The sequence below is a fragment of the Cupressus sempervirens genome, chromosome 9 (genome assembly GCF_028749045.1).
Source record: "Cupressus sempervirens isolate cs-2001-9-10 chromosome 9, ASM2874904v1, whole genome shotgun sequence".
Taxonomy (NCBI): Eukaryota; Viridiplantae; Streptophyta; class Pinopsida; order Cupressales; family Cupressaceae; genus Cupressus; species Cupressus sempervirens.
Window position 1 is genome coordinate 558,112,144 of NC_143126.1, and position 72,089 is coordinate 558,184,232.

Consider the following 72,089-nt stretch of genomic DNA (forward strand, 5'->3'; position numbering starts at 1 on the left):
TCTTCAATTTCTTCCATAATGTATGCTAGAAATACCCAACAATTTATTATCTCAATTTGAAACTATACTCTTTGGAAAATCATGTAGTCTCAACACTTCTATGAAAAACAACTCTGCCACATGAACAACATCACTAGTCTTCTTGTAGTGAATGAAATGTGTCTTCTTTGAAAACCTGTCAACTATCACAAAAATAGAATCATGCCCTCGCAGAGTCCTTGGTAATCCAAGAATGAAGCCCCTACTAACATCCTCCCATGGCTTCTCTAGTATAGCTAATTGTTGATACAACCCCATATTATGCTTCACTCATTTTACCAGTTGACATAATTTGCAACTTTGTAAAAACTTCTTGACATCTTGCTGCAACTGTGGCCAATAATAGTTCTCAACAACCAAAGCAATGGTTTTATCTCTACCAAAGTGTCCAACCAATCCTCCACTATGCTTCTCCTTGATGAGACTCTCTCTCATTGAAATTTTTGGAATACACAAATAGATTCCTTTGAACAACAGACCATCTTGGACCATGAAATTCAACCATTTCATCCTATCAAGTGTAACAAGTTATTTACAAGCCTTCCATGCTTCACCAAAATTAGGATTCTCTAGATACAAATTTCTGAGTTCCTTGAACACAACCACCTCAATCTACATTTATGTTAGTAAAATTTTTCTTCTACTAAGATCATCTATAAATTTTTTAGAATTCCAAATCATGTGTGTCAAAACAAATGTATAACTCTACAAAAAATCAACCCACTTCAAATGCCTTTAGTTTAATTTTCCTTGACTATTCAAATATTGCAAATCTTGATGACCAGTATACAAAATAAACTCCTTTGGAAGAAGATAGTGTCTCCACTTCTTCAATGGCTGAAGTATAACATAAAATTCATGATGATAAATATAATACTATGTTATGGAATCATTTGACTTCTCACTAAAATAAGCAACAAGTCTACCTTCTTGGATCAAAACAACTCCTATTCTAGTACTACTAGCATCACAATCTACTTGAAACAGCTCATTAAAATCTGGAAGTGATAAAATAGGTTGATCTACAACTTTCTATTTCAACATATTAAAACTCTTATCTACTCCTCAAGTCCACTTAAATTCTTTCATATCCCCTTTCATTGATTTAGTCAAGGGTCCAAAAATACTGCTAAAACCTCTTATGAACTTTATGTAAAAACTAGCTAGTACTTGAAAATATCTTACCTATGTAGAACTCTTTGGAGTGGCCCATTCAAAGATAACCTTCACTTTCTCTGGGTCCATTTTTAGACCTTCTGCTAAAACTACAAATCCTAGGTACACCAACTCCTTGTTCACAAAACTGTACTTCTTCAAGTTTATCAACAACTTTTCTTCCGTAAACTTATCAAACACCTTTCAAATATGCATCAAATGATCCACCAACATATTACTAAAGATCAAAATATAATCCAGGTAAACAATGACAAACTTACATAGAAACCCCTTTAGTACCTAATTCATGAGCCTCACGAAAGTGCTTGGTGCATTGGTTAGCCCAAAAGACATTACTAACCACTCATACAATCCTTCCCTTGTCTTGAAAGTAGTCTTCCACTCATCACCTTCTTTGATGCAAATTTGATGGTATCCACTCTTCAAATCTATCTTTGTGAAATACATATCTCCACTCAAATAGTCCATAATATCATCTATCCTTGGTAGTGGAAATCTATACTTGATTGTGATTTTATTGAGAATGCAAGAATTTTTGCACATCCTCCATTCTCCATTCTTCTTAGGTGTTAACACTGCTAGTACAACACATGGACTCTGACTCTCTCAAATCAACCCCTTGTACAACAACTCATGCACCTGTTTGTTCAACTCCTCACTTTCTGCTGGTATCATTTTGCACACTGTCTTATTTGAAAAATTGTCTCTTGGAATCAAATCCATCTAGTAACTAATATTCCTTACCCATAGTAATCCATTAGTCACATTATCAGATACAATATTTAGAAATTATTCCAACAAATCTACAACTTCTGCAGGTACCTCTTCTACTTCTTCTTTTCCATCTTTCAAAATTATCGTAAAACACATATGCTCATGCCTCATTCCCTCTAGGAACTACTTTCCATCAACATAATAGACTCTAGCAACACTATACACCTTTTCATCTATATCCTTCAATGACTTCAAGTTATGTTTCATTCCATCCCTTTTTAGAGTGTAGATATTTGCACACCCATCATGTATAACATGCATGTCAAACTGCCAGGACCTACCCAAAAACACATGACATATGTTCATAGGTGTGATATCACACAACACCTCATCTTGATAGCTTCCAATCTTGAACTTTAGTGAGCATTTCTCATTGACCATGACGTTGTGCTCATCTTGCACCTAGGAAATATGGTATGGATGCAGGGGTTTCTGCCTCATAAACTTCAACTTCAACTTTGTGACCATCTTTTCTAACACCAGATTGTCAATGCTTCCACAATCATGTTGGAAGATTAGGAAGATTGTTGGAAGATTGGTTGGAAGCATGAATGCTGATGAAATGATGAAATGTTACATTCATGACTAAGTTTTTCATTGATGTCAACATAGCATGTTTGATGTCTTCTGTGGTATCTAATGGAAGAACAATGGAAAGATTAAGTTGGTATGAATGACTAGTTGAGCATGATAACCACTCAAGGTTATGGGAGAAATTTTTGGGTATTTGGTATATACAGTTAACGTTAGAAGTAGAAAGGATAAGTCTAGAAGAAGTTGTGTAAGTTTTGGTGTTGTCTATTTTGAGACAAAGTTTATAGAGGCATGTTCTGGTAAACTTGTTAGATCTCTTAGCAAAGTTGATATCTTGAGGATGAAGGTTGAGGACATGAAGAAGACATGTTGAGGATGATGTGGCTAAGCTTACTCATCATAATATTGCATGTACGAAAAGTTATTCAAGTTGCAAGGTGAAAGATTAAGGTTATCGCTAAGTGTAACGTGTTCTTAATGTGGTCCTATAATAATTAATTGAGAAGGTCTAACAGTTGACTTAGGAAATTATTTTATGGACTCGGTATAAAGGAAGGACATTTTCCTTTATCATGGAGTGTGATGATATGACTTTATGATTGGTGATAAGTAGCAGAGAGTGTGGAATGTGAAGTTGAGAAGAGCAGTGAAAAAGTGAAGGAAACTTCATTGCCAAGGTTTTGCTAAGTTGTTTGAGGTTTGGTATTTGGATTCGAGGTTCATGACCTAGTCTACAAGGTCTGATAGTAATTGGTCTGGTTAATATGATAGAGGAAAGAACAGAGGGAAGAAGAAGATAATAGTAAATTATTGCTTGAGCAGTGAGCTCTTCTTGTAGTTGAAATTGCATGTTTGAGTAGTGGCTCTTCTTGCATACATTGTACCATAGCTCCTAATAGGGATTCAAAGTCTCCTAATAGGGACTCATTGTACTAAATGTTGTAACAAACTCCTAACACAGTCTATCCTCTAACAAGGAATATTTATATTAGTACATCATCTTGTGTGCATCATTCCCACTAAAGTTTTCCCTCTGATCAAGGGTTTCCCTAGTCAACATATCTGGTGTAATTGTCTATGTACATCTTTATGTGTTTTTTTTTACTTTGGTTGAATGGTTAAGTTTGTTTAAAGAAGATAATTGTTTTAATTGTTGGATAACTAATTCACCTCCCCCCCTCTCAGTTATCTTGGTGGACTATTGTTTCTAACAATCATTGATCACATCACAACACTTATCTTTACATTTTCACCTAGTGCAAAACAAAATCCTCCTTTGATCAAGTTCATTCTCTCAACTAAGCAAGACTCTCCTATTAACTAGGAATTCTCCTCTTTTGGAATCTTCAGAATGAGATGATTTTGCATCTTCATCAACATGCACAACTCTAGCCTGGCCTTTAGTTCTCTGATATGTTCTTCCTTGGTGCTAGGAACACTCAAATGCTCTGTGCCCTTCTTCTCCATAGTGAAAACATTTCCAACAAAAGTCTCCTCTTCCAGATCCTTGTCCTCTTCCTCTTCCTCTGTGATCTCTATTATTCTAATCATGGAAATGGTTAGAATTATTTCCCCTCAAGTTTTGAGTTCTACTACTTGCCTAATCCTTATTATTTAGATCATCATTTTGGCCTCCATAAGACTACCTGCCAAATCTTCCACTATGACATCTTCCACTATTATTGTTATTAAATTTATTATTTAGCTTTTCCTTAACTCTTAGGGAAAACTTGTATGCCTCTTCAATATTGGTCATTAGAACCAGACTCGGCTCCTCCTGAATGCTTGGTCTCAACCCATTATGATAATGGAAAAATTTCTCCTTAACAACTTCTATATGGCTGATTTTGATGAGAACTCAGTAGAACTCCTTGGTATACTCCTGAACAAATCTTCCTGCTTGCTTCAACCCTTGCATTTTCTTTAGCAGATCAAGCTCATAATCCACGAGGATGAATTGTTGCTTCAATTTAGCTATCATCCGATCCCATCTTGTGATTTTGTCATTCCCTCTTCTATTTTTCTCCAATTGAACCTCTTGCCACCAAATCTTTGCATGTCCCTTCAGTTTTGCCTTTGCAAACTTGACCCTATCAGGATCCTCAATATTTTCATACTCAAAGTATTCCTCCATTTCATTGATCTAGTTGATTAAATCCTCTAGGTTAAGATTTCCCAAAAATGTGGGAACCTCAAAATTTAGGTCTTTTTCCAATCTTGGAGATGGCCTTAAAAATTCTTTCTTCTTCTAGGATCAAAACCACCTCTACTTCAACATTTTCTTCTTCTTTTCCTTCATCATTTCTTTCATCTCTTACAACAAGATTTGTTCCTCTATGCATTTTTTCTTCTAATGCTTGCATCTATCTCTGGAGGGCTATAAAACCCTCAATCATAATACCTACAACTCTTTCACCATGTTCTCTTTGTGGAGGCATTTTTGCGCTTCTGCTGAAACCCTAGTGCAAACTGCATCAAAATCAGTAGTCGATCTACATGCTTAGTCCAAACCATGGTCCCAGTGTGAATTACCTTACAGTCGGTGATCTATCCACAAAATTAGGAAGTCCATCTCTGATACCACTTGATAAAGGTTTTCCCCCTTAATACCTTAAACACATAACATAAATAAGAAATAATAGCAATTTGCGAGAATAAATTATGGGCTTCTTATTATTTCCATAAATAAAAAATTATAGAATTCAAAATTACAATATGCTAACCCACTTGGGTGCCTTCATTATAGTAATCTACAAGAAAAACCTGCGAACTATCACTTGGAGCTCTCTTAGACAATGTACAAGGATTTCTGAAATAAGTAATTTTATGCCACCCAAGAAGGTTCTAGACACTCAAACTTAATACGTAGCGCTAATAGACCCTAATAATACATAAAAACTTGGCCAAATACACCTTTGACATTTATTTTGGAAGTTTTGGTCAACTCAAATTTCGAAGGCCATAACTTTCAAACCCTTTCTATATTGGCTATTATAACCACTTTTCAAAATCCTACACTTCTTCTTTGTAGGCTAGGATTTGTGCAAATGCCTATCTTTTGAGTTTTTGAGCCTCATCTGAGCACATTTAGGCCTTCAATGGTGAGCCTGAAGTTTTTATAACAAAATTATACATTAAAAAATCCATAATAAATCCATGAATACTCGTAATATGGCATTGAGCCTCAAATGGTAGCCTAATTTATCCAAGATGAACATTCATCTCTTAAATTAGGACATTCCGAGCTTGTATGACTAACTTACTAAGTAGCAAGCCTCCACAAAGAACAACTTTATATGGAGACAACCCTTATTCAAGAAACATTTAAAGAAAATATTTTTGGGTGATGAAAGATTGCTCTTACACTTAGGATGCTCTTGCATTAATAACATCGATTAGTGGTTTTTGTAAGTCCTTTAAATTAGGTCACTCTTTAGTCAGGAGCAAGGAGTGATAAGGTCTAGATAAAATTTTGGTAAAATCCTCTAACAAGGTCAAATTAATAATTTGTATGTAACCTTTAACAAGTATGGCTCCTAGTAGAGCTCACTTCAGAAGAGTGAATATTTTTGGGTTGTCGATCCTAGGTTTTTTTTCCCTTCATAGGTTTTCCACATTTAAATGATGGTGTCAAAATTGTGAATGTTGTTTTTGTTGCAAGATTTTTTTACATGTTTTACATTTTAAAACTACAACTTGGTAATAACTAAGATATTATACTGACACTCGGTAATGCAAAGAACAATAATTTCATAGTTTGGAATAAAGTGATTGAAAGAGGTAAATAATAAGTTAAATGGTTACACTGAGTGATTTCTATTAAATTTTATGAAGTTTTATTGGTATTGGTGTTGTTAAAGGGATTGTATGATAACTAGATATAACTGATTCATCCCCCCTCTTAGTTATCTAATAGTTAATGTGTTGTTGATTTTCTATTTATACTAGTTCTTATGCCATTGTGTTGTTTGTTCCAAAGGGACAACACCCTAGTTTTGCTACTTTTTAATATAAAAACGATAATTACCTCAATACATTAATCACAACTATTATGTATTTAAGTTGATATACACTTATTTATAAACATTTATTTATTTTAACTTAAACCACCTTATAAAAAAACACTTCACTTATAATAATATATTTTTGAACTTCCATTTTTTTAATTAATTTTTTCTACAAGGTTCTAGAAATTAGATTTCTATTTTAAAATGGATTTAGTGTACAAAAAATAATAACAAATGTTCATGGATCAATTTAAGGCTCTCGTACATTGCGGTGAAATATTGATTGATTCTTTCATGGTATTGTTGTCTACCACTAATCATTAGACATAAAAGAAGAATATAGTTCATGAAAATCAACCAAAAGACCAATAAATAGAGGTACACATTGCACAAGGTTAAATACAAACACAAAGGATGAATCCACAATACAATCTAAAACAAAAAACAAACCAAAAGAGCAAGAGATCCCTATTGTGCAAGGTCAAATAGTCACACACTAAACAAAATCTATAAACTTGACTACATATAAAAAAAATGAAGACTTGGTGCAAGATTAAAAACATTTTAGTAAGAAAGAGACACTAATTTCATAGAATAAATTGTACAAATTTAAGAAAATATGACTATTCTTCAATCAATAGTATAAATACATCATTTCTTATATTTAATTTTTCATATAAACATTATTTATTTGATCTAAACTAAAATATATTTCTTTACAATTTTAAAAAAAAAATTAACTTATAAAAAAACCATTTTGATTAATAATCATATTTACAAATTCCAAATTATATTTTAATATAATATTTTTTTTACAAAGAATTGTAAAGTTATAATAAAGTTGGGTAAAATATTTGTAAATTACAAGAGATACATAAAAAATTGTTACTTCTAAAGAAATATTAGAATCTGTTTGTTTTTTTACAAAGTACACATACCTCACTATCAAACCTACTTAAAACTTTACACTTTTCAATATCACATTATTGCCAATGATTTTATGCACCAGCTATACTTTATTCCACAACATGAAGTATGAAAGAAGTTTAATCAAGTTATAATCAAGTTATATAAAAGAAAACTAGAAATGACCAAATCAAGATCATCAAGAATAACTCTGCCCACACTTTATCAACCTTGAATTATTCCACCGTAACTATATGCTTTGTAACACTTGGCAATTATATGTACTATTTTTCCACATTATATTACAAGAAGATTATGTGCTTCATTCAGATTAAAGTGGCTCAATGTGGGTCATAGTTTGTGAATCATATTCTCACTTTATGACAAGTCTATCCACAGTTCCCTTGTCTTATCACAATTTCAGTTATTGGTTTTTAATTCTGTAGACACAAACTACTCTGGATCATTATGAAGTATTTTAGAAGCAACCAATCTATCATGCTTAACTTACAAGAAAAATGAATGTTGCAGACAAAATATAACCAAATATGTCATTATGCTTTGCTTGTGATCGTTTTGGTTGGTAGGTTTGGATGATGATTTTTACTTGCTGAAGTAAGTAGTATATATTCTTAACGTGTTTGCTTTGATTCGAAAGAATATATATATATATATATATATTTCAAACATTTAGGTATGAAAGAAGTAAAGGGCTGTTATAGTTTCCTTTTCAAACATTGGAATTTTAAAAAGGAGAATATACCACCACCAATTACAATAACCAATCAAACAATAACCTTTTCATACAAACATATTTTATAACTACTAGTAGATGCCACAAAACTTCAAAACAAACATAGCATGGAGGGGCCATGCAACGTCATTCTCATTCTCGTAGGACAGTCTTTTTCATGACCGTTTTCCCTGAGATCTGGTTGGCTAGCTGAAAAACGGAACCAACTGTTTTGACAAAGCAAATGCCTTCTTACCCACATTACTTGCTTTAGTGGGGAATATATGTTCAACACTCAATCTAAAAGTATTTGTTTTGAGTTCTATCTCTCAACTAAGCACACATCATATATGGTAAGGGTGCCATGTGAGATAGATAAGCATCTACTAGACTGAATTAATGGTGACAAGGACAAATGATGTGACCATCAGCCACAAAGGCAAGTATATCATGTAGATGAACATTTTAATTATAATTCTTTTATTTTGAGAATTATGAGATACATAGAAGATTGGATAAGATGATAATGGGATATCTCTTAGAAAAGGGGCATGGCATCAATGAAAGTAGTCCATTTTTGTTTTATGTTGTTTTGTATGTATTGTACATGTGTACATATGGTATTTGATGTGATTTGTTTGGTGGAAACATTGATTTCTTTTTAGTATTTATTATTTTAAACTAGTTTTTTTGTCATTGTATATTTATAGTCATTTATTATATTGTTTGTTATATTGGACTAGATTCAGTGTATGAATCAGATTAAGATTAAGATATATAACAAAATCTAATATGTCTGATTTAAATATGTTCTTTTTTTGAGTAGGAGTCAATCTTTTTGAAAGGTTAGCCATTTTCAAATCAACTTGCAATTAAAATAGTCAAAATAAATAACTATGTCATTAATACAAGGATGTCTTTTAAGTTGTTTACAAACACCAAATAACATAAATCTGATTTTAAACAGTCAATATTAATATTTTTATATTATAGTAGTTCACAAGTTCACAAGTCTTTCTATTCCTTAAAAATGGATTGACCACAATCAAGTCTAACCAAGATCCCTCCCCTTATCTTGAACCATGTTTCTAAGCATGACCAAATTGGAAAAGGGCACAAAATATTGACATAAGAAATCTTAAAAGGATTAGCACTAGTATAAGATAACATTACATTGACTAGACTTAGAGCCCAACATATTGGCTAGACTTAGAGCATATAGTCTAATTAATCATAAGACCATGTGAATCCACAACAATAATAAAAATATTTCCATATAACCATCACTACTTATTGAATATGATTTTTACCTCGATTTCTATTTTGAATCTTCAATCACAACATTTAAATTGGCCAATAAGAAAGCCAAACATCTACCACTACAAAAATGTTAAGCACATAATCTATATCTAGTTACTCTAGTTGCATTTGTCAGTTTCTTATTTTATTTCCTATTTCGTTCAATTTAATCATTTTACTATATATTGGTCAATGGAGGAAAGTAGAAACCTAAAAACCCATACTTCTTTCCTTTATATTTGCAAATCCGACATTATCATTCACTTTCAAATTTTTAATATGATATAAAGATGGAGAAAAACTAATAGAAGGGAATAATGATGGTTCTAGAAAGGGACAAAGTTCATTTATATCAATGTAGAAGGATAACTATAGGAGATCAATAAGTAGAATTAGAAAATTAAGATGTTGATATCATAGTATATCTCATTAAAAAAATATTAAATATAATTCATAATGAGCTAGAGAATTCCCCAAAAATAAAATATTAGGAAGAATTAAGATAAAGAAAATGGGAGGAATCATTATCACATGGATTATATTCTTATGGGAAAAATCACTAAAGATTATAAAGGATAAATCTAACCCAATAAGTATAAGAATCTTTAGGTGAGGATATACAGATGAGAAAAAAAAATTGTCTTAATTTTATGTTTACCATTATGTAATGTAATTATAAAGGATGGAATATAAGTGAGATGCTACCATATAAAATATAAATAAATTACAAGTTGAAGACTATAACGACCATCCAAAGATTCCCAAGTCTACCAATATGCTCTACATTTTATTCTCCACCTAGGTGATTGGCATGCAAGGTTCATTCTAATTACTATGTTAGCATACAATATGATGTTCATTTTATTTCCCAAGGTATGAATTCAAGAGTGATCAAGCATACAAATTTATTTCCGATTATAAATGCATAGAGAACATGAAATAGCTTCTAACTACCCCAAAGGAGATCGATAATCAATTTGTTCCAAATTTGGAAGGCATGTCTCCCAAATAAGTATTTGAAACACAAATTCACATTTCCCAATGTGTATAAAAGTGCTCATTGTCTATGAAATAATGAAAGAATATAAAATATCATTTGATGAAACTCAAAACTAGAAATAATAATTTGGTATGACAAAACTCGCCAAATGATGAAATGCTAAAATTGACAAGAAAATTGACAAATAATGAAATGATTCATTATATGATAAAATGATTCATCATAATATATGGAATTAAATGACTAAAATGATGATTTTTTAAACTATACAATGAGACACTTCATCGTATGATAAAGAGAATTGTTGGCCATTGGAAAAAAGTGATGTAAGAGCATCCTGGGTGTAAGGGCAATCTTACATCACCCAAAAATATTTTATTTTCAACCTTTTCTATTTTAATAAGGACTAGTAGACAAGGTGGTTACTATTTATGAGAACTTACTATTTTTAGTAAGTTTGTCATACAAGCTCGGAATGTTCTCATTTTATACAGGAAAGTTCATTTTAGAGTTGTAAGCCTAACATAAAAATCTCATTGCTCAAGCATTAGTATTAGAGAAGTTATTGTGGATTTGTGGTGGAAAAATTTGTAGAAAAATCTTCAGGCTCATCGTTGGAGGCCTTAGAGTGCCCGAATGAGGTCTAAAAACTCGATAAAAGAGCGCTAGCACAATTTTGAACATGTAGATCAAGAGCTAGCGTTTCCAAAATGTGGTTATAATAGCCAATCAAAGCAATGGTTCATGAGTTATGGCCTTCAAAAGTTGGGCTACCAAAATTTCTAAAATAATTTGTCAAAGATGTATTTGGCCAACTCTATGTGTATTGTTAGGGTTTGTCGGCCCTAGGTATTAAGTTTAAACATCTAGAACCTTCTCGAGCGGCATAAAATTGCCTATTTAAGAAAGGCTCGAGGATTGTCTAAGGGAGCTTTGGGTGATAGTTTGTAGCACTATCTTGTAGATTTCTTTAATGAAGGTGCCCATTTGGGTTAGCATATTGTTATTGAGAATTCTATAATTCCGCATTTGTGGTGATAATAAGAAGTTCATATTTTGTTTCTCACATTTGTTGTTGTTTCTTTGTTTTTGTTATGAGTTTATGGTATTAAGGGGAGTCCCCTACATCAAGCATCAAGTGGTATCAAAGCTAGAGTTCTTGAACATGTGGACAGATCGCTGACTGTGAGGCAGTTCACACCAAGACCGTGTTTGGGCTGAGTGTGTAGACAAATCACTGATTGTGAGGTAGTTTGCAATAGGGTTTCAACAAAAGTGTGAAAATGTCTCTATGAAGAGAGAGTGGTGGAAGAGTTGCAGGTGTTACACTTGAGGGCTTTCAAGCCCTCCAAAGACAAATGCAAGCATTGGAAGAACAAACGTGTAGAGGAATGAATCTTCTCATAAGAGATGAAAGCGAGGATGAGGATGAAGTAGAAGAAAATTCTTAAGCAGAGGTAGTTCTAAACCCAAAGGAAGAGAGGCTTTTTAGGGCCATCTCCAAGATTGGAAAAAGACCTAAGTTTTAGATTCCCACATTTTTAGGAAATCTTAACCCAAAAGAGTTGATCGATTGGATCAATGAACTAGAGGAATACTTTGAGTATTAAGATATTGAGGATTTGGATAGGGTCAATTTTGTGAAGGCAAAACTAAAGGGACTTGCAAAGTTTTGGTGGTAAGAGGTTCAGTTGGAACAAAATAGAAAGGGAAAGGACAAAATCACCAGATGGGAAAGGATGATAGCTAAAATTAAGTGACAATTCACTCCTATGGATTATGAGCTTGATCTGTTGAAGAAGATGCAAGGAATGAAGGAAGCATGGAATTTTTTTCAAGAGTATACTAAGGAGTTCTATCGAGTTCTCATTAGAATCGGCCATGCAAAAGCTAATAAGGAGAAAGTCACTGATTATCTTAATGGGTTAAGGCCCAACATTCAGGATGAGTTGAGTCTAATTCGAATGAACAATATTGAGTAGGCATATTAATTTTCTTTAAGAGTTGAGGAGAAACTAAGCAAGAAGTTTGACAACAAGAGTAGTGGAAGAGGTCATGGTGGAAGATCTAATGGACGATCTTATGGAGACCATAATGATGCTTAGAAGAACAAGGATGAGGCTAGAAGTAGCAACTAGAACCAAAGGGGAAAAATTCAAATTATTTCCATGATCAGAACAATACAAATCAGAGAGGAAGAGGCAGAAGACAAAGATCTAGAAGAGGAGGCTTCCATGGAAAATATTTTCACTGTGGAGAAGGGCATAGAGCATTTGAATGTACCTAGCACCAAGGAAGGACAGATCAAAGAATAGAAGGCTAGGCAAGAGTTACACATGTGGATGAAGATGCCAGATCCTCACATTCTGAAGATGTTGAAAGAGAAGAAGTCCTAGTTAACAAAAGAGTCCTACTGAGTAGTGAGAATGAACCTAATCAAAGAAGGAGTTTATTTCAAACAAGGTACAGATATGAAGATAAGCATTGTGATGTGATCATTGATGGTGGAAGTACTAACAATCTAGTGTCAAAAATGATGGTCACCAAGTTGAAAATTAAGAGATAGAAACACCTGCATCCATACCATATTGCTTGCATGCAAGATGACCACAAGGTTATGGTCAATGAGCAATGCTTAGCGAACTTCAAGATTGGGAGCTATCAAGATGAGTGACTATGTGATATCATACCTATGGACATATGCCATATGTTGTTGGGTAGGTCATGGCAGTTTGACAAGTATGTTGTACATGATGGGCAAGCAAATACCTACGCTCTAACTAAGGATGGAGTGAAACATAAGTTGAAGTCATTGAAGGATTGAGAAGAAAAGGTATGTAGTGCTACCAGAATATGTTTTGTTGATGGAAAAGAGTTTATTAAAGGTATGAAGCATGAGCATATGTGTTTTGCTATAATTCCTAAAGATAGTAAGGAAGAAGTAGAGGAGGTACCTGAAAAAGTTGTAGATATGTTGGAAGAATTTTCTAATATTGTATCAAATAATTTACCTAATGGATTGCACCTAGTGAGGAAGATTAGTCACTAGATGGATTTGGTTCTAGGAGCCAGTTTTCCAAATAAAGCAACACATAGAATGACACTAGTAGAAAGTGAAGAGTTGAACAGGCAAGTTCATGAGTTATTACAAAAGGGTTTAATTTGAGAGAGTCTGAGTCCATGTGTTGCACCAGCAGTATTAGCACCAAAGAAGAATGAAGAATGGAGGATGTACACAAATTCTCACACTATCAACAAGATCACGATAAAGTATAGATTTCTATTACCAAGGATGGATGATATTATGGATTGTTTGAGTGGAGCTAGGTACTTCACAAAGATAGATTTGAAGAGTAGGTACCATCAGATTTGTATCAAGGAAGGTGATGAGTGGAAGACTACTTTCAAGACAAGGGAAGGACTGTATGAGTGGTTAGTCATGCCTTTTGGGCTAACCAATGCACCAAGCACTTTCATGAGTCTCATGAATGAGGTATTGAAGGAGTTTCTAGGTAAGTTTGTCATTGTTTACCTAGATGATATTTTGATCTTTAGTAAGACATTGGAGGAGCATTTGATTCATATTCGCAAGGTGTTTGATAAGTTGAGGGAAGAAAATTTGTTGATAAACCTGAAGAAATGTAGTTTTCTAAAGGAGTTGGTGTACCTAGGATTTGTAGTCTTAGGAGAAGGTCTGAAATTGGACCTAGAGAAAGTGAAGGCTATCCTTGAATGGCCTACTCTAAGGAGTACGATAGAGATAAGATCTCTTCATGGACTGGCTACATTTAACAAAAAGTTCATAAGAAGTTTTAACAGTATTTGTGGACCCTTGACTGAAACAATGAGAGGGGATATGAAAGAGTTTAAGTGGACTGTAGGAGTAGATAAGAATTTTAATTTATGGAAATAGAAAGTTACTGAGCAACCTATTTTAGCACTTCTTGATTTTAACTAGGTGTTTCAAGTAGACTATGATGCTAGTGGTACTGCAATAGGATTTGTTTTGAGCCAAGAAGGTAGACCTATTGCTTATTTTTTTGAGAAGTTAAATGATGCAAAAAAAAAAAAAAAAAAATTGTTTATGTTCAGGAATTTTATGCTATAGTTCAAGCATTGAAGAAGTGGAGAGACTATCTTCTTCCTAAGGGGTTTGTTTTGTATATTGATCATCAAGCTTTACAATATTTGAATAGTCAAGGAAAATTGAACCAAAGGCACTTAAAATGGGTTGAGTTTTTGTAGAGTTATACATTTATTTTGAAACGTAGGAGTGGGAAGTCTAACAAAGTTGTAGATGCTCTTAGTAGAAGACAACTTTTGCTAACAGAAATGTAGATAGAGGTGGTTGGGTTCAAGGAACTCAGTACTTTGTATCCAAATGATCCTGATTTTGGTGAAGCATGGAAGAATTGTACAGAACTTGTTACACTTGACAGGGAAAAGTGGTTGGATTTCATGATCTAGGATAATATGTTGTTCAAAGGAAGTTAGTTGTGCATTCCTAGAAGTCCAATGAGAGAGAATCTCATCAAGGAGAAGCATAGTGGAGGATTGGCTAGACATTTTGGTAGAGATAAAACTATAGATTTGGTTGCTAAAAATTATTACTGGCCATAGTTATAGCAAGATGTGATGAAGTTTGTACAAAGATGCTGAGTATGTCAGATGGTGAAAGGAGTGAAGCACAATATAGGGTTGTATTAGCCATTGCCTATACTAGAGAAGCTGTGGGAGGATGTCACTGTGGATTTTGTTCTTGGTTTACTGAGGACATAACATGGGCATGATTCTATTTTTGTGGTGATTGACAGGTTTTCAAAGATGGCACATTTCATTCCTTGCAAGAAGACTAGTGATGTTGTTCATGTTGCAGAGTTATTTTTTAGAGAAGTGGTGAGATTGCATGGTCTACCAAAGAGTATAGTTTCAGATAGAGATACCAAATTTATTGAGTATTTCTATCATACATTGTGGGAGAAGTTGAAGAGCGATTTGAAGTTTAGTTCATCACATCATCCACGGACTAATGGACAAATAGAATCTGTGAATTGTAGTTTGGGAAACTTGTTGAGATGCTTGGTTGGAGATAAACCAAAAGGATGGGATATGATTTTACCATAGGCAAAATTTGCATATAATAATCTTGTCAATAGGATTACTAGTAAATCACCCTTCCAAATTGTATATGGGAGTAATCCCAAAAGTGTTTCTCAATTGACGAAGTTGGATAAGGGAGAGATAAGTAGTGTTGAAGCAGAAGATTTTACTGAACATTTAAAGAACATCCATGAGGACGCGAGGAAGCACATCATAAAGATGAATACATAATATAAGGAAAAGGTAGATGTGAAAAGGAGATATAAGGAATTTTGGATTGGAGATGAAGTTATGGTTCATTTGAGAAAGGAGTGTTTTCCAGTAGGTACATATAATAAGTTGAAGATGAAGAAGTTTGGACCGTGCAAGATAGTGAAGAGGCATGTTTCTAGAAATGCATATGAAGTGAAGTTTTCTGTTGAACTGAATATTTCACCAGTATTTAATATTTGAGATTTGACAGAGTATTATGAAGGAGGTGATGGAGATGAAGTTGTAGAAGTGCAGTGGAGCATTCTAGTAGCTAGTTTGGCTACCAAGGAGATTGAGGAGATACTAGATAGTCATATTGGATAAAGTACCAAAAATAGAACTTATGAGAAATATTTGGTCAAATGGAAAGGGAGACCAGTTGAGGATTCATCATGGCTAGCAAAGGAGGAGGTCAACCATCTTGGTTTTCCTCTAGATACCTAAGACGTGATGGGGTCACTTCTTAAATTATCCTTGGTGTTTGATGCAGGAGCATCGCAATCTTGCACCAACCAAAAATATTTTATTTTCAGCCTTTTCTATTTTAATAAGGACTAGTAGATAGGGTGATTACTATTTATGGGAACTTACTATTTTTAGTAAGTTTTTCATATGAGCTCAAAATGTTCTCATTTTATACAGGAAGGTTCATTTTAGAGTTGTAAGCCTACCATAAAAATCTCATTGCTCAAGCATTAGTATTAGAGAGGTTATTGCAAATTTTTGATGGAAAAATTTGCAAAAAAATCTTTAGGCTCACTGTTGGAGGCCTTAGAGTGCCCAGATGAGGTCCACAAACTCAGTGGAAGGACACTAGCACAATTTTGAGCCTATAGATCAGGAGTTGGCATTTCTAAAATGTGGTTATAATAGCCAATCAAAGCAATAGTTCGTGAGTTACGGTCTTCGAAAGTTAGGCTACTAAAATTTCTAAAATAATTTGTCAAAGGTGTATTTGGCCGACTCTATGTGTATTGTTAGGGTCTATTGGCCCTAGGTATTAAGTTTAAGCATCTAGAACCTTCCCAGGGGGCATAAAACTGCCATTTTAAGAAAGACCCGAGGATTGTCTAGGGGAGCTCTGGGTGATAGTTCATAGCACTGTCTTGCAGATTTCTATAATGAAAGCGCCCATTTCGGTTAGCATATTGTAATTGAGAATTTTGTAATTCCACATTTGCGGTGATAATAAGAAGTCCATATTTTGTTTCTTGCATTTACTATTGTTTCTTTTTTTTTGTTACGAGTTTATGGTATTAAGGGGAGTCCCCCACATCAAAAAGATTAGAAATGATAATAGGAATAAGAAATCTCAACACCAGAGAGTACTAGATATAAGTGACTCAAGGAGGTATGCACTTGATTGTATCATAAACATTATACATTATGTACACATTTGAATCATATAACAAATATGGTATATAATCAGTTTCAAACAAGAGAGAATTTTCGCCAGAGGGATAAGTTGAACAAAATCTTGCATCTGAAAGACAATCATCTTTTTTCTTTGATCCCTAGTAGCAATGAAGGTAGAAATTTATCCCAACCATGTGGAACACATAGGACCACCCCAAAATATGCATGGAGATAATGACCTAACCATAGTCACATAATACATAAATATCCAATAGGCTTACATAGATACCAAAACATGCATGAAACAAGTATGCATATGATCATAAATGAAATAAAGTACATTAGTTCATTAGTCAAAACACTCTATAAGATAGCTATATAGGGGATATAGTAGAATATAATCACTTGGCTCATACTAGAACAAGTTACATGGTGGTATGATTACTCAACTCCCTTGAGATATCTTATATTGTGTCCTTGCACCAACTTCTAGACAAGACTAATGATCGTACAAACACCACATGCTTGTATCATCTCCCTTAGGATGCTCGATGACCATACAAGTGTGAAGACCACTTATCTAGTATTAAATTATATTTCCCATGCATTTTCTTTTGTTATCACTAGTTATAACCTTATCACATTACCTTGTTATCCACTTTTAGGATAGGGCACTCGTGAGAGGCCACTCGAACCTGATACTCTACATACCCTTCTCATCATATGAAAAATGCTAGAGTGCTCTACAAGTTCGTAACCAAACTATCAAATAAAAAACTAGTCAACTTATCTAAATATAATAGTCTAGATCTCTCAAAATTATGTCATAGGAACACTTGTGTTCTCATGGGTAGGAACAACCAACTTAATGTAATCAATGAAATATAGTAATATAAGGATTGGATTCAAGAAATATAAATAAAAGATCCAAGTATGAAAATACACTCAACTGGGCACTTTATTGAGAGTGTAGATTTTCTAATGAATCCAAAAGCCACAAAGCTAAAACATAAGATGAATGGAAACATGAAGAGAAATCATTTCCATAATCCAAATTCTTGCTACAAAATCTTAGCCCAAATCTAAACGGCATACAAACTAAGGCATAAGAAAATGCCAAAAAATAAACATCTTAGAATTTGATGAAATAAAAATTCCACTTCTAAAATAAATTCAAACTCTAAAAATTCTAGTAAATATCACATTTTGAGAACATTTACAAAATCTAATTGCATAACAACACCAAAAGTTACATTTTAATCATTATAACCACATAAATATTCATACCCGACCAAGTTAGTCATGGAATCACATAAAATTAGAGGGGAACACTAGTTTTGAACCCCCTACAATTTTATAAATTGAAGAAATGTGATAAAACAAAGTAAAACATTTAAAATAAGAGAACCCTACTGTAGACACCTAAAAACCTTTAGAAAATAAAGTATTTTTATTTTCTGAAAAAGTCCTGATGACATCATCATTAATTAATTAATTAATTTTTATGCCATTAAATCCCTTTATCTTAATTAAAAATATTTAATTAAGGAATCCCTCCCAAAAATGTTTAAATCTTATTTAAACATTATTTCCTTATTTATTAATTATTTAATTAATAAATTGACCAAAAAACCCAAAATAAATAAAAAATTTATTTTTTGCCCAAAACTTGGCCAATTTTCTTAAGACCACTAACCTCTTCCAAAATCTTCTAATCCTTCTTTAATTTTGATTAAAGGCTAATCCCATCATTTCCTACCCCTAATCCCAACTCAAAATATTTAATTAAAATTAAATATTAATCCTCATGTTTATTAAAAAAGTTTTAATAAATATCTCCTCAACCCAAACCCTTGAAATAAATAAAAATTTATTTATTTCTTAAAAATCTAATTTATCCTCATCCTAAGAAGTGCTAGACTCTTCTAGAAAGTCTTTATCCTCATCCTAAGAAATTCTAGACTATTCTAGAAAGTCTTTATCCTCATCCAAAGTCTAGACTCTTCTAGAAGATGTCTTTAAACCTAATCCTAATCCCCTCCTAACCTTGTCACATTCCCTAAACATGGGTTAAGAATTACTAACCCAAGCCAAAGTTAACAAATATCTCCTCCTTCACCCACCCTCATTAAATGCCATCCACTTGCCTATCCCTAAGCTGATCCTAAACCATCCTAATCCATCCTCTAATCATTTGCCAAGCCTAAACAAGCTTAAAACCTTCCTAATCAAGTCCAAGTCGAAATTGCTCTCATCACCCTCAAAATATCTCAACCATAAAACTTTATGAAGTCCACTAGGTCATAAATGACTCTTACAAGCCCTTTTATTGCTCTTACAAGTCATTATGAGGGTCTTTATGAAGATTTTATCCCTTGAGCCTCCTTTGTTGACTCATCCTTCCCCTTTCCTCCATCCTCTCACCATGTGACATGTGTCACTCCTTGATTGGCTGTAAGGAAGCACAATCCATATGCTCTCCTCTCATGCAATCTGAGCCCTCCATAAGCTTTTTCCCATCCTTGCATCTTAGCCCTCAATCCCTCAAGCCTCTTGCCTATAAATTGGATCCTTCCCCTTTGCAAAATAACACAATCCATGAAGTAAAGTTATAATGCTATTTTGAGATCCAAATCCATACTAAAGTCATCTATCCACACCAAAAATCCACAATCATCCATTGAAGCCTTTGGAAGCATATTGAGCATACATCCTATCCATTTAGATAAAGCTACTCAACAAGAGAGCTTCTTATTGAGAGAGTCCATTAATGGCTCATATTCTCAATTGAGAGCTCATCTTAGTCTATCTTGAAGTTTATGAATTTTGTTTAGTTTGTAGAAGCTTTATTTAAATTTGGTTTCTATTAGCATACTAACATTGCTCATATACATTTTGGCACGCCCGGTGGGACCCCGCATGGGTCATCTTCATTAGCTTTTTTAGTCAAGTTTTGTATGTCATTTGCTGATTTTGGCTAATTTTTCTTATTTTTGTGATTGGTAGGATTGTATAAATTGGTTTTGTAGGTCCACATGAGCATGAAGAAGACAAAGGAACTCATAATCTATCTCATAGTGTTTGCAGATTTTTCAAGCTTATAGGTGGACAAAGAACTTGAAATTCTTCTTCCTCTTCTTGTCTATATTCTTCTTATTCCATCTACTTCTTCTTCTTCTTCTTGTGGGAGATCTTGGCCATTTTTTTTTAAGGAAGCAAAATCATACACACTTCTTTTTAGTGCTTAAAATGAACCCCAAATCATACTTAAATCCATTGAAAAATTAAAAATTTGCAAGAAAGAAAAAATCTTTTAACAAGTGAAACTAAACCAATATAATCATTTGCATCCTTGCAACATCAAGGTTTTAGATGCATTCATGCAAAATTAGGAACACTTCATTTTTGGGAATTTAAAAAGAACTTCAAGTTTCCATTTCAAAAGGTTCAAAATCAACACTAAGTGTACACTAAAGTTCTTTTAAAAAATCTCATGAAAACTAAGAGTCCTAAATGGTTGCCAAAAATTGTCCTAAAAGCTTTGTTATTTGTTCCAAACAAATGTCTTATTGCAAAATCTTGAATGTTTCTTAGGATTTTCATGCATAAAAACAATCTAGGAATATCATTTTTGGGCTTAAAATATGCAAACTAGAACACAAAATTTTGAATGAAAACCAAAGTCCAAAGAGTCATTTTCACTTTTGAGTCCAAAACAATCTTGAATGATCTAAGGTTAAAACAAAGCACTTCAAAGTTCTTAAAACAACACACAAAATCTCAATCTTGAATGCTCAAAAGAAAACACTTGAATGTTTAACCACTTTTCTTTGAATGCATGTTGCTAAAATCACTCTTGAATGCCATGGATTAAAATCAAATTTTCCTTGAATGCATGATTAAAACAAAAAATCAAATCTTGAATTCTAAGGATCAATTAACCATTGCAATATCAAACACTTCATTTGGAGCTTCTAAAAATTGAACAAAACAAATCTCTTTTCCACATGCAATCTAGGTAAAGTTTGATTTTTGGACATTTAAGAAACCTTGTTAAGTTAAAATACAAATTTGCAAAAATCAATTTGAGTAGTTCCTTGGACTCACCTCTTTTCTAATCACCCATCAAATATTAACCATTGGTTGCAATCTCAGCGCCATTTATGGGGATGGGTCTACTTGAAAAAGGTGTTAAATGTTCCACAATCTAACTCACTCACTTGGTCTTTGAATGTTTGCTTTAACTTTATCAAAATTCTTAAATGATCAAAACTCTAGATTAAATCGATCACACTTCAAGTTTGGGCACTAAAATTGAACAACAACTGACGTGGAGAGCCTCCGGGCATGCGCTTCAAATCGAATCTCACACACTTTTGTTTTGGGCTTAAAACAAACTCACACTCAATCTTGAATGCCTTAAAGAAAATTAATCGATACTTGATGTGGAGGGCCTCTGGGCGCACGAGTTTATTTTTGTTGACCCTAACTCTTCTTATTGTTTGCATTCTTCGATCGATTTACTTTTGTTGGCGCTTCAAGTTGGAATTGAACATTGTCTCTTAAACATGAGTGCTTGCAAAGTCTAGATTAGCACACATAAGAGTCAGTTGGTAAAAGAACAAGCGTGTTTTTTAGCCCAAGATCATCCAAGTCTTCTCTCCCCTTGTCGTCTTTCGAGGCCATCTTGGGTGCATAAGATTAGGATCCAAAATCTTGTCTTAGCTTTTTAGGAGGCCTACTTGGGGATTTCATCACCCCTTGGGATGACCTCAACTCCAGCGTTTCGGCGGAGTATAAAAATTGGGAGGTGAATCCAAAGACACCTCTCTTGGAATCAAGATTTTGTCACTCAGGCTAAGCCTCAAGGAACTTTATACCCTTGAGAAGTGAAAGAGGAGAAGTGGGTTACCGCTCCTCTCGACTGTGTGACATCTTTTTGGTTTCATCTACGGATTTGGGCCTCACATACCTTGCATATATCGAGGACTCCCTAGCTAAACCAAATTTCATCCTTGTAGAAAGCTTCCTAGGATGTTGGTGTGTTTGACGTGCTTGCTCAAAACTTCTGTCTGCTTATTTGTTCATAGCTTTTGAATGAATGTTTGCCAACTTTGGTCAAAATCCCAAAAAAGCAAAAATCTCCCAACTCAAGGCATACTTAGCGTAGTCACTGCCTCATTAGAAAATCATCCAAGCTCCCCCGATGCAACTGAATCTATCTAGTTCTTTGCCTTAGAACAATCCCAAATCCAAAGTCCATCCAAATCATCCCCCCAGCCAGCTAGCAACCCAATCCAAAATCACCCAAGCCTTTAAAGAGTTGTTGTCACTTTGCTAGATTTTTCTATCCAATCAATCCTACCAATCAACCAATCTCACCAAGGTTATCCCTTTGACAGAGCATTTTCTAGGGTAATACAACTTTGTAACTTGTATCCCTCATCACCTTGAGCCAAAGGTTGGGATCCACAAGTGGTCAATCTCGTGTCATGCCATATGATCACTAGTCTATCCTTAAGTTGACACAATCACCACGAATCTTGCACATAGGAAAGCAAAACTCTCACTTTTTGATAGCATACCCTTGAAGTCTTCCACCCACAAGAAAGCCAAAAATCTCCAGCCAATCCTCCTTAGGTCCGTCATACAGCTTTGACTCTCCCTAGGAAATCTTTCATCAGCCAATCCAAAATCTGTGCTTAATCCAAATCCAACCATGAGCTTCCGTGTTCATCCATATGCAAGACCCCATCCCCATCAAACTCATCATCAAAGCATGAAGTACCAATCCTATCATGATGTGTTTGGTCACATTGTCCTTGCTCCCACCACCTCCTATTCCAATGATGATGAAAATCTTGTTGACTATGACGGGTATATTGAAATCCTTAGAAACATTCCCCCAAGCATCCCCCAAAATCCAAGAGTTATTCCAAACTATCTAGTCATGCCATCTGATATTCTAGCTTCCCCTCCATCACCCCATCAACGAAGCTTCCAATCTTCCACCCCCATCACACTAGCTATTCCTGTCAATCCACCTCCACCTTCGACACACGAGTCTCCAAGGAATCTCCTAGAGGAAATACAAGAAAAGTCGCCTCCAATAGTCGATAAGCCATGTCATCTAATCCAACCATGTGAAGTAGTCAGTGATGAAGCTTCCCCATCTATAATATCACCTCCATCTCCCATAGCTATCATCCCCATACCATCCATCAAATTGCTTAAAATCCTTCCACTTCCCGCAAGCATCAAAATCCCACCACCTATCAAATCCCTCCAAATCCTATCCACATCACCTCCAAGCATTTCCCAAATCTCTCGTAATGACCCTTATGCATCCATCTTATACTCACCCATCTCCACTACTGAATCTCCCATCTATCCATCCGCTGCCTTTGAAGAATCCATCCCTTCACCTCCTATCGCACCATCCACTCCAAACCAATCCTATCAATATCCTGCCCAAAAGCATGTTGACATCCCCCAAAGCATAAATGAAGATATCATCGTATCATGTCTTCCATCCATAGTGCAGTCACCATCTCCTCCATCTCCAAAACCTCAAGCCATATCTCCTCCACTACAAGATATCTTGTCATCCCACCAGCTACATCAAGATCCTATCCTTCCATCTCCCCCGCTCCATGCTTCCATCTTACCACCTATCCAAGCTATTCCACCATCTATAATCTACCCTCTTGGTTCACTTACATTCATCCATGGTGGCCCTCTCTCAGCAGAAGAATTAAGAACAATATCTCCCCATTGCAATACACCTAATAAATCACTTCTACCATTTTCTGCAAGCAAAAAGTTTCCTCAGCTTGTTCAAATGCTCAATCGATGGCATTATCAAGGTCAAGGTTTAGGACCACAAGAGAAATGAATCAGAGAGCCTATTATTGCACAAAAAAATCTAGGATTTCATGGTCTTGGATATGTATCCAAAGGCTCACCATCTAAAGGTGTTGGTACACCACACCCCCAAACCAAGCCTATCTCCAAGTCCACCATGCCAGCCTCCCATCAGTCCTTCAAGAAATCTTATGTCATCCCCCCTCCACCATCTTTGCAACCCAAAACAACCTACCATATCTCCCCTTCATCTGCTAAATCCATTTTTGGTCCCTATGTCCCAAAATCTACCATCCTCCATCCTCCTATTAGCCATCATAAAAATCCTATTCCATCCATTCCTATGCAAGATCAACAAAGGCACATATCAGGGCACATCATCCATCATCATCCCCCTACATGCTCTTTCATATCCTCTCCATCTCACAAAGCTTCTCCTAACCATCTTCCCAAAGCTTACCACAACAATGTAAATGCCAACTTCAAAATGCATAAAGCTAAAAATCCACATCCTAGGCAATCATATGTCTATTCTAAAAGACATACTCCAAAAAGGAAAAATCCAATCAAAGAATGCAAAACAATGCAAAAGCCTATGAAAAGAAAATCCAAAACCATGTGGATCCCCAAGAAAAAAATTGAAACCCAATGCATAATGGCATCCACCATTTCTAATCCCCCATCTAGTGACTCATGTCCCCCATCTCCTAACTCCATCTTGGGTGCCTATATCCCCAAGCATGCTTCCACAAATCCTCCATCACACCCACATCTACCATCTATCCCCCATATGCTCTTTTCACACCCGTTCCAACATGTGCCAATGTTGCTCTTGCAAGCATCCCCATCTCATGCTCCTTTCCAGCATTTTCATCCCTCCATCTCCTACCATAAATCCCATCTAATCTGATCTATTGCATAAATCACACATCCGGTGTACCAACAACTAGCAACAAAATTGAACATTCCAACAGCCAGTGAAAAATTCCAAAAAAGCCAAAATAGTTGAAGAAAGCCAAAATCATTCCAGCTAAGTCCAAAGTCAAAAAGTCAAAAAAGAAAAGAAAAATAAAGCGTCCACTGGTGAAAACTTGGCAATTCAAGCACCTTGGATAAGTACCATGATGAAAACTTGGCAAACAAGCGTCATGCGTAATCCCGCCATCCCCAGCTTAGCCTATCACCCTCATGCTTTTGGTCATCTCTTGAAATCCAACTCCATCTTCCAATCTATCCACCTATCCTCCATCCTCCAGCTTCCATCTCACACCATCCACTAATCTTATGTAGCTTCAGCCAATCATCTCAGCTATCATCCATCTCCCTAGCCCCTTCAGCTTTTTCCATCCTAGCTTCAATCCTATCACATCCATCATAAGACCTCCTTCCGCATGTTATCTTCTGATTGGGGGCACTATATTCCTTGGAGATCTGGTCTTGTCCATCCTCCCTTGTCATTGGTATCTAGCTCTAGGCTATCCTCATGCAAACCCAATGTCATCTCTTTATATCCATCATAATCCTAGCTATCTACCATCCTATCCAGCCATCTCATCCTGCTCCTCTAGCTATCCTTGGTCACAAAATCTCTCATCATCATTGGATGCATCCTACCAAATCCATATCTTTCGCTATCACCCCACCCTTAGCTTTCGCATCTTGCACAACATTGAACCATCCCACTATCCTATCATCCTGAGCTTTTGCCTGCTTGTAAATATCTTGGTCAGCTTCAACTTGTAAATATCTTGGTCAGTCAGCTTGTACATCCTCTTTAGCTTAGTACCATTGTATCTATCCAGCTTTTGTGTTCATTCCTCCTTGATCAGCATCTTGCACACATCGCACAACCCTTGGTTAGCTATCCCAATGCATCCTTTAGCTAGATTTCCTGTCACCAAAGTGTTATCTTTCTTAGTTCAGCTTGCCAGATGCATCACTCATCCAAATCCACCAGCTTAGGTGCTCTCTGATAGGTCCTTGTAGGATATAGCTTTCCTCATGTCTGATCTTGGTCCGTTAGTACCTCGTCCTACCCATCTCGTTGGCAAACGGTTCTCTTTTGGATTTTTGCTTTCTTTTGATTTGGACTCTTCCCTATTGGGTCTTGAAATATCTTTTCCAAGAAATCTCCTTGTTCCCTCCTCAAGGTTGCCACGATCTTCCATATCATGGTATACTATGAATGGGGCAATCAAAGCATAAGGTATTGATCATGTCTTTTGCTTGTTTTCTTTTTTGCTTGTGGGTTACCCAGTGTCGTTTCCACACTGCTTCCTCTGGGATTCATGTGTGATACTGGGGCAATCCTTGCATGTTTGTTTTGAGTCAGTTTGTCAGTCCTCTAGACATATGGTGAAAAGGCCTTGATGTTCTCGGTAACCTTGGCAATTAACCAACATTCCTATAGCAAATCTAGTGCTCAACTACATGGTGGTACTTCTCTTTGAAGTATCCCCCCTGCTCAAAAAGCTTCAATGGTTTTCCTTCATCTCCATTATCCCCCATCCATATCCGGCATCCATCTCTCCTACCCCAGCTTATGCATCAGTATCTCTTTGAATCACTCCTCACCTTTAGCTTTAGGGATCCACAATCCTAGTCTTAGGGATCCACCAATCCAAATCAATCCACCAAGCCTCATCTTTCGAGATCCATAATCCTAGTCCTAGGGATCTCCGAAACCCATCTTCCACTAATCTGACTCTTTGAAATCCTGTTGCATCAGCTTTTTAATCCCCTCATCCATCTCCCTATCCTGGACTCCTTTTTATAGCGCTCCACTCCTTCATCCTCCACCTTCCCTAAAGTCTTAAGCTTGCTTCCTCTTGTGCATCTGATTCTCCTTTATCATTCTCCCATAGTGAGAGTTTGAGCTAATTCAGCCCCTTCTCTTTGCCAATCTGAGTTTCCTTGCTCATCCGAGATTCTTGTACTTTTCAAGAAGCCATCGAGCCTCGCTTTCTCTCCCCGCTACCTTCTTGAGGGGGCATCTCACAGTCCATTCTCTCCTCTTCTGCTCTAGCCTTGGGCATCTTATTTTCTTATCTTTGATGCGATGCCACTTGCGGCATCACATCAAAGAGGGGCAAAATGTAGACACCTAAAAACCTTTAGAAAATAAAGTATTTTTATTTTCTAAAAAAGTCCTGATGACATCATCATTAATTAATTAATTAATTAATTTTTATGCCATTAAATCCCTTTATCTTAATTAAAAATATTTAATTAAGGAATCCCTCCCAAAAATGTTTAAATCTTATTTAAACATTATTTCCTTATTTATTAATTATTTAATTAATAAATTGACCAAAAAACCCAAAATAAATAAAAAATTTATTTTTTGCCCAAAACTTGGCCAATTTCCTTAAGACCACTAACCTCTTCCAAAATCTTCTAATCCTTCTTTAATTTTGATTAAAGGCTAATCCCATCATTTCCTACCCCTAATCCCAACTCAAAATATTTAATTAAGATTAAATATTAATCCTCATGTTTATTAAAAAAGTTTTAATAAATATCTCCTCAACCCAAACCCTTGAAATAAATAAAAATTTATTTATTTCTTAAAAATCTAATTTATCCTCATCCTAAGAAGTGCTAGACTCTTCTAGAAAGTCTTTATCCTCATCCTAAGAAATTCTAGACTATTCTAGAAAGTCTTTATCCTCATCCAAAGTCTAGACTCTTCTAGAAGATGTCTTTAAACCTAATCCTAATCCCCTCCTAACCTTGTCACATTCCCTAAACATGGGTTAAGAATTACTAACCCAAGCCAAAGTTAACAAATATCTCCTCCTTCACCCACCCTCATTAAATGCCATCCACTTGCCTATCCCTAAGCTAATCCTAAACCATCCTAATCCATCCTCTAATCATTTGCACAAGCCTAAACAAGCTTAAAACCTTCCTAATCAAGTCCAAGTCGAAATTTCTCTCATCACCCTCAAAATATCTCAACCATAAAACTTTATGAAGTCCACTAGGTCATAAATGACTCTTACAAGCCCTTTTATTGCTCTTACAAGTCATTATGAGGGTCTTTATGAAGATTTTATCCCTTGAGCCTCCTTTGTTGACTCATCCTTCCCCTTTCCTCCATCCTCTCACCATGTGACATGTGTCACTCCTTGATTGGCTCTAAGGAAGCACAATCCATGTGCTCTCCTCTCATGCAATCTGAGCCCTCCATAAGCTTTTTCCCATCCTTGCATCTTAGCCCTCAATCCCTCAAGCCTCTTGCCTATAAATTGGATCCTTCCCCTTTGCAAAATAACACAATCCATGAAGTAAAGTTATAATGCTATTTTGAGATCCAAATCCATACTAAAGTCATTTATCCACACCAAAAATCCACAATCATCCATTGAAGCCTTTGGAAGCATATTGAGCATACATCCTATCCATTTAGATAAAGCTACTCAACAAGAGAGCTTCTTATTGAGAGAGTCCATTAATGACTCATATTCTCAATTGAGAGCTCATCTTAGTCTATCTTGAAGTTTATGAATTTTGTTTAGTTTGTAGAAGCTTTATTTAAATTTGGTTTCTATTAGCATACTAACATTGCTCATATACATTTTGGCACGCCCGGTGGGACCCCGCATGGGTCATCTTCATTAGCTTTTTTAGTCAAGTTTTGTATGTCATTTGCTGATTTTGGCTAATTTTTCTTATTGAATAGACCAAATAAAAGATACAATTACCTTTGTAGATGTAATTGAATTTGATATGTGATCAAGTATGCAAATGTAATAGCCTTGAATTAATGAAACCAAAAGGAAATTAAATAAGTGAAAACCTTATGTATAGGAATGTACGTGATATGCCATGATGAAGGATAGAAGAAATTGAATGAATTGTAATGGTAGATCTCCTCCTATCAACCCAAACTCCACCACTGTAAGGAAACTCGGGTACGAAAAAAACTTCCTACACTAATCTCTTAAGGAAAGTGTTTTGCAAATTCTTTTTGAATCCTTACAATTTCAGATTCACTTTTGGTAAGACAACATTATTACAATCAACCATGAATCTAGAAAATAGATAGAGAAATAATAACATATAAACACAAAGATATGCTAGTGGGGAAAAGCCTTTCAGTAAAACAATCCCACCCCTCCAAAACCTGCACAATGTACTATCTTCAACTAAAAGGTTACAACACACTTATAGTGCGAGCTCTTTCAGGACATGGAAGACTTATCCAAAGATAGCTCTTACGTGTCATAGGAATATGTCATAACCATTTTGATTATGATTTCCTTACACACAATTAAATCTTCCAAAAATAGTTCTTACATGTCATGAGAATCTGTCATGACCATTTCAGTCATGATTTCCTTGCATGCAATTAAATATTCCAAAGCTAGCTCTTACATGTCATAGGAATTCATCATAGGAATCCACCATAGTTCAAGATGCCGACACATGCAAGTGGAGTGACACATCAACATGCCAACTAGACATGTACACTCACACTTAATTACATTATTTTCAAAAAATACATTTACAAAAAATAATAAGAATAGGAATTATCCAAGGTTGAGACACCTTATTCCTAACATTCTCCCACTTGTCGAACACCTTGTAAGAGCAATAGGAACATAACAAGTCCCATAGACTTTGAACACCATTTGAACTTCTCTGTGCTCACTACTTTTGTCAATGCATCTGCAACATTCTTTATAGTATCTTCCTTCTCCAAATTTATCTTTCCATCTTCCACCATATGTGTCACAAAGTGAAACTGCACATCAATGTGCTTTGTTCTGGCATAGAAATTTGGATTCTTTAGATGACAAATAACATTCTAACTATCGCAACAAATAGTAATATGTCCCACATCAACACCAATATCATAACATAATCTCCTAAGCCAAATGGCTTCCTTACAAGCATGAATAATAGCCATGTACTCAACTTCTATAGTGGACAAAGAAACCATAGGTTGTCACTTACTCATCTGACTAATGACACCACAAACATAGTGAACACATAAGCACTAGTAGATCTTATGCTTTCAATATCACTTGACCAATCTAAATCCACAAACCCACGAATACAAATTGAATGCAAAGCTCTAGAATAGTTACCATGATAAAAAATGCAGTAATTTGATCTACCCCTCAAATATTTGAATACTTGCTTAACTACATTCAAATGTACCTGTCTAGGTTTAGCCATAAACCAACTCAGAACTCCCACTGCTTGGGCAATATCTAGTCTAGTATAGACCATAGCATACATAAGAATGCCAACTACACTAGCATAAGGTGCTCTACTAATGTCCTCCACCTCACTAGGATATTTTGGACAATCATCTAAAGATAAGTTTGTTCCCATAGAAACAAAATCACACAATGGTCTATAATCTGCCATGCTAAACCTTTCCAACATAGACTTCACATACTTACTCTGACTCAACCAAAGTTTTATGTTAGACTTATGTCTATTGATTTCCATACCCAAGATGTACATTTTTGCCGCAAGATTTTTCACCTCAATCCATGTTGACAACTAAGATTTAAAATCAGAAATCATACCCTTACCCTTCCCAAACAACAACATATAATGCAACAATAAGAAGGCGATCATTTTCAAATCTAAAATAAACACAATGATCTAATTTTGATCTTATAATTCCAATTGACAACAGAAAGGCATCAAACTTAAGGTACTACATCCTAGGAGATTGTTTCAAACCATATAGAGACTTCTTTAATCTACAAACCAAAGATTCTTTACCTTTAACAATGTAGTGCTCAGGTTATGACACATAAATCTCTTCTTCCAAATCACCATGAAGGAAAGTTGTCTTCAAATCCATCTATCCTATCTCTAAGTCATATGATGCATCAAGAGATAATAGAAATCCAATGGATGTCAACTTTGGAACAAGAGAGAATATTTCATCATAATCTATTCCCTCTACCGTTGAATACCCCTTCGAAACCAATCTAGCTTTGTACCTTTCAACACTATCATCTACACAGAATTTCTTCTTGAACACCCATTTGCTACCAATAGGTTTTCATTCTTTAGGAAAAGGTACAAGGACCCAAGTTTATTTTTAATCCAATGAAGCCATCTCATCATCCATGGCATCAATCTAGGAACCTACATCTTCCATATCCAAAGCCTCTTTCACAAATCTAGGCTCCTCAATGTTAGTAATCAAAGCAAAGGAACAACTGGAATCTAACATAGAATAACCAAACCTTTTTGGCTACTTCCTTACTCTCATAGATCTCCTCAACAGCTAAGGTTGAGGATGTTTCTCCTCTTCTTCTAAACTATCAGAGCTACTAGAGCTCTCCTCATCACTAGACCAAACATGATCTTTTTGTTCAGTCTTTGCAGGGGTAGGAAGCAACTAAACAATATCTTCTTTCCTTTCCTTTTCATTTGGTTGTATCACAATAGGAGAAGATTTTAGCTCTCTAAAAATAACATTTCTGCTATACAAAACCTTACTAGTCACAGGGTCCTAAATCTTGTATCCTTTCATACCAACACTATACCTAATGAAAATACATTTCACAACTTTGTTTTCCAACTCATATCTTTTCTTCTTTGGAAGATGTGCATAAGCTTCACAACCAAAAATACAAAGATGTCTAATTGAAGGCTTCTTATGAAACCACACCTCCATATGTGTCTTACCAACAAGAGCTAATGTAGGAGATCTATTAACTAGATAGCAAGCAATGGCCATAGCTTCAACCGAAAACTATTATTCAAGACTAGCTCCACTAAGCATACTCCTAGCCTTCTCTATCAATCTCCTATTCATTCTTTCTACAACTCCATTTTTTTATAGGGTATAAGGAGTTTTCTTATGCCTCTCGATACGTTGTTATTTACTGAACTATTTGAAGTCTGCTAAGCAAAACTCACCACCATTGCTAGTTCTCACACACTTAATCTTCTTACTAGTCTAATTCTCTACAAGGGCTTTAAATTTTTTGAAAGAACTAAAGACTTGTGTCTTAATTTTAAGGAAATAAATCCATGTCCTTCTACTGTAATCATCTATGAAAGATACAAAAAATATAGACATGGAGATTGAAGGAACTTTTACAGGAGCAAATACATTAGAATAAACAAGATCCAAAACATCAAAAGATTTATGAGAACTAGAGTAAAATTGAACACAATTTTGTCTACCATAGACACAATGTTCATAGAAGTTGAACTCAAGATTACAATCATTTAACCCCGTAATGAGGTTCTTTTTTTTTAAGGGTTTTGAGACCCTTCTCACCAATGTGGCCAAATCTCATATGCCACAATATTGTCTTTTCTACAGGAAGCTTTCCTTCCAATGTGTTTGCATCCTTAGGAACACATGTTGCACTCATTCAGATGGTGGGGATGAAGTGATAGTTGCTCTCTTATTTGAAACAAAAGAACTATTGTACTAAGAAATGTATGCATCAAGCTGAAACAAAGTACCTCTCCTAGTACCCTTAGTAAGAACCATAGCTCCTCTGATCATATTACATCCATCTTTAGAAAAAAAAATTCCAAACCTACATCTTTCAACATACTTACAGATAATAGGCTTCGTGCCAAACCAGGGATGTGCATTACCCTATTGATCCCCTTTACTCATCCATTAGGGAATCTGATAGTGACTTGTCCTCATCCAACTATCTTTAGGTGAGAATCATCACCCAAGTACACCTTTCCACCATTAGAAACTTCATACTTTGAGAACTAGCTTCAATGAGAGGTCATGTGGAAAGAAGCACCTAAGTCTATCAACCAGAAGTCATCAAATGCATGTGCTACCAAGGCTGCAATGAAAACATTGCCATCTTCTTGAGATTTTTTTGAACCTGAATTTGAGGCCTTCTTCTTCTTTGGCTCTTTATATTCTTTACAAAAGTGCCCAATCTTATTATAGTTTCAGCATTTTTCCTTGGACTTTTCAAGAGTCTTCAATTTTCCATAGGATTTGGATCTACCCTTTTCAGACTTATTATCATTTTTCTTGCCTCTATCATTGGATCTATCGTGAACAACAAGAGATTCCTTAGCTAAATCTGATGACTTTTTCCTCATCTCCTCAAATAATAGTGAAGACACCACATCATCCATTCTAAAAGTGACTAAAGTACTTCCAAGAGCCATCACAAGATGGTCCCATAAATCTAGCAAGGAACATAACAGCGTCACACATCAATCCTCCTCCTCTATCTTGACACCAGATGATTTCAACTATGCAATCAACAAATTAAAAGCATTTAGATGATCTATAATAGATCATCCTTCCTCCATTCTTAGAGAATAAAACTTTTTCCTCAAGAACAACTTGTTCACCAGAGATTTGGCCTGATACACAAACCCAAGCCATGTCCACAAACTGTTTGTGATCTTCTCATCAAGAACATTTAGGAGAACTGAATAAGGTATACACACTTTGATGAGACCCTTAGCTTTTTGATCCTTGAGTTCCCAATCTGCTTGAGATATTGTTGTGGGTCTCACCAAGTGAAGTTGCCTCCCATAGATCATGATCTTCAAGAAGGTCTTCCATCTTGAGTTTCCACAACTTAAAATTACTGCCATTAAATTTCTCCACTTCCATTTTTTCATATGATGAACTAGCCATCTGAATCAACAAATAAGATTCAGAATGCTTTGTACAAAATCCCACTTAAACTTGAGATTAGCTCAAAAAACCCTACCCGACAACTAGGACCAAAAGTTGATCAAGCTTTGCTACCACTTGTAAGGAAACTCAGGTGTGAAAACAACTTCCTACACTAATCTCTTAAGGAAAGTATTGTGCAAATTCTTTTCAAATCCTTATAATTTTAGATTCACTTTCGGTAAAACAATAATATTGCAATCAACCATGAATATAGAAAATAGATAGATAAATAATAACACATAAACAAAAAGATATGCCAATGGAAAAAAATCTTTTGATAAAACAACCCCACCCCTCCAAAACTTGCACAATGTATTATCTTCAAATCAAATGTTACAACACACTTATAGTGCAAGCTCTTTGAGGAAATAGAAGACTTATCTAGTAGCAACCAATGATACACTACTCACACACTCCCTTCTTCAACTATCTCCAGCCCTCAAAGTGCTTATATAATGTGCTTAGGGCATCTTCTGAAGATAGCTCTTACACATCATAGGAATCCATCATAACTATTTCGGTTATGATTTCCTTACACACAATTAAATCTTCCAAAAATAGTTCTTACATGTCATATGAATCCATCATAACAATTTCAGCCATTATTTCCTTACACTTAATTAAATATTCCAAAGATAGCTCTTATGCATCATAGAAATCCATCATAGTTCAAGATAGTGACACATGCAAGTGGAGTGACACATCAACATGCCAACTAGACATGTACACTCACACTTAATTACATTATTTGGAAAAAATACATTTACAAAACAAATAATAAGAATAGGAATTATCTAAGGTTGAGACACCTTATTTCTAACAACTACCACCTTGAACAGAGAAGATTGATGCAAGAAGAAAAATATTCAAACTTGATTAATGCTTAAAGACCTATTCTCATGAATGCATGCATGCTTGTTTGTATGCTTAATTTCTAATGGATTTGTGAGAAAATTAAGATCTAAAGCCTCCTTAAATACTATTTTTTGGAGTAAAAAAAAAATTATGCCAACCAAGGAGAAAAATAAATTAAGTGGAAACCCAAGGCACTTTGGGTCATGTGCCACCAATGCTTTAGGGAGGAGGTAAATCTAGTTGATCTTTTCATGGGAACAGGTCAACCTATTTCATAATAGGTCAACCAAGCCAACCTATTCCTAAGGAAGGGCATAGAAAAAGGTCATGAAGGCCTTGGAGGATGTGTAGAAAGAATTAGGAAATAATGGATTCACCAGGAGATATGGCCAAAAAGGTGATAATTCAACACTTAAAGGACCACATTGGAAGGTGAGAGGTGATCTAGCAATGTTAGATAGATTGGGGATGAAAAAGAGAGATGAAAACCACACTAAGGAGGGCTAAAAGATATCAAAATGAAGTATTTCTATTTTAAGATGGTAAATTTAGCCCCCACTTTAGTAAGAGTATGAGGAAAGTCACACTCTCAATAAAGGAAGAGAAGAAAAGAGAAGAGACAATGTCACAATGAGATAGAACATCACCAAGCTCAAGGATATAAGCCCCCAAAGCTAGGATCCTAACTCCATTCCCATGTATAAAAGCATGAAGCCAAAAAAAAAAAGGAAAATAAAAAGACACACAAAAAAGGGTTATTATTAAAGCCCAAATTAACTAGTGAAAGAAACCTTATCTAAGAAAATGTCTCACCCACTAATACCAATCTTGGAAGGATACTATAGAGGATAATAGATTACATAGGAAAGGAAAGAGCACCATAAAGGACTACACATCCCTCATGATTCTATCCCACAAACATGAAAGCACACACACACACACACACACACACACACACACACACACACACACACACACACACATATATATATAGAGAGAGAGAGAGAATCTCGCCCAATAAGTTTTGTGTGCCCTATTTTGAATAATAAAAATGAGGGATTTAATAGTCTAGAAAGTTTTTGTTCCTTATAGTCAATCCACCAAAAAACAAAAAAGTAATATTGAATGGTCTAGTAGGATTCTCTCTCTCTCTCTCTCTCTCTCTCTCTCTCTCTCTCTCTCTCTCTCTCTATATATATATATATATATATATATATATATATATAGAGAGAGAGAGAGAGAGAGAGAGAGAGAGAGAGAATCTCGCCCAATAAGTTTTGTGTGCCCTATTTTGAATAAGAAAAATGAAGGATTTAACAGTCCAGAAAGTTTGTGTTCCTTATAGTCAATCCACCAAAAAACAAAAAAGTAATATTGAATTGTCTAGTAGGATTGTGTGCCTTCTAGTCAATCATGTGCACCCATCAACAGCTTTTGCACGCATGTGTGTGTGTGTGTGTGTGTGTGTGTGTGTGTGTGTGTGTGTGTGTGTGTGTGTGTGTGTGTGTGTGTGTGTGTGTGTGTGTGTGTGTGTGTGTGTGTGTCCACATGTGGATCAATTCCTTGGTGTTACAAGAAAATGTAAATTTTTTGTGTTCTCTATGGATGGAAAAGGGTGTGTTATTCATAGATAAAATGTGTGTGTGTGTGTGTGTGTGTGTGCGTGCACACACATTTCTCTACAATGGTGAAGTGTCATTGATACCTAGGATTTAGCAATGTAAGAAAATGTAAATGCAAAATGTGTTTCCTTGGCATGGTGAAGTTTCACTAATACTTGTTAAGGAGTGGCATGAAAATGTAAAAGGGTTCATAAAAAGTAAACTATACTACAAGGAGGTAGTATGTATGATCCCCTTCTTATGATGGCTATGTAGCCATAGACATGATAAGGAAGAGAATCAAGGATAACTACTTCTAAAAATAAGGATATGTTTGAAATTTGTTTAGCACTCCTCTTAGGATTTGTGACAAGGCCTTAACCACCTCCTATGTACAATAAATTGAGTGGTTGTATTAGGCATTGATAGATCAATTTTTTGGTGTAATGACAACCCCATTCTAACAAGTGGTATCAGAGCTTGGTCACAAGTTTGAATCCTTGGACCCACGGGTAACATTAAGAGGGAGATTGTTAGAAATTTTGTTAGTACTCTCCTCAGGATTCATGACAAGGGCTTAATAGCCTCCTATGTACTACAAGTTGAGTGGTTGTATCAAGCATTGACAGACAGGTCTTTTGGTGCTACAACAACCTCATTCTAACATGATATGTCCTCTAACAAAAATGTATGCTTTAAACTTAGTGAAGAGAATTAACTCTTGTAACCTATTAAAAATAGATAAATTATGAAAGGATATGTCATTTATGAGAAGAGACCTTTGAAAGGAAGAGATCTTGTGTGCAAGACAATTTGCCTTTAAGAGGAGTTTCATGAACAAAGATAACAACTTAAAGACAAAAGAGAGGGAGAAAAAAAAGAATGCATCTATTTATCCCCTTGTGTATAAGTAGAAAAGGAATTCCTTGAATGGAGGATGATAATATTTAAAAGAAAAGTAAGGAAATTTTTTATACTGAACATAGTTTTGTTAATAAAGAAGAGGTGATAATCAAAGGTATTCAGCTATAGTGTCTATGAGAGAGTCACGATCAAGACATTAATCCTTATAGGAAAATAATGTCACATAATGAAAAAATGTCCCTATACTAAGGAAATTTGATTATTAGCAAAGTGAGAGAGATAAAGAGTCTACAAAAATCTTGGCCCCCAAGCATGAGGCAAGAAAGAGAATATATGGCAGATTATATATAAAAAATCTTGAAATATATAAAGATGAGTTGTAAGAAACAACCTCAGTTGTGCACAAAATAGAGACAACCTATATCCAAAAAGAAGTATCATATAATTATTAAGTGCCATAGAGAAAAGAGAAAGAAAGAAACATCATAGGATATGCAATTTCAAACATAATAGGTTAGAAAATACAACACAAATGACGTAAACTATAGATGATTATTAAATGAAAAACATTAAAATTCAAGGCATGAAAAGACATTAGTAGGAAGAGATTCATGATCTTGAATGTAATAAAGCACTGCATATGCATAAATAAATATGTACCATAATATATTGTAAATCTATAGAGAAATGAAAGAGGGAGAGGAAAGGATAACATGTTATAACTACTTAGTTATCATGAAAGGAAGAATAAAGAGATAACCAATCCTTGAGAGAAAAGAAATTAAATCCAATATATGACCTAAATGGTAAATTCTTTATAATGAAAATGTAATTATAAGCATAAGATTGCACTCGAGATGCTAATACCTACATAACATAATAAATCTATACAAGAGAGAACATAAAACTATAAGAAAATAAAAATCATAAAGGATATTGGATTAATTTGAACAAGGGAAGAAGGACACATTATGACTCCCTAATTGGTTTAAATTCAAACTAGACATGTGATTTCAAGCAAACATAAGATTTATCTTGGGGTGTTAATCTATAAGTAATCACAAAAATGAACGAAATAAAATATATCGTATAAAAGGAAAATAAGTTAATGAAGGAAGAAAATGGATCCTATGATATATATAGGAAATAGTAAATAGGCCCATTTCCCCAAAGTGAAGATACAAGGGAAATAGCTTTTATATTTCTCATAAAGTAGGGAAATGAACCCCCAAAAGATAGGCTAACAATGTCACAAAGCTAAGAGAAACATAATAGGGATGTAGATGTATCAAAAAATAAAATCATAAAAAAGATACCATTCATAATTGAAGTGTATATCGAACCTAACATAAGAAATGAATTCTTTAAATTGCAAAGAAGGATAAAATACAAAAGAAGAATCTATTGGAGGTGTAATTATATATAAGATTAAATAGAAATGTTAAATATGTACATACTCATTGGATATAAGTGTTGGATTAACAAAGTCAAGGAATAATGTTGGTGTGAAAGCTAAGGTTGTTCAATCTTGAAGATTGAACAAGCCACTTATAAGATCAATGTGCTTAAGGTCCTTCCAATATAGTGCTAAATTTGTGAAAATAAGGTCATTATGATCCTAATTTTCAAAAAATATAATTTGAATTGAGAAATGTCTTGAAAGGAAGAAGAAGAAGCATCCTGTGTGTAATCCTCTATGAAGAAAGCAATCTCAAGAGAAAGACAAACAAAACTCATCAAGGCCTCATATGTAGAAGGAATATCCATGAAATGCATAGAAAGTGGTTGATCATTAGGAGAAATAATTATATTATCATCTAATTGTATAAAATATTCCTTATGAGGAAGGGAATAATATGTATTCTTATCAAAGGGTTCATCCCAAATAGTAGAAGTATCATGACTCACTAAAGGTTGATCAATATCATCTTTAAGAAATGAGCCTCAACAAAAAAAATATAGTAGCGTCATCATATGAATTAAATAGAATGTCTTGAAGATCCTAAAGAAAACTTGAAAATAAAGATAACCCCATTGAAATAAAATGAAATGATTATAAAAGATAGTAGATGTAAAAATAAATAAAAATTCATGTTTTCACAATGTAAATATGTGAAATGCAAAGTGTATGAAAATAATGTAAATGCAAAAGGAGTTATAAATACTACTAAGAGAATACAAAGTATATCTAGATACACCAAGAATATCAAACTCCAAAATAAAAAAGAGGAGACTTGTTAGGTTCACCAAAAGAATGTAAACACCCAGTGTAAAAATATAACTCCAATAAGAAAGGGGCATGATCTTGGGTTCACCAAAATATTTAGGTGAAAAGTGGAAGCACTTGTAATCACCCAGAAATGGTTTAGTAAAATTTGACCACCCTTTTAGGGTTTTTAATCTCTATGCTAGATTAGATTATGTGCTTAATCAATTTTGCATAATTTATCAATCAATAATCCTTGATCAAATCATTAATTAATCATTTATTTTATTATATCCTATGGTTTGGCAACCTTATCCTAAGTTTAATTTAATTAGAATAGCATGCTCCCTTTTAATTAAGTAGAATCCCCTTTATCTTATATGTGCACGTGAAAAATGAATTTCTAATTTTTAAAGAAAAAGAAAAACCTTTTTTCTCTACAACTTGAATGCACACTTTCCAAGGAGATGATCTATGTAAACCTCCTAAAAATTATTTACTTCATTGTGAGTTTAAAATCCTTTAACAAGGTGAGACCTAACAGTCTCTTAAGCTTTTAATAGAACTAACCTTTCATAGGGTAAATCATATCTTATGATCAAACATTGTAACCTTAACAAGTTAACTTTATTGTTGCAACAATGAAGATTGGTGGATTTCATCCCCACCCCATTTTTACCTTCATCTTGAAGTGTGTCTAAGTAACCAAATATTTATATTATGTGTTGAACTTTTAAGGATGTGATGTATTTCATTTATGTTTTATCATTACATTTTTATTGATAAATCTATGTAATGATTTGGATATGAATTAATGGAATTAGTTTTGAAGTCAAAAGTTTAAGATCTTGATTCAACTCCCTCTTAGTATCTTTTTTACCATATATTCATTCAACCAATTGGTAGCAAAGAAAAATACTAATGTTAGGAAGCCTAGCAGGTTGAGAGGATTAGATCATAGAGATTGAAGTGTATAAGATGGGAAAAATCATTGAGAATCAGATGATTGAAATCCATATTGTGTTGCAACAATTAGAAGCAAAAAAAAAAGAGTTACGAAAAACCCTAAAGAGAATAAGAGAGATAGCTATTCAGCTAAATGACACATAATATAGAGAAGTTGATACACAAGGACTACTAGATAGTGGAAAGACTAGTAATAATGATGGAGCATTGACATAACTGCTAGAGAAGAATAGTAACTTAGTATAAGAAGCAAAAGATCTCAAGATAGAACATGAAATTCAATTAGTTACACTATGTGAAGAAATCAAACACAAGAAGAAGGCAATGGAAGACAAGAACATAGTTGAAGGAGACAAAAGGAAAATGGCTAGTAGACTTGAAGAGAGATCATTTGAAGTATATAACCTTATAAATAATCAACTTAATATGATAAATCACTTAGTGATTTCAAACCTAGAAGCAAATAGAAAGCATGTGGAGATCACAAATCTAAAGCTAAAAAATGAGAAATTGAAAAATGAGTTGAGGCATAAAAAGGAACTCATGGAGACGTTAACCAAATGAAGAAATCAAGCACTTTGAAGACATGATGAAGTCACCAAGAGAAAAATGCACCTGTGGACATGGATACAACAAGAAAACTTCATCTACTAAAGAAGGAGAATCATCCAAAAGAGGAGAACAAATGAATGCAAAATCAAAAGGGAAACCTACATGTTATCAGTATGGAAAAATTAGACAAACATCCAATATTTGTAGAAGCAAAAATGGTAAGAAAATTCCTAAACCTAAACCAAGTGGTAATTTTTTAATTGCAAGAAACTAGGACATCAAGCACATGAATGTAGATCAAATAATAATGATTCAACCATAAAGGTATCTAGATTCCAAGGTCATTGCTATAATTGTCAAAAATATGGACATAGAGCTCATGAGTGTTGACTTAAGAAAAATTCAAATTGGTTACCTAAAAAACAAACTCATACAACAAGGAAAGGCAATTCCTACAATTGGGATTATAACACATGGTACAATTGTCACTATTGTGGAGAGTGTGGACTCATTCTAAAGAATTGCATCAAAATACATTTCAGAGGAAATTACAAGAAATGGTTAAATGGAGAGATAGTATATTTTAGTTGTCTCAAAGTTGGACACATTAGTAAGAACTACAAAACTAGAATACCAACACTAGTACTAGGGAGTGGAAATGACAAACCTAAAGGAAATAAGATAAGGATAGAGATAGTAAGAGCTAGAAGTAGTAGAGTAGATGACACTATAATCACCCAATATGATGGATCAGGTGATCACACTACATCTCACTAAAGAAAGAAGGTATGTAGGAACTGTATACTCAAATGTTATATTTTACATCAGTTCCTAGCATAGAAGTGATGAAAATTGATATCTACATAAATAAAGATGTGATAAGAATTGTTAGAAATAGAAAATTAGAAAGTACTAAGCATTAGTGGTACAATCTATATTGAATGAGCCTTGTAGTATAGACCCAGCGATTAAGTAAGATTGCATACTAATCGAGTTAAATGGTTATGACTAAGTGAGTAACCTTGACCAAGCTGAAATAAAGACTAAGCTAGTTGTCATACACCAACTAAGTACAAAGATAGTAGTTGCAAACCTACAAATGAATGATTGAAGGTCATATCAAATTTACACATCCATTTTTATCACTAAGTGATCAGAGAGCTCATGAAGAGAATTGAAAACAATCAAAATGATTTCAGTGACTAGAGAAAAGAATCTCAATAGATTATCAACAAATTTGCGAAGTAAAGTATGCACCACTTTCAATATCGAGTAAAGTATTTAGTGAAGGTATTTTTGAAAAAAAAATTAAACCCTAGCTCAAAATGGAATCTAGAAGTGAAATGATGAAGGATAGTAGTGCTCAAATCATTAGGATTAGAGACCTCCACCCAATTTCTAAAATTCAGTTCACATTGAAACCCTGATTGATGATGTTGGATCTTTGTAATTAATTCCACCCAAAGTTTTGATTGTTCAAGACCTAAGATTGTTCTATCAATGTAAGATTAGAGAAATTAGAGATTTTGAAATTAGGGCAACATATGACAAACTATGCATTAATAGAATTTTGAAAGATGAATTCAATATTGTTATGAAGTAGAATGGTTGTAGTATGTTAATTGATGGCATTGAGGATCCATTAATTGAATTTTTTTTGTTTGTGTGATTGCAATTAAGTTCTATCAATTGAGTAGATTAAAAAATATACCTCGTATAGCAATAGACTTGGGCTACAAAATTGTGAAGAAAGATCATTCATACGATCTTGCGAAGCTACAACTTTACCAACTTACAAAGAACCTAGAGACAGTGAGAAAAGTTAAGAACACCTCTTTTAAGTTGGGTTCCCTATTAGTTTGTAATTTTTCTATTGACAACATTATTTTCCTACCACTAGAAGTATTAGATGGGATAGGAATAGGACTTCTCTAGAGTAGCCAAGTGACCTAATAAATAGGTTGGGAGAGAATTTTGAGGCAGTAATGGACAACTAATTTGAAGAGTTCAAAGTTAAAATGAAGAACAAAATGAGGATTCCAAAGTTAGTTGTAGATAGTGATGAAATATGTTTCATTGTGTACACAAATTTTGTGTATGCATTGGCAGTATTACCAAGGGTAGCATGGCTAAGTCCAATACCCTATGAAGTAAATGTTGATGATGTAATGATAGCAATTATTGCACTCTTAGCAGAAGATATCAATGCTAGTATGAAGCATTTTGGAATGTATGAGACTATTATTGTAGAGTTGACTATCAAATCTAGCACACCCAAGGAAGGAAAGAAAAGGAAAATAAATGTTGTTGAGGTAACAAGGAGAAGGGTTAGGACAACCCACAAAGGCTAAGGAAGGATAAGGAAAAGAGCTTGCAGTTGTGTAACCTATGCCACCAAATAGAAAATGGTTATTATAATAGAACCTAAGGTAAATGGATACTAAGTGGAAATGGGCATTTTCTACTGAGAAACAAGTAAGAGAGAAACAATGGCACACGTTATGCTAGATTTAGGGAAGACTCATATGTCTATAGCCCTTAAAGATTTTGTTAAGAATTTTATGTTGAGGGACAGGGCATATAAATTTTTGAAAAATAAAGCTCACAAAGTTGAGAAAGATAGTATTAGAGTATGCAAATAAGCATTTTTATTGCTTACTCCATCTATAGATGTGAGGGAAGGTCAAGATGGTATAGAATTTGAAGATGAATATAAGCATGAAGTGGCCAAGCTAATAGAGGAGATTCAACAACTTGTTAGTGGGTATGAGCAAAAATACACTATAATAATTGAAGATGACACTAACACCCCTACACCTAATCCTAATATATCGATAGAAGAATAAATTCAAGGTTTAATGAAGGACTTAAGAAAACTCTATACAAGCCTGATTTTCCAAAGCTTAAAGTCAAGAAGAGTAATGATGTTAAAATCACATTAGTTACAAAGGCTACAAGTTATGAGCAACTTGGTAAGGCATTGATTGTATATACATCAATGACTTGTATGCCAATTTTGCAAAAGGAAGCAAATTTTGACAAAGACTCATGCACTAAGTATGTAGAAGTTGCAATAAAATAGAAAGAGCAAGAGGCTACTCAAGCTCTTATTCAATTTCCAAGTGCAAAGGCTACAAAACCAACACATGTGATGCCTATGCAATAGGTGATTTTTACACCAGTGCAATAGGTAAAGTTGAGATCTAGTGAAAAGGAGAAGCAATTGCAACTATCACTACCAAGTGATACACCCTCAAGATCTCAAGATGTCACTCATGTAAAGGAGGAAGATGATGAGTCAATGAACCTTCATGAGGTTATTAAATTACCCAAATATTATTTGAATAATCTTACACTAGAGAAAATGCAAGAATTGCAAATCTTGTTGAGTCATAAGGAAAAACAAGATCAGCTGAGAAGAGAGTAGAAGAGAAGACATGTATTACATACCATCAAGGATACTTTTATAGATTATTTGGAATCATAGATGTCAAAAATTAGTATACAATTTTGGACCAGCCAGTGTATGTAGTTGACAAAATTCAGACAAACAATATAGAGACAAATGAAAAGTTATTACAATGGTCTGAAAGGAGAATGGAGCATAAAATATTACAAAAAGTTTCATAGGAACTTGTAAAGAGACAATCCAAGCTTTCTATATCTATTACATAGTTAGAAACTATTTTAAAGACCATCAATTCTTTATACTTCAAATTGTGTGGTATACATTTCTTTATGGTGGATACTACACACTCATTAGATTTCTTGCATGTAGGCATGAGAGCTAATGTTATAACATTGGGCAAGAATGTATGTTCAAGATCATCCTCTTCTAGTGAACTGACATTCAATAAAAAAAGGTTAGCTAAGCTCAAGGTTAAAGACACAGACGTAAGGCACAAGTTGAGATTGATTCAACTTTAGTTATTGCTACATATAGAGATAATTCAGAAGGTAATTTATGTTTCTAAAGATATTTTGAAGGAGACAAATTTTTCACACATTGCAAGATTTATTAATCTAGCTACCAAGCTAGAGATTCAATTTAAAATTTTGGAATAGGTACAAGAAAGATGGAATACAAGCTATGCCACTATTGTGTCAAGTCATCAACAATTCTTTGATAAATATCAGTTAGCCCCACCAACCCCAAGTTCCATCAATGACAAAAAAATGGCGATAAGAAAGAATAAAAGGGGGAATGAAATAATGATTTAGGGGATATATGTAATAAAAAGGATATTAGAATAAGGGAAGGTGCAAATTAAAGATTTAATATAAGATTTTATATCATCAAATTTTGGTCTCAAGTGTAGAATACATTTTTGAACGAAATGATTTTATGACAAAGTGTTTTTTCCATTAATGCCAAAGGCAGAGGTTTTTGATCTCTAAGCCTATGTTATCTATTACTGTCCAAAAACTTAGTCATTTAATATGAAATATTAAAAGGTCATTACTGCAATTGAGTTATCTAGTAAAGGTCAAGCATACAATAGTCATACTGAGCAGGATAGTGATTGTCGAGTATTCAGTAGTGACCGAGTAGATATACAAGTCAAGAAATGTACTAAGAGCTAAGAAATATAATGAAGACCTAGCATATTGATGAGTTATCAAGAGATGAGAAAACATGTATATATAAGTTGAGTAAGAATATGAAATTTTATGAATGACCAAGCATCAGAGAATTCAAGTGTTGAGTAGTTCAGTTTTGATATATAAGTTTGTAATCGCACAAACTCATATGTAAACCATTGTAGCCAACTTTTATGTGCTATTTAATATTTGTAGAGCCAAATCCTAGTTTTATTACACATCATTACATAATTTAATGATCCTAAGGCATACAATTCAACCAATTATGGGATATAAACAACAAAAGATGATGAAGTGTAAATTGTTGATCAAGATCTAGAAACTTCATAGAACATCTATTTAAGGTTGATTCTAACCCTAGAGTTTGTGTGTGTGTGTTGTTGAGGAGTTGAGATGTATAAAGAGTTTATGTGCATGTGGATGACTAAAAACAAAGTTTTAGAGACATATCGAGTAGAAGCAAAATTAGAGCAGTAAAGGACTAAATAGAGTTAGTAGATTAGGAGATCAAATCAGAGATATAGGAAAGAGGAGACCCAAGATTAACTTGTAGAGAAAACTAAGGGTAAGGCACTAAATAGTTATTTTGTAATTGTGTCAGGGTAAATCTCTTAATAGAATGGTCTTAAAAGACCTATGTTGACCTCCTAACAAAGTCCTTACTTCATTATGAGTGTAAAAAACTTTAACAAGGTGAGACCTAATAGTCTCTTAAGATTTTAATAGGGTAGATCATATCTTATGACCAAACACTATAACCTTAATAGGTTAACTTTATTGTTTCAATGATGAAGATTTGTGGGTTTCATCCCCACCATAGTTTTACCTTCATCTTGAAGTGTTTTTGGGTAACCAAATCATTGTGTTATGTGTTGAACTTTTATGGATGTGATGTATTTCATTTATCTTTCAACATTATAGTTTTATTGATAAATCTATGTGATGAGTTGGTTATGAATTAATGAAATTGGTTTTGAAGTCAAAAGTTTAAGATCCTAATTCACCCCCCTCTTAGTATCTTGTTTCCCATATACTCATTCCAACATATATAACTAATTCACACCCCCCCTGTTATCTAAAATCTTTTTGCAAGGAAAAAGCCCTAGATCTAAAAATTGCACTAATGGATGGGGTTTTCTATAAATAAAAATATGTAATATCTATTTTAGTCCAATATTTTGATGTATAAAGTATGGTTTTGGCTCTCGCATTCTATGTATAGTGTTTTTTACTGGAATGTGTGTTCCCTTTATGAATTTATATTCATGAATAGTGATGGATCCAATAATTTTATTGTATGTTAATGCTCATGTGATCAATTAGTTTTTTTTGTCATATTTGATAGCAAATTTCTCTATTGTAACTATTTGGAGAAAGGGTCACCTTAAAGTTCTTGCATGTCGACTTGTCTCATGTGCGTACACTTTTTTTGGTTGTGCAATTTGATGAATTGTGAAACATCATATAGTTTTCATTATTTCCTTTGATGATTGCATCGAAGGAGTTAAGGATGAGTTATTCCTAATTTCATTGGTTTTATACTTGATCCGTTTGAAAATTAAATTCACAGATGTATTCTGGCTATAATTTATGTCCATTAGGAATTTCATTTTCACTACTTTCCTTTAATTCTTGTTACACTAACTCTATTATTTATTTTGAACATTTTTTAATAATATAAATTTATGTAGTTGCATGGTTAAAGCTTGCAATCATAAATAAATCTGAAAATACCAAAATTATATCACTTGTGGTCATGTTATTTCAAAGTTTTGTAGTATTTAGAGATACCATCAAAGGCCTCCTTGTGAACATTCACATTTATCTTCAATTGAGCTACCCAGTAGATTGAAAAATGGCCATTTGAAACCTTGGAGTTGGTTAAATTAATCATTTTTTCAAGAGAAATATTCATAAGGGTTTTTGTCATTGTCATCACATGTAAAACAATCGTGTAAAATGACTGCTCAACAGTAGGTTCGCCTGTCAAAGGAAATTATTGCTACACTACTAACTTGTGGTTTTGTAGGTTGCCTTGGAGATGAAAATAAATATTTTGGTTGTGCTTTAATTTTTATTTCATTTCCTAGGATCTTAATAGTGCATGAGTAAGGGTTCATATCTTTGGTAGAGAGGTATGCTCTTGCCTTTCTATGGTAGTGAGAAACCTTGACCCAATGGTGTTGGTCAAGAAAGTGAGTTGGATATAGGTTACTCTTTAGTAGCCTTAATTAACTGTTGCTTGGTGTGTTTAGGAGAAGCATTTGGAGTAGGAGAGTATGCTTTTTTCCTCTTTGACAAAAATCATAAATCTTGACCCCAACTTGTTATCTATTTTGTGTACATCTCTTAGTGAGATTCCTTACCTTTAGAGGGCTTGTCATTGAAGGAAAGTTTTCACAAGAAAAACCCAAGTGGGAATAGGAAAATTTTCCTACTACAACCCACTATAATCACATTGCCCTTGGTAATGACTAAAGTCTTAGAGGGACATAATATCTCTATTTATGTAGTGAGGATGCTCGTGGGATTGTGACCATGGGAGAATTGCTAGGTGGGTATGCTTGATGTGTTTGGGATTTTTTAGGCCTTAATCTTTATTGTGAGATTGGCACATTTAAGAACTCTTATGGCTACAAGGCCATAATTATTTATCGAATGTAAGAGGGGATGCTATGAATAGAGCTCTCACTAAGAACCTAGGTTACAATATGCCCTATTATTGCCACATTGGTATCTTGTTGCAAGGAATGATACACATGGACTACCCAAATTGCCCCAAGATTTGACTCATAATATGTGTTCTTTTTGATGTGTTGATATTAACCCTTGGATGTGTTGATATTACCCCATGACAAAGCCAATATCACTTTATTTGAGACAAGGGAGCATCAAGTCATGTGCCAAGATATTGATGTAGGTCATGGCCTTTAGGTAGCTATTTCTTGGTGTGTCTTTCATTTGTGCTAGACTTGTGGAGATCTATTTAACATACACATGATGATAGTTCTAGGGCTTTCATTTTTAGACCTTACATGTGCTTGTATCATGAAAGGTTTCTTTCTCCGTCGCTTTATTATTTGGAGACTACTCTATGTGTCACATTTTTCTTGGTAAAATTACTTTTTCAACAACAATTTTTTGTTTTAACTGAGTATAGATGCTGAAAGATATTCAATATTGAAAAACTTGTCAAAATAGAAAATCAAATTAGGGATTTTTGGGCAAAAAATCAATCTTTTTTCATTTGTACTTTTCTCAATCACCCGCACCCATGTGATATATCATACAATAGTTAAGAATATTGCCTATGAATTTTGTGAAACATCACCTAGCTTCTGGTGATTTATCACCTAATCATTTTCTAGAGTATAATCTTTGTCTAATTTATTGCTTGACCTTAGGGAAAGTATCATCCTAATGTCATGTCAAATGGTGCATTATAGTTCATTATATGACTATTGTTCCCAAATCTATTAACTATAAAATTTTCCTTGGTGAGTTAGGGAAGCTTACACTTGGTTTCTTTGGTCTTCTGACCATTGCCAGTAGGGTAGGAGTTATCTCTAGCCAAGAAAAATCATTTGGGTTCCTTCATTAGAGACTTGATTAATAGATTGTGTTGATCTCTTTAGTTTTTTTATTTATTAGTGTCAAACACTTAGTCATATAGAAGGTAGAGTTGGTCAGTCATCATTGTGACGGAGTCACTCTAATAAGGTTGAGTTATTTATTTGTTAGATTTGTAAATAATCTTGTTTATTCCAAGCTCAATAGGAGCCAAACAAATCTATGGTCACTAAGTATCCCTATGGAAGCCAAGTTATCAAGTGTACAGTGAATGTTGAGTAAAGCAGAGTGAGTACATGTTGATTCACACAAATTAAGTCAAGCTAGTAGAGGTTGAGCATCAGTAGGCATAATAGTTCTGACCAAGCATCAATAACTATATGTGTTAAGTAACACTATTAGAATAAGAATGTTTGGAATGACACAAAATATGAGGTAAACCATTTTGGGCTGATATATAAATAATATTTAATGATCATAGATTTTGTTATGTATCTTAGCATGGATCACTAATCCCTATGAAGGAAAGTTAGCCAATCTAATTAAGAGGCAAAAAGGGAATTAAATAGGAGACCAGATTAGAGAGTGGAAATAGAAGATCCATAATCAGCATTGTGAGTATAAACTAAAGGATCAGGTACTAATACATTCTAGCAAGTGAATTAGGGTAAAGCTCTTAACAAAGTGGTCCTAATAGACCAGTTAAATCTCCTAATAGAGTGCTTACTTCATTGTGATGTTTAAACCCTTTAATCAAGGTACACCTAAAAATCTTGTTAATATCTTAAAAAGAAAGACCCCTCATAGGGTAGATCATCAAAATTGATCACATTTGTAGCCCTAATAGGAAAAAATTGTTACCGTAGTAGTGAATATTTGTGGGTGTCATCCCCACCCCAATTTTACCTTCACCTTGAAGGGTTTCTAGGTAACCAATATCTTTTGTGTTATGAGTTTATATTTATGCTTATGGATGTGATGAATAGTTAGACCTATTTTAGCATTCCAAGTATAAGGTTATATTGTTCATGAGCTAGATATGAGATGGATTAGTAGTGAATATAGTTAAGTTTTTCATTTTCTTTGAAGGATAAAAGTTTTAATGATCCCGATTCACCCCTCCGCCCTCAGTATCTCACTTTCCCAATAAACTTTCAACAATTGGTATCAAAAAAAAAATTCTCTTAGAAGAAGTTTAACCACTTGAGAGTTGATATCTTGGAGATGGAGACTTACAAATTGGGGAAGATCATTAAAAATTATATGCTTGACATCCAGATCATACCACAATAGCTTGAAGTAGCAAGAGAGGAATTGAAGAAGTCCTTAAGGAAAAGGAAAGAGATGGCTATTCAACAAAATGATACACTCTATCAAGAAGTTGACACTAAAGGAATGTTTGATAATGGAAATTCTAGTGAAAGTGATGTAGCTATAGCATATCTATTAGAGAAGAATAATATTCTACATAAAGAAGTTAGGGGATTAAAGAGAGAATCAATAAGGCTATGTGAAGTAACTGAATAGAAAAAGAAATTTGAAGAATATAAAGTCATGGTAGAAGAGGATAAAATATAAATGGCTACGAAACTTGATGAAAGATCATTTAATGTGCAGAAGCTTTCAAACAATTAGCTAGACATGATGAATCAATTGCTACATGAAAATCAAGAGCTTAATAGAAAGGATATAGAGGTTGAAAATCTAAGATCACAAAGAGATCAAGTGAGGAGTGACTTAAGATCTAAGAAGGAACTATTGGAAATGATGAATAAACCTATTGACACTATAAGATACTTTGAAGAACAAATGAGATCACCAAGGTCATCCAATGACACCTCTAGTTTAGGACATATCAAGAATTCTTCATCTACTGAAGAAGGAAAAACATCCAAGAGTGGAGAGAAAAGAAATGCAAAACCAAAGAACTAACCTACATGCTATCATTGTGGGAAACTTGGACACAAAAAAAACATCTACAAGAGCAAGATTGGTAAGAAAAATCCTAATCCTAAGTTTATTAGTAACTAATTTACTTGCAATAAACATGGTCATCAAGCACATGAATGTATATCAAAGGTTAGCAATAAACTTATTGCACCTAGATTTGAGGGATATTGCTACAACTATCAGAAGTATGGACATAAAGCACAAGAATGCATATCAAAGGAAAAATTTGATTGGACACCAAAGAAAGGTAACCTCTACAATTGGGATTACTATTGGAGTTGAGGAAAGCCAACTCCGAAGATGCCAAGATCACCTGCATGCGAAACCTGTCAAAGAGAAGCCATAGAAGGGAAGAGCATGGAGCACAGGCAAAAACCCTAAACGGACATGAGAGACACCATGAATGCAAACACAATGAGAAATGTATTTACAATAAGAAATGATGTGATTTTGTTCGATGTGAAAATACAAAGAGGAGAGCTCGAATATAAAGAGCTCATGGAAGCTTTTAGAACAAGCTAGAAGGTGGTAGAAGATAAGTGTGACAACTAGAAGGGAACAAACTCCCGTGTTGTCAACAACTAACCACTACATGCATTAAATATAAAATATTAAATAAATGCATGACCTAAGTAAGCTTAAGCAATAGAATAAATAATTAAATATTAATTATTTACTCTAACACCCCCCCTTAAGTGCAACTTAGGGAAATGCCTTAAGCTCACAAAACAAAGATGAAATGCATAATGGGTCCCGGTAACGAGGCCATTTTAGGTACCCAAGTACAATGCAAGAAGATGAAACCTCTGTAAACGGGAAAAGAGAGAAAACCACATGGGAAAAACCCTCCCCCAAAAAGAGGTAAGAACCCAGTGAAGAGCTGAAGAAGTCTCCAACTAGGGAAATTGTCCCCTAAAACAGGAACAAAGAATGATCATGAAGAAGCAGCATCACTGAAGCATGAAGAGCCGCAAATCTGTCAAACTGCTGATCTGAAGAAACCTCCATGGAAGAAGAAGGCACGAACTGAGCATGTCTATATGGTAGATGATCCATCTCACCGAAATGCATAGGTAGCCAGCCACTGCAATCGCCTTGTACATAGGATCAACCACTGAATACATAGTTCACACTATCGAACCATCGAACCATGGATGCATTAAAACATAGCATAACCCCCCCTTAATGCAGACGGGGTGTGATGACAGGAAACTGAGAAGGTGAGCCAAAATCTCCTGCAAACGAACCAAGAACGAGGAGAGAGGGAAATAGGTACAGACACCGATAAAGACACGGTCTAACTGACTCTGCATGGGCTAATGTCATGGAAGGGACACTCACTTGACAAAGGGAGAATGCCTAAAACAGCAAACAATAATCCCTCCCATGGTGCTTTATGAAATAGTGCAAGTACACCTAACTCAAAACAACGTTCATGACTCCCGAAATACAAAAGTGACAGTTTATCTCAGTGTGAAATAGAAAGTGCTTCAAAAGGATAGCTACAATGATCAGAACTGAAAAAGAGCTGAACCAAAAGAAAGTACAGCCAAAAAGAAAGCAAACCATGCCAGGAAAACGATCCTCGGGCCTAAAATACTCAAAATATCCACCATAGAGCAAAAACGCCAAAACTATGATAGAAAGAGAAGAGGCCAAAAAAGAAGAAAAAGGACTACATTTCTGAAAATAACATAGAACCATCTTTCCAGAAATATAAAGTTTTCAAAAAACAGGCATGGGACGCAAAAGATATGCATGCCGGAGTCAAAAATAGGACTTCAGACTTCAACAGAAAAAATGAGCAATAAAATAGCATCAAAACCTAAAAATACCTAAGTCTCGGAACCAGCTTTTCGGTGCTTCTTTCGGATTGGAAAAATACCTTTGTTTGCAAAAGTTATGGCCAAAAAACCAAAGGTAGGTCCAAAAGCAATCGGGAGAGGTGCAAGCAAGGATGATGACATAGGGATGACGGCATGCTGACGTCAGCAGACTCTGAGATTTAAATTGACGGCCCGTCAGCCGTCGCGGCAAAAAAAGAGTGCCACATGGCATAGCCACGTGGCAGATGACGTGGCAGGTGATGTGGCAGGGGTGACGTGGCGGGTCCATGTGGCAAGGTGCCACGTGGCGCCCATGGCACGTGTCACCCCCGCAGTGGCTAACTCGGCTGCAGATGTGGCGCAGAGTTGTCAGGTGGAGCTGTCGGAGCGGCGGGCGAAGAACTGGTGGAGGTGGCCGCAGGGGCGGCGGAGGCAGAGGAGCCGCCGGCGGAGGGCGGCAGACGGGCGGCGGCCGGGAGGAGGCCGGGCCGCGGCGGAGTGCGGGCGGCGCTGCCTGCTGCGGCCGCTGCAGGCGGCGCGCGGGTGGCGCGGTGGCGGCCCCGCGGTGGCGCGGCGGCGGTGCGCCCGAAAACACCTTTTTAAAAAAAATTTACGCTCTGCGTCCGTACGATCCGTACGGCAGCGACCCCGGAGGCCTCAAAAATTTGCCAAAATTGCCCTGTCTCCAAAAATGACAAGTTTTATATGAATCCTAACTGCAAACGGCCTTTCGGATCCAATGGTGATGTCCGTTTGGGCTGAAAGTGCTCCGAAAAAATGTTGATCCCCTGATTTGAAGAAAAAATGCACAAATAAACTAGGGTTTGTGACTTCAAATCACAGCTTCAAAACTTCTTCAACGAAGCAGCAGCAGGAAGGCTCTGATACCATGTTGGAGTTGAGGAAAGCCAACTTCGAAGATGCCAAGATCACCTGCATGCGAAACCTGTCAAAGAGAAGCCATAGAAGGGAAGAGCATGGAGCACGGGCAAAAACCCTAAACGGACATGAGAGACACCATGAATGCAAACACAATGAGAAATGTATTTACAATAAGAAATGATGTGATTTTGTTCGATGTGAAAATACAAAGAGGAGAGCTCGAATATAAAGAGCTCATGGAAGCTTGTAGAACAAGCTAGAAGGTGGTAGAAGATAAGTGTGACAACTAGAAGGGAACAAACTCCCGTGTTGTCAACAACTAACCACTACATGCATTAAATATAAAATATTAAATAAATGCATGACCTAAGTAAGCTTAAGCAATAGAATAAATAATTAAATATTAATTATTTACTCTAACAATTACAACACATGGTATAGTTGTCATTATTATGGATAATATGGTCACATTCTAGAAAATTGCATTAGGACACATTTCAAAGGCAATTATAAGAAATGGTTGAATGGAAACTTAATATGTTTTAGTTGTCACAAGACTGAACATGTGAGTGAGAATTGTAGGACCTGAGCACAAGCATCAAGAAATGAACACATCAAGGAAAAAGGAAAATTTGATATAGAATAAAAAAAGAAGGAGATGAATCAAACCTGGAAGAAAAAGGTATAAGCTAGAAGGAGTGAAACAAATGAAGTCGAAATCACCCAATCCAATGAAGAAGGTGATCAAACTACCTCAAATTGATTAAGAAAGGTATGTAAGGAACTGTATATTCAAATCGTATATCATACATAAATTCCTAATATATAAAACATGTGCCAAAGTTCATATTTGAATAAGATAAGATGTATTAGGATAGATTTGAGGAAAGATTCGAGCAAAGAAATCAAATACACTATTAGAGTTGAAGATCTATAAATTTTCTATAATCACTGAACATTGAAATATGGACCAAGTTCCTACAAAAACTAAGTTGATGTGTTGGCCAAGTTAAAGGAAGATAGTACAAATTGAGCTTTATAGTTGAAACCAAGTTGAGAAAGGGTGAAGTAATGACTGAGTTGAAGAGATAGCTAGATTACTCCTAATTAAGTACACATCATTTATAAGTGCCCTTATTTGAATGAATGAAGGTATATATTGGAAATTTGAATACATTTTACACACCTTGAATTCATATTTTGAGATCCTGAGCAATTTGAGAAAGTTGTGAAGTGATTCCAATGGCAATATTGAGAAATTTTTTTGGCAAAGTGTGATCAAGTGTTGATTGATAGAAGTGTCAAGTTACTTAGAAAATGAATTTCAAATCCTAAATGAAGAAACAACATCTAAATCAACATCAGTAGCAAAGAATCAAGGCAAAGAGGTTAGTAATGTTCAATTGGTGAAGGGTGACACTTGTCCTCCACCTAAATACCAAGTTGTTCTAGATATTAGTATGTAATGAGATTCTATGGGTGTGTTATTATCGATACCACCTAGGTTTATAATGATATATGATGTGAAGAGTTGTTATATGTGCAAGATTAGTGAAATTGAAGACTATGAGATTTGTATGGCATATCAGAAACTATGTGATGAAGGAGTTTTGAAAGATGAATAAAAGATTGTGGAGAAGAAAGGGTTAACACTTGCCTTGAATTTCTTAAGAAATTTCAAAATAGAATGGATTAAAGTAGTTTTGAGCTAGATTTACAATATGCAGTTATTGTTAAAGAATGCGCCAATGAAAATCACAAAGATTATACATGCAATCATAGAGTATCCCATAAACACCATTAGATGCTAGAGAAAAGATGTTATTGAGCTAAACACTAAGGCAAAGTGGAATGGTTATGACATGTCAATTTCAAGTATCACAAATCCATTAATATATTTTTTCATATGTGTGATATATAGCATACAAGCTTTATCAGTCGAGTTGACTAAATAGTGTGTTTTGTATGGTAGTAGACCAAACTTGGAAGATTGTAATGAAAGATTAGGAGTATGATCTTGTCAAGCCCCAATGGCTACAATTGATAGAGAATCTTCTATCAATTAGGAAAGTGAAGAACTCTATGTGTAAGTTTGGATCTTTGATAATGTGCATCTTTTTTAATGTCCAAAATTATTTTCCTACTATTGGTAATGTTGTTTGGAAGCAAGGAAAAACTATTAATAGACAAATAAGTGAATATGTTGCAAATTTGGGAGAAAATTTTGAAAATTTCTTGGATGGATATTTGATGAGTTCAAGAAGAAGATGAGGAGAATAACAAGAATTCCTTCATTCTTAGTAGAGAAGTATTACAATAATGTGTTTTTTTGTAGTAGACATTGATAACACATATGTTAAATTAGTTAAGTTGGGCATAGCCTAGCTTAAACCATTTGCTTGTGAAATTGATATTGATGATATGAGTAAAAATTACTACATTGCTTGCCAAGGAGATTGATGCAAAAGTTGAGCCCTTTGAAAGATATAAGGAATCATATGTAAGGATGAAAATAGATGTTAAGATTGCTTCATCTAATAGAAAAAATATAAAAATGATAAAAGACCTAGAAGAGAAACTAGACATTCAAGATAAAGGTGAAGGACCCTTGATGATAACACAAGGTCTTGGAGAAGATAGAGAGGGTGATGATGATAATGCAGAGGAACAGGAAGAGAGTGCAAAGAAGAAGGTTAAAGCACTAGCACTTATTCCATCACTAGCTAAGAAGGCTAAGAAAGTCACAAATATTGAGCCCAAGGTGAATAAATTTGTAAAGTTAAGACATATTTAAAACCCTCTCTCCTCTTACACCAATCAAACTGAGAACCAAAGTGGCTACAAAAAAAAGTGTCAAGCCACCTATGAAAAAAGGAGTTACAAAGATTACAAAACCAAGTGAAGGTTCAAGTGGTACAAAGAGAAAATTTATAGCCACTAAAGGTAAACCTCAAAGGAGAAGAAAATTCATTGCACAAAAAGATGATGATGAGGAAGATGTTGAAAAGATAGAGTCAGATGAACCTAGTCACAACCAAGTATCAATACACACAGTCTAAATCATTTGATTAGATATGTGACAACATTAAGAATTTTGCAGGCTTATCTAGTTTTAATTTTATAAAGTTTCGAACATTAAGTGTGGTAGATAAGACCAAGATAGAGGACACCATGATAGATATGATGGCTAAGTTTAAAATGACACCTATAGAGATAGGTAATTATATTCCTAATGAGTTTTATAATAGAATTGATGCCAAATGGAAGCATGCAATAAAGACTAAAAGGAAGATTAGAGAAGGAGCACTTGCAAATATAATGCCTGAGTTAACAAATATGAGAATTGTAAAATTTATGGAGAAATATAGGAATAGATTTGTTCCAAAGTATAGAGCATTTTTGGTTTTGCAACATAAGATTGAGGATGTTGTAAAATAAAGTGGATTAATATAGAAGAGCATTTTTGGTTTAACCACTGAAAAGGAAACAAATAAGGATGACAAAGGTAAGGTTATTGAAGATGATGAATTGGATAATGAGCAAGATGTGTATAATGACCTAGACACACTTGAAGAAGCTATCAAAAAAAAGGTCAAAGATGGTGAGCAAGACATGGTAGCAATAGAGGATGTTCATACTAATGAAGAAGATATATGTGTGTTAAGCTCTGAAGAGAAAGGTAATGTATCCCCTATTCATTTAAACACAACTAATGCTCCAGTCTTATAGCAAGTAAAGGACTATCCTAAGATAGGTGAGACACCAATTCAAGTTGTTGACTCTACTACAAAGATCTAACAACCATCTTAGATTGATAGGTTTCAAAGAGCTAGAGAAGGAACAAGAGGAAAATAAAGAGAAAGATGAAGAGTATAAGGTAGATCAATCTACTACAAGTCAACAAGGACCACAAGTCTTAGGACCTCTATCAAAGGGAAATAAGGAGAAGTTAGAAAATAAATTTGATGCAACACAGATAGAGTCAAGTGTGGAAGCTCACACACCACCCCCAACTACTTCAGATTCCACATCTACACAATAGCTACAAGTTCCTCAAATGAAAATCTTGTCAAGTACTATTGTTGTTGCTTCTAGAATTGATACAAAAGTTAGAGCAAGTAGTGAAACCCCTTCACACACTCAAGCTTTAGTTGTGTCGAGAAACAACACAACCAAGAAGAATAAAGGAAAGAAGAAAAAGTTGAGCTCTTCAAGTAAATCTATCACCTTGGATGAAGTAATTAAACTACCTAACTAGGATTTGAAGAATCTTTCATTTGAAAAGAATATCATAGTGCAAGATATTTTGGCTATAAAGAAAAGGAAGGAAGAAATGAGGAGAGAGAAACATAAGAGGAAAGTTTTACATGATATTAAAGATATTTTTGTTGATACATTTAACATGCATCATATTGATGAACAAGCTCCTTTATTTCTCAGCTAGTGCAAATTGTTAAAAAGGTAAACAATGAGGATATATAGACCAATGAAAATCTAATGGCATGGTTAGAAAATAAGTTTGAAAAGAAATTAATTGAGAAGGTCTCTACTATCATTACATTGAGAAGAGTTGAACTAGAAGCACTTGTACAGAATCTAGAAGAACTTGTGAAGAAAATCCAAGATCTGCATAATACTCTTTGTGATGTGCCTAGATTCACAAGTGAATTTGAAGCTAGTATTTAGAAGATTTAGGGAGACTTAAAATATTTAGGTGAATCTATTTTTTCAATCTCTTGGATTAAGTTCAATTCATTACAATAGGTTATTGTTCGTACAAGGGAGGTTAAACAAGCTACATATAGTAGATAGATGAATGAGGAATAAATTTGTTTCCATCTAATGTATGTTAATACCTCATTTGGAGGTAATTCAAAATGAGTTAGCTTCAAAAAAGGATTTAGTAATACCAAATCATAATCTTTCTACTGTTGACAACTCCATTGACGTGGTTGCAAAGATGGAGATCAAGATTCAAATTTTGGAATCAACTAGAACCACATGGGATCATGCTCTTACCATGATCATCAAAATTCAAAAGCCATTTATTGATGAGAATGGTTTTATCTCCTCCTTCCATCCCCAATAGTAGACATAAGTTCCAAAAATAGAATTTATAAGAAGAAGATTCAGGAAAAATGATGCCATTATGAGAATACATGTGCAGTAGTAGACAAATCAAAGGTATGACAAAGCTACATTATACTATTTGAGTCATGTAATATATGTAATGTATACATGAGTATGTTGTAAAAAAATTGTACTCCTATGTGGACCAAGGCATAGACATAGGGGGAGTACTATCATTTTTGTATTACACTGTAATGATGTAATCATGACAAAGTGTTTTTTCCACTTATGTCAAAGGGGGAGATTGTTGAGCTCTTTAGTTTTCTTGTCTATTAGTGTCAAATGCTTAGTCATATAGAAGGTATATTTAGTCAATCATCTCTATGATTGATTCACTCTATATAGGTCAAGTTATGTAGTTGTTAGACTTGTAAATAATCTTGTTTACGTCAAGCTCAATAAGTGTTGAGAAAATCTATGTTCACTGAGTATCCCTATGGAAGCTGAGTTATCTAGTGTATAGTGAACGTTGAGTAATGAAGGGTCAGTATGTGTTGAGTCATACATAGGAAGCTGAGCTAGTAGAGGTTGAGCATTAACAGGCAGAATACTTATTACTAAGAATCAGGAACTATATGTGTCAAGTAACACTGTTTGAACAAGAATGTTTGGAATGGCACAAAATATGAGGTAAACCATTTAGGTTTGACATATAAATTAAATTTACTAATCATAGAGTTTTTTATAGAGTTTTTTGCAGATTTTGGCATGGATCATTGATCCCTATGAAGGAAAGTTAGCTAATCAGATTAAGAGGCAAAAGGGAAGCATCCTACAGATTATTGATTATGTGCTAGAAGACTATATAGATGGCTATTTAAGGGTAGATATAAACCATATTTTGTATGATGTAATTTGTGGTGAAAGCATATGAAAAGGAATTTTATAAAGGAGGTTGCAAGATTATTTTTGAAGAAATAGAGTATAGCAACCAAGTAGAGTAGTGAAGACCAGAGAAGAGATATATCAAATAGGAGATCATATCAAAGAGTAGAAAGAGAAGATTTGTAATTAGCATTATGAGAGCAAATAGAAGGATTAGGTAGCAATATATTCTAGCAAGTGAATTAGGGTACATCTCTTAATAGAGTGGTCCTAATAAGCCTAGTTAAACCTCCTAATAGAATGCTTACTTCATTGTGAGTTTTAAACCCTTTAATCAAGGTAGACCTAATAGTCATATAAATATCTTAACAAGGTAGATCCCTCATAGGGTAGATCATAAAAAGTGATCACATTGTATCATTAATAGGAAAAATTTATGTTAGAAATAGTGAAAACTAAGAGAGGGTGGGGGTGAGGGGTGAATCAATATTCTACAAAATTTAGCCTAAAATTGGATATTATTAATTTCCTTATAATTTGCATATGAAATCAATTTAATTATGTTGAATAGTAAACATAACCACACAATAAGAGAACTCATAACAATATATTTTGTTAATCAGGGAAACCCTAGCCAAGGGAAAATCCTAGTGGGGACAGTACTCACAAAATGATCCACTAATCAAAAGTATATGGTTAAAGATATTGACCATGTTAGGAGTCTAATACATGCATATAGTGTGTATGTCCTTTTTAGAGGACTTAGGCCTTGTTAGAAGCCTCACCCCTATTAGGAGTTTCTTCAACCCTATCAGGAGTTGGTACATATACATATACAAAATATTATACAAGCTGAGCCTACTGTCCAAACATGTAACTTGCAATATAATTCCTTGATACAAAAAGATAGATACGAAAACCTCTTTACAATATGGATATCTTCAATATTTGATTTTTTCCTTTGCTACACATCACAAAATTAGCTATCCTCTAATCATACATCATAATCTGCATCACATAAAGTTTTTGTAGTCTTCATAAGAAACACATTTAACTTTGCATTTACATTCTTTCCTTTATACCTTTGTAAATCTCAAAACATTGTCCAGTCAGCCTTTAAGCTTTTGCATGCTTGACAAAATACAAAATTTAATTTTTCCCTCTTAGGGTTGACATCTAGGATTTCAACCCTAATTAGTCAAGTAATTATTGCATAAACAAAATAATTCCTAAACTCACAATTAATCATTTCCTGTTATACTATGTTCCTATCTGTATATTGTTGCAACTAGTAAAACCTTTATATCTTCTACCATACTGATCATACTAAATTATGCTTTGACATACATCATCTTGACACTTTTTACTATTTGTACTTAACTTTACACATCCTAATAATGTTTCTATCAATTGTGCACATCAAAATTGTATCTTCTTTGCCACATAACTTAGCTAATACTTAGACAATTTTATAAGTCTAACTGGTGATCTTCATCCTCAAGATATGCCTTCTTAATATTGAGGATATGTTACCATAAATGACAACTCCAACTTATCTACTTAGACAAATTTTCAAAAATTTCCCCCTTTGGCATTGATGGCAACATATGGGAAAATTGGCTAAGTCCCAAAATATTGAACAAAAAGCTTTTCAAAAACTTGGCCTCAACAAAAATTTACAAAACTTCAAGAGAAAATTGGATCATCATATGCTATAACCATCTTTCCTTATTTCTCCTATTCCATTTTTAACTACCCCTTTGACTATAATACTTTGCATGATTATTGCTCCCCCTTTCTACATATATCAAAACATTATACAATTTTCCTATATTACTCCCCCTTTGACATCAACCAAAAAGTTGTCAAAAATTATATACAAGTCAAAATTGTGGATCTATACCTCTGTGCTCAAGTAGATAGGCATGAAATGAAGTCATCAAAACTTGTCTTTAGGTCCTTAAAATTCTTCTCCCATAAATCTTTTACTCCTTCAGATATGCCAAGAAGGGCATAAAGCCATAAGATGCTACTTCCACTGCATTCAGGTCTAAGTAGACAAACTTCTCAAAAGATGTATTTGCCTTAAGATATTCCTTAATTTGTTGCTCCAGAGTTTCTATCTCCAAAGATAAATATTCTCTCAAAAGTGAGAATCTCTTGCTTATTCTTTTTTTGTTCATCTCAATAATACTTTTTCATCATAAGTTTTTCTTATCTGGGCCTCAATATCTTCAATCTTCTAGTTAGGTTGTTGACACTCACCTACTAATGCTTGTAGTTCTTCATGCTTTCTCTTTATCTTATCATCAATATTCTTGGTGAACTTAAATGGCATTGTGCACTTAGCATACAATGCTTTACCTTCTTGCTGACATCTTCTTAGCTCCTTGATGCATGTATCAAGAGCTCCAAGGTCATTTCTAATGTTCTAAAAGAAAATGTCAAACATCTTTGCATCATGATTTGTCTGAGCTTGAATGGCTACAATGTCAAAAAAAATTGTGAATTCGGCATCAAAATCTTGTACTGTAGCTTTTTCTTTGTCCTTTGGGTCTAATTCTATCAACTTTAGAATTAACTTTCTTTGAAGTTTCTCTGTGACTTCCATCATAGATCTTTGTTAGATCTTCACCTTCATGTTTTTGTCAATGATCTTGCTTAGTGATGAGATTAGTTCATTCTAGTCATCATCATCAAAATTTGTTAGTGTTGCAAGTGTGAGGGTGTCCTAGAGGAACTAAAAAACTTTCTTTCTTTTCCTCTTCCTTCTTTTTCTTCTTCTCCTCTTCTTTGTTTCTTTTCTTCTCTTCTTCATTCTTCTTGTCTTCCTCTTCCTTATTCTTCTTATATTCCTCTTCTTTCCTCTTCTTCTCTTCCCCTTCCTTCTTTTTCTTCTATTCTTCTTTCTTCATCTTCTTCTCTTCCTCTTCTTTCTTCTCTTCTTCTTCCTTTTTCTTCTTCTCTTCCTCTTCTTTCCTCTTCTTCACTTCCTCTTCCTTTTTCTTTTTATCTTCCTCTTTTATCTTTTCTTTTTCCCCCTTTATTCTTCTCTTTTCTTCCTCTACCTTTCTCTTCTCTTCTTCTTCTTCTCTCTTTATGTTTTCCTCTTCTCTTTTTCTGTTCTTTTCTTCTATATTTTTCTTTTCTTCTTCTTTTTTCTTCTTTTCTTCATCTTCTTCCTTGGTGCTAGTGTAGCTAGTCAAATTTCCAACATTAGGGCAAAATTCCTTAAATGGATCTTCTATTGTGTTACTTCTAACCTTTGTAACATCAATTTGCATCATGTCTACTCCAATAGTAATCTGAGGTGTTATTGTTGCTACTTCCTTATTCAGATCTACCATCATTTGCATAATGGCCTTTTCTATCTCTTCATTGACTTCATGATAATTACCTCCCATTATCAATATGGCTCTTTTCTTGTTCCTAAGATAAGGTTCCAGACTCTTCATTAGGTTGGCTAGGTCTTCAAAATTATCAATCTGGCAAAGCTTTCTAATTTGATTTTCTCTTATGCCTTTGTCTTCATTAGCTAACCCTTTTTTTCTATTCATTAGTCTCTCATAGAGTTCCTTAGATATCTCATCCTTAATATCTTCAAATTTTACCTAATAATGGCATTCTCAAGCTCTAATCTATCAATTCCAATGTAAGGTGATAATACTTGTTTAACTGTACAAATTACCTTCATCAATGATTTCATTGTTTAGCTTTTCAATCTTAGACGTCCATGCCTTTCTTCATATGGTTCCAACTTTTGGTTGCTTCTCTGTTGGCTTCTTAGGCTCAATCTAACCTCACATTTTCTTCATAGGTATACTTGGCATAATTTACTTATGCCTCTTTCCTGGTCCTTGTTGAGTTGTCATTTTGCACAATGCTTAATGACAGGAATCCTTTCAAACTCCTCTTTTGAAAAGCTAATCTAGGATCAACTCCAAGGTTTAGGGTGATCTTGTGACCAACTAGAATCTGCTGAGTAGAAGATAATGATAGTGTTCATGAGGAGGCCTTTGCTAGTCCTGACCAATTTTAGATAAGATGTTGAATTTTCTTGCTATCTCAAAAAAAAGTAACTACACAAACAAAAATATATTTTTTATTTTTTTGTTTATAATGAATTCAGTTTTAACTATGCAAGTATATGAATTCCTAAATTAACCAAGTGTTTCTAAAAGAAAATAACAAAGATAGGGTAATAAGAAGTTTAAGAAAATGACTTGAAAAGTAAATCCCTAATGGACATAAGCCATTTAAACAACATGTCTTTGAATTAAGCCTTTAAAAAGATCGGTAGGTAACCAATGAAAAGAGGAGCAATGCTTCCTTAATTCCACTAATGCAAATTGTCTATGGGAATTAAATAACTGTAAGATGTTTCACTTTTCATCAGATCACAAGGCCATGGAAAGTGTGCTCATGAAAGACAAAAAGCTCTGCAGGAACAATAGGGTGACCTCTTCTCCAACTAAGTACGTCAGTAGAATTTGTAAACATGTGGCAAACACCACAATTAAAATATTGCTCAATCAAAATAACACAATAAAACTATTGGCTCCTTTACACTCCATGAACATACATTCACAAAATATAACACACTCAGGCAAGAATAACTACACTCTAAATGAGAACACCAATAGCATATATTATTGAATCAAAATAAGAGCCTATAATACATATTTAATTCTTCAATTTATAGATAATCTTGTCCTCAATTTGTGTTGAGAGTGAGAGATTCCTTTATGCAAATATATGCTTAAAACTAATAAAAAAAATCTAATTATATACAAATTGACTCTCTAAGTGGTGCTAAGTAGGAATCCACCCTTGTTTATATTAATGAATGGGTGCATGAGCCTTTATATGTATTAAAACAAAGAAATAAAAAGTAAATAAGAAGAAGGAAGCTCTTAGATGATGTAGGAGTCTTTTGAGATGCCAAAATAGAAGCTCAACCTTCTCTAGAAGTTTTTAGGAGTTGAACTATCGTCAGAGTGCCTTTTCGATGCATGGAAAGCTCTAAATTTGGAACTGGCAGTTAACTGTTAGCGCACCTCTAACTTTTTCAAAAAAAATCGGTGCACCTTTGGAGAAGTACACCTTGCACACCTTGGAAGACAAGTTCAAAAAATGTAAAAATTTTCCTAGTGTAAAAACTGAAATTCTATCTTCTAGGTTTTGTTTCCCTTTATACCAGAGCTATGTTTGGATGTTTTCCCTTTAATATCTCTATGATATCTATCACTTGGATTATATCCTAAAAATCCAAAGCATCATACTTATCTTTTACACTTTTCAATATCTGCCCACGTCTATACAAGTCTCTACAAAATCTTTGAGCTTTATATCTAACTCTAGGAATGCCTCCTCCATCTTAAATGCTTGTCTAATGTCTTCATCAATCAAAGCTTCTTAAAATATCTTTCAAAAATATTAAATAATTATTTGAACTAGCAAGATTTTATCTCTTGACTCATCTTCAAAAATGTCAAGGCACACATCACTATAATATTTCTCTTCTTCCAAGATTTTCTCTTGGGTTTCATCCTTGAGCCCGTGAACATCCATATGTAATGTTTCCATTACTTTATTACCAGTTATAATCTTCTAAATCAAATCATCTATTTTATCTAACTCATCCCCTCTATATACATCCATCAACATATGATACCTCTAACCTTTTATTGATCGCAATGATTGAAGGACATTTCCCCAGGTATGTAACTCATCCATCAATCCAAAATCCTAGTTTAAAATAACAACCAATTTCTCTGAATTATGTTGCATATGATGCAATAACTTGAGGTTCCCCTATATTATCTGCATACCCTTTTCCTCAAAACTTTCTCTCCATAACTAACAAGTCTTCAAAAATGGATCCACCTATGTAACTACCTTTTCTTTATCTTTTCTTTCTAAATTTGCTTCAAGAGTGGCCTTCAGATTATTTAGGTGAATAGGACCAACTAACTCATGTAGAAATCCCCTCATGATTTTATTATGCTTTATCAACTTAACCAATTTAGCCTCATCTTTATCTAAGTGATTAAACACTTCTTTAATTCTTGTGGTGATCATCAATTTAGCCATGTCCATAGTTGGCTTTCCAAGCAAGACTTCTTTGATTTGATATTCATTTGTGATAATATCTTTAGTATCTGAATGTAGAGGAGGAATAAAAATGTGAACAAATAAGTCCTAATTTTGGTCCTTCATAATGAAGGCCAATCTACACACATCACCCTTAGGTAATTCAGGTTTCATGAGAGCTGCAACTAATTCTCTTGTTCCATCTTCCTTAGTACAATGCAATTTTCTTTTATACCTAACCATCACCTCTTTTCTCAACCACTTTGGAGTAGTTTCCATCAGAGACTTATACTTGGATGAAGAGGGGATTTGTTCTGCTAGACCCTTTCCCTTATCACTCCTCTCTAGAGTCTTTTGTTTTTGTGAGGAATCTACATCAGGAATCCCTATATCTATTGAGTCCATAGTCTTTACCTCTATATCTTGAGAAGTTTTCTAGGGTTCTTCAAATATATGCCCCTCCTTTGATACTTCATCAGTGGGTCTTTGTTGTGGCTCTTCTTCTTGTACTAGTTACACCTGTTCTTCATTGACTAAAGGGAGAGAAGTCAATGAACCTTTATCCACTAAAGATACATCTTGAGTTGATGATGGCAGGGGACCTAGAGGTCCTTGTGGAGAAGATGGTAATTGACTCCAATTTTCTCCCAAAGGCTGATTTGTTGGTGTATTCCTTATCTTGTCACCTATTAGTTTACTACCTATAGGGATGAAGTCAATATTTGACATTTTAAAGACATCAAGCCCTTGGTCCTCTTATTCATCAATCCATTGTTGTAACTCGTCCTTTGAAGTTGTGACCTAAATAGTTTGTGTAGGAATGGATGGTGGAATTACAGTGGAACTCCTCCTTCATTCTACCTCAACAGCCCTGGCTAGATGAGTCCTCTAACTCAAGGGAAGGTTATCCTCTTAATCTTCTTCGTCGTCTTCGCCTCCTCTAGGAATGGTATCTGGGACTAATTGAACAGGAATAACCCTACTTTGCGCATTCTATCTCATAGTCCTTTTAATTGGAGTCTTAGCCTTTTTCTTCTTAGGAGATGACAGATAGGCTTCTTCTTCTTCTTGAACTTTTTGGGACACCTCTTGTGCTTTCTCTTCAAATACCTATCCCTATTCTAGTGGTGGCACTTGTAGATTATCTTGAGCTTGGGTGGCTTCTTGGGCTTGAGTTTCTTCAAGCTTGGGCTCAACTCACTATGGAGAAACTCTTTCCATTTTGTTCCTTGAAGTACCCAACTTCCCTATCATGTTGATACATTGTCTCTAGCCTAATTGGAGATTGACCTGTCAATGTTGGTACTGTAACCTTTTCTCCTCTAGCATTCACTAGGTCAGTTGTAGCTTGGAAAACTAGTGTTTGTGGAAGTGGATCTAGCTTGAATGGTCTCTTAATGCATTCCTTAGTCAACTAGATGATATCCCTTGCCCTGCAATTGATATCTATATTTTCTTCTCTATCAATTTCAACATTCATGATTAGTTGATCACATATCTTATCTTGATTATATAGGGGATCCAAAACATCTTAAGTGTCTTGCTAAACAACCTTCAATGAGACCTTTACTTTCAAGGCACTACCTGCCAAATAAAGATTCATCCTACAATAATCCCTTATCTGGATATCATAGTCACCTACTACATTCATCCAATGATCCTCTATAACATCTTCATGTTTAAATTATTTTCTTGCCAAGAATTGGCCTCTGCCAATATTATCAAAACATGGATTAGGGGAATTATAATCCTCCAATGGGTACTAATCCCATTCTAACTCTAAAGTTGTGATATCCTACTTCTACTTGACACCAAATGGACCTATGGTGATGGGCCATACCCAAGTCTTCTTATGCTTCTTCCTTACTATGTCATATGTAGATAGGAGTTTTCATGCAATCTCTAACAAAATGAGTCTATCACATGGATACCTAGGGAGCTTCTTAGGATTTACAGTTGTACTTGCTATCCTTAAGTGGTTGAATGTCTTAAATTTAATTTAGTAGGTGCCTATTTCTATAATTTTTTCTACTACCTCTTCTAGTATCATTTTTTCATAGTCTCCCTTAATGAACCAGATGATTGCAAAAATGAAGGCATCATTCACTATTTTGTATTCTTTACTGTGATCCAAGACTTCTTTCTTCACCAACCTAGGGTATACCACATAAGGCCATGCATCAACATCTTACAAGTTACCCCTCTTAAACAATCATGGGTAATTTGTAGTTCTTGCTGCTAATAGATATACCAAATAAGATGTCATATAAAACCTTAGATCATTTTTTACCATCACTAGCTATTCATCTAAATCCTCATTGAGGATTGTGACCCAATCAATTGGCATCTTGGTTGTTTTGATGGTTTCAATGAAGTGTACCATTCATATGTTAAAGTGTCCTGTTGTTGGTAATCCCATGATTTTGCTTAGGAGCACTATGGAATGTCTAATATCATCCTTCATGTAACCTCTTGTCATATCTACTTTCACATCTTTTCTTCGCAAAGGTGTTCTATCAATGAGATATGAAGATTGAATAATTGATGTGGCTTCTTGTTCATGATCTCTATACCATCTTTCTACTTTATGGTATGTTAGTCTTATATATTGATCTTCCCTTGGAAGATGAAATACTTTCTCTATATTCTTGTGTCTTAAATCGAAAGTTGTCTCTCTAGTTATGCTTTGACCACTCTCTCTTCTAAAAGATAATTCTTAGCCACAGCCATGATCAACTTAGAAGATTGTATTAAAATCAGGTGTGGAGCTATGTTTACTAACCCTAATCTTGTAAGTGTAGACACCATTGGGGGCCTCCCATTTAGTTTGTTGCATAGAACCAAAAATGCATTCTAGTCGATGTGACCCATTTCTATATCTCAAATTTTTGAATGTGCATCCTAGAAACATGAATTAGGTTGGACACCTTGAAACTTGAAAACCACTAGTTTTGGAGCAATCTTTTCATTGAGGGAGGATGAGGAGGAAGCCATTTTATCTACACAAAATAGACATACATTAGTCCAAAAGGTGGAGAATACAATCCTAAACAAACCTTAGGAAAAAATCAAACCCAGAATCTTAATACATTGCAAAATACCTTAAAAAATCTTATTTTATACTCTAATAGAAAAAAATTGGTGCATATTGTGCACCTTAAGAGTGTGCTAAGTGCGCCTTTCTCCTTTAGTAAACCTCTAAAAACTAAGGGTGTGCACATAGCACACCTTTTGGGATGTGCATGTGCACACCCTAAACTTTGTACAAAGTGGCCAAAGTGTTAAAAAAAAGGGTGTGCAATGTGCACACCCTTGCTATGCATAGGAGAATGTTTGTCTTTGAAAGGTGTGCATGTAAACACCTTTCACTTAGGTGAATGCATTCTTTTTTAAGTTTTGTTAAGTTTTTGTGAAAAAGGTACACACCTTGGACAAGTGTGCACCTTCTAAGTTAGATTCTTTGTGTGTTACATGTACATTGTGAAGACGAAGCACACCTCTAAGGTGTGAAGATGTGCTTTCTAAAGATCATGAAGAGGAAATGAGTAAGGAGGAAGGAGGGGTCCTCGGCTTTTATAAGCCTAGGATGGAGCGGACCTTTGGAGGTGTGCACCTGTACATGTGCACATGTGCACACTTCCAAAGGGAAGTGTTCCCACACTAATACAGTTAGCACACTAGCACATCTTGAAGGGTGTGCTAGGTGCACTAAGTGTGCTAGTGTGCACCTTCACTACTAAAGTTCACTCTTCTCTCAAAATCTCTAGTTTTTGACTACCAGGTTTTCAAGAAGAAGGCTTGACTAGGCTTAGACACCAAGTAGAACCCCAAAAAATACTCAAACCTTAAACTAGGGGTCTAGAAAAACAAAAGAATTCCAGGGGGTCATGCGTTGTGAAAACCACAATAGTCCTCTCACCATAGTTTTAATTATTTTCTTTCTTAGAGAGTTAGATGACTCTTTCTTTATCTCAACCAATCTAATTGACTTCATTTTCACCTCAACCACTCCCACTTCCTCTTATTCTTCTAATTTCTTGGCTAGTAGAGTAGCAGGTGTAATAGGTGTATGCTCCTGTCGCACTATTACATAAGGTGCTACGGGTGTAGATGCAAATGGAACTACAATGGTAACACCTTTAGATGGTGCAACTGATGCCAAGGGTGGCACATACATCATCCCTTTTTGAATAATCTTATCATCCCTATTATGGTTTTCCTCGCTTCACTTATTTCTTCCTTTATCATCCCTAATTTTTGCATGATTTTCTTCATTATTGTTTCAACCGTTTTCTTTTGTCTTCTCATTTTGTGCTTAACTGGCTAATTGCATCAGTTCTTTAGAAGTCCCTAATTTGTCAAATTCTTTATCCTTGTTTACCTTAAGGATTGCCTCAACATATCCTTCAATATCACATCTCCCAATGGATCAACATATGACATTCTTGGTTGTATACTTCAATGTAAGGTAATCAATATCTACCATGAAAAAAATGCCATTTTTAAACTCCTCTACAATAGAGGGTGGAATTCAAAATCTTCCCTTCATTTCATGTTGAAAGGTCTTCATAATAAGATCAGTGTTACTATGGATGTTATCAATAGGATGCCTAATATGCATTTTTTTATATTCTTCATAGAAAATATGTCATTGCTAACCACTTAAAATACTTGCATGAATGGAAACCTCTTAATCAAGAGGAAAAACATGTGTGTGACTAAGGATTGAAATTTGAACTGATTGTTCTTGATCCTTTTTATTCTTTCTAGGTTTTCAATTAATTACACTCTAATAATCTCACTCAAATCAACTTTTTTTTCTCAATAAAAATCTTATATACTACTTGTTCAAATCTAGCTACCATGTCATCTTCTCTTAAACTAGAACATATCTTTGTTGCAATGATTCTACTCATCAATCTAATATCATCTTTCTTAATCTTGCTAATAACTATACCTCTACCATTTTAAACTGACTTAGTGTTATACAAAATTGTTTTCTTGATTTTTTTCTGATTGACATGTATACTACCATCATTCCATAATCCAATAACTTCATGAATTAGGTTGGATGAAATGTCTATTGTATTATTTCCCAACCAAAATTTTCCATCATGAGTTCTTCTTGGTATGATCTTTGTCCATTCCTCATTGTCAAATTCATAGAAAAGTAGGAAATTCATTAGGTTATTATCCTTCAAATACTCAAAACCTTGCTTAAAACTCATGTCCTAATTGTAGATTAAGTCAAACTTTTCGAAAACATATTCTTCTCCTACAGTGTCAATTTTACTTCTAAGATGACTTTCCAAGTGAATAACATTATTTGTAACTTTTGAAAATGTGACATTAGGGTCATCTACCAAGGGTTTAACTAGGACTTAAACTTAGGTCTCACTATTTCCTTAACATTATGTATCAAAGATCTATCCATCTTCTTACTTGAATTTTGAACTTAATTTTCTGCTCAAATACTTGTAAGAGTAAAATACCTTGATTCAACGTGTAACTAGGCTTTCTAAACTTTGTATTTCAATTTGTGTTCAATTTGCTTTCAATTTCTTTCAATTTGAACTTTACTTCTCCATAACTCTTCACACAATAAAATGGTACACAAGTTCTCATTTGCATTCTTTAATATTGCCAAATCGGTCTTTACATTAATTGTGCAAGTATGCAATTCAAAAAATGTTATTTCTAATAGTTAGTAAGCTTATTTTCTTTTTCACACTCATATACAATCTCCAAATGACATGCGCTCTTAACAATAGTTGTAACTCATTATGCATTACCTCATGCTAACTACACAAACCTTTACTCTTCACCTGATATCATTTCTACCTCTCTAATACTTATTTAATTTACAAAAGATTCTTGATTCAAAAAGGATGAATCACAAACAATTGTTGACTTTAGTCTCCTTTAGGTACATCAAATGATTGTTCCTCGAAGACTACATGAGAGATTGATGGATATTTTTCTTTCACAAATACTTCTTGAAATTCTTCCACATGCTCTCTCAAATCATTTTTCTGGTTGTTATTGTTGCTATCATTCCTTCTATCATTTCAATTGTTGTTCCTTTTGAAATTTGGATAGTTGTTGATATTCCTCATATCCATTTTGCAAAATCTTTTTATATAATGAAAATTATTGTATAGTTGACATACTAGTGCATTATTTCTTTGATTAGGTCTAGAATAGTTAGCAGGTGCTCTGCAATTTTTGGAAATATGTCCAAAATTGTTACATGTATAACACATGATGTTGCTCCTTGCTCCATTAGCTCCATCATTTGATCTCTTTCTTTCTCATTCAAGGTTAGTACCTCTAAACATTCTACTATTTCTGCTATTACTATCAAATTTAGGTTTCTTACAATCAATTGCTTTGTGACGAAAACCATGACAATTATAATAGTAAAAATTAGTAATAGGTTTGAATGACTTACCTATAAAATACCTCT